Below are 71,683 nucleotides of genomic sequence, written 5' to 3' on the forward strand. Positions count from 1 at the left end.
ATGAATTAATCATATCTCAGTTCAACATTTAAACATTTTTTTACCAATTTTTTATTATTAAAAAATGAATGAGAGATGTGTATGGACCAGCCCATCCAGGAAGGGACCACGTGATTGGATCTGAGATGGGGCCCAAAAGGGATTTTGCGAGGGTGGCAGAGTCACTTCTGTTAATATTCCAATCCTATATGAGAAAGAAAAGCAGTGGCTGAAAGCAAAAGAAGGAACTAGGAGGAAGAAGATGGAGGGAGATCAATTAAATTATGAAAAAAATAAGAAAGATAAAACAATCTGAGAAGGGGGGACAAAGTGGAGGTATGTTAATCCCATTATTGTAAAGCTTTAGGAAAGAAAATATTCCCATTTGACTTTGACATATATCTCATCATATAACACTCATTGTACTATATCTTTAGCAAAACAAAAAAACATTATTATTTCATTTTTGACCATGCAACACTCATTTATTTGCCACTACAACTGTTAACTGTACTCTTTATGTTTTTCTCAAGGGTTGAACAAAATTGGTTCAATCGGGTCCATCTTTCCCTCAAATAACATTTTGAAAATTTTTCTATATAGTTAGTTCACATAATGAACTCTGATGACTAATGGTGTTAGTCTAATGGTAAGTAAATTAGACCTCAATAAAAATTATAGCACAAGTTTGAATCTCAAAAAAGAAAAATAAATTCAACAGTTACTAAATTGACATTGTTATTACAAGAATAAACTGAAAAATGAATGATTGATAGACTCGTACCATTCTAACAAGTAATTTGTGACAGTTTAAAACTCCAAAATACAATGAAAAATAAGTTATGGCGGTTAAAAGCACCACAAGTTTTCAAACTGATACAATAATATAATTTTAAATTCCAACTATTTAAATGATAAAAAAAATTCTAACCATTTCAAGTCTCTATTTTATAGAAACTAAGTACAACATGATAACTAAATTTAAAGGAAATTTCTCTTTTAGCCATCTAAAATAAGAGTGTTCTATACCTTCTGTCTTAACTTGTCTTACTTTAATTTACAGTTGTTATTATATTAGTATTCTCCAAAATGAACTAAAAATATATCATACCCTAACATTTTAAATAAGTACTGGAACAATACTCTATTCCATTGATGTACTAAAACTTCAAATATTTTTTTTCCTGGTTTATAACCGTGACAAATAAATTGTCATATATATAATGCAATTTTTTAGAAGTATTATTTGCTAGATGTCGCACTCTGCCGTGTCTATTCAGTGGAACTACATTTTTTAGCATTGCCCACCAAATATTACAAAACTATTTTGAAGGCATTATCATTTATAAGTTTATATTAAAGCATGATTTGAGGGCTCATTCTAATTAGGTGTAGTCATTTCATTTTCAACAAGAGGAAAGAAGAGACAAGCTGATTGCCCCCAAAACAGTGCCGACAAAATACTATGGAAGCATGAAAGCCTTTTCCCTCCTGATGGAAGTCAATTTCATTTACCTTTTCCCACCTAATTTCTACAACATGGATATTGGCTATTAGCATGCTTGGGGTGGAATTAACGCAAAGTCATTGAAAAATCTTCTAATATCCAAACAAAGATTTTCATTGTTTCACTTTTTCTTCCCTTAATTTCTAATAATGCATGTTTACATGTCAACTTTTCCAACTCCTATCATTTGTATCTTGCTAAATGCCCTATTTTGACATTCATATATATAGTTCATACGCCTTTGAATCTAAAGCTATTGTACGGTTCAATGCATTCCCAAAGACATGCTTTAATAAATAAATAAAAAATACCAAAGTTGTATTGTGTATATAATAATAGTACTAATATATGTGAACATATCAAAGTCGTGAACATCTTTCTAACATATATGTTACGTTAGTGGTGGTGATTTTTATCCGCTTCAATTATTATGAAGATTAAAATACACACTAACATATATATTGTTCTAGGACGGGGAGAAACCGTCCTAGTCCCTTTCCATCGGGCATTTATGCGACATTCCGTTGAAGCGTTTACCGGGAAGAGGGACGATCGGCCGGACCGATCGTCAACCGGACTTCAACCTTTCCGTCGATCACTTCCAACCCTCTCCGACCGAGGATAAGCGACCGGGAGTCGAACGACCTCCGAGAACGCAAAAGCCAAGCCAAACCATCTATCCCATCACGGGTCCCTCAAGTAGGTAGCTTTACGGCTAAAGGTCACATCCCAGGGACACAAGGGGGACCGCTTGAAGCCTAGGCCGTTAGATCTCTGCGGAAGGTCAGCCGCCACAGGGAGATCCGACGGTTAAGAAACTAAGATCGATACCTAGGCACTCATGGTAACCCCTGCCAACCAGGGACCCACCCGGGAGACCTTTAGGGGTATAAATAGGCCCCTAACCTCCAGGCACAGGTACATTTTTCTTACTTTCTCTAAACAAAAAGCCTCACAAAATCCCATTTCACCTGACTTAAGCTTTGGAGTTCCCTGCAGGTACCCCTCCTGGGACGACCAATCTTCCTCTGCCCGTCTCAGCTCGTTTTCTGACTTCACCTTTTTCCGTTCCTCGAGGAACCTGGGTTTGCTTCCGGGTTCATTGGCGCCGTCTGTGGGGATACTTGGGCCAAACCCACTAACGCCTCGGGAAGTAACCCTCGTTCTCATTGGCGTAGATCGACGCCATACCCAGAATCGTCCTACAACACCAGTTGTAGGGGGCCAGGTCCCCCTTCAGCGGAGGATACTTGGGCCGCTCTTTCTTCGCACGCTTGGGCCCCTCATCGACCTTCTTCTTCCCTCGTCCCGCCATCTATTTCTCCTGCAAAGGGGAGCAAGTCAGCACATTAGGACTCAAACCACCAAAATAAAAAGTGGGAGACCCAACAAAGCCCCACACTTCACCTAGCAGGGAAAGACGGGGAGGAAGAAGGCCAACCCTCTCTAACCAGAACCTACCAGACGGAGGGGGAGGCCCGAAACCTCAAAATAACGATAAATCTAAACAAACAAGAAAAGGAAAGAATAACTCACCGGGAGAAAGAACAGAGCTCAGGGGAGTACGACCACCAGGACGGGAAGGACGAACGCTGCAACTCAGAACGCCGGAGGAAAAACCACCGCAACGGAGAGTCCCACAGAAATACTTTCGCGAGAAGAATGTGGAGACGGAGATTTGGAAAAAACAGAGGAAAAGTTCTCCATATGGAAAACTTTCCCCCTTTTATACTGAAAACCCACGAGGATCGAAGCGACGCCATTAAAGAGCCATTATGACACATAATGGTGATGACGTTACAGGAGCTTCTTCGAAAAGACAAAACAACGGTACGCGTGTCCAAAGAAATGATTAAATAAAAACATTGAAAGACAGCGCCTCGGGAAACTCGCTGACACACGTGACGCTTCTGAACTCGCACAGAAAGACGCGTATCCTAGAAGCAACCCTACGCTGAGAAAACTAGCCTAGGCCCCGGTCGAACCCACTCCCGGTCCAGCTTGACCGTCGGACCCCGCTCTCAGAGTGGACCCGAACTAGGGGACTACATAGTTGGGAATTCGACTATGAAAACGAAGTTGACGGCCTAAAACGCTGGTGATCGGCCAGCCTTAGTTCCTGCACCACTCTCCGAGTGGACCCGAACTAGGGGACTACATAGTCGGGAATTCGACTTTGAAAAGGAAGTTAACGGCCTAAAACACTAGTGACCCTCAAGCTTTAGTTCCTGCTCCACTCTCCGAGTGGACCGGAACTAGGGGACTACTGTTCTAGGACGGGGAGAAACCGTCCTAGTCCCTTTCCATCGGGCATTTATGCGACATTCCGTTGAAGCGTTTACCGGGAAGAGGGACGATCGGACCGATCGTCAACCAGACTTCAACCTTTCCGTCGATCACTTCCAACCCTCTCCGACCGAGGATAAGCGACCGGGAGTCGAACGACCTCCGAGAACGCAAAAGCCAAGCCAAACCATCTATCCCATCACGGGTCCCTCAAGTAGGTAGCTTTACGGCTAAAGGTCACATCCCAGGGACACAAGGGGGACCGCTTGAAGCCTAGGCCGTTAGATCTCTGCGGAAGGTCAGCCGCCACAGGGAGATCCGACGGTTAAGAAACTAAGATCGATACCTAGGCACTCATGGTAACCCCTGCCAACCAGGGACCCACCCGGGAGACTTTTAGGGGTATAAATAGGCCCCTAACCTCCAGGCACAGGTACGTTTTTCTTACTTTCTCTAAACAAAAAGCCTCACAAAATCCCATTTCACCTGACTTAAGCTTTGGAGTTCCCTGCAGGTACCCCTCCTGGGACGACCAATCTTCCTCTGCCCGTCTCAGCTCGTTTTCTGACTTCACCTTTTTCCGTTCCTCGAGGAACCTGGGTTTGCTTCCGGGTTCATATATCAATAGAATGTCCACAATTTTGATATGGCCGGCACATATCCGTTTCTTGATGTAATAGTCACATTTCATATTGTATGAGGATGCACACCCCCACCACCCATGTTAAGGACATTTTTAAACTGTTATTTCACTATAAAATAATTTTTAATCTTGATAATTGATATATAAATTGACGTAAACCATCATTGTATCAAAAAGCTTAATTTCGACCCAAAGTGCTGATTTTTTTAACTTATCTTCTTCATTGTTGCTTGTGTTGCGATACAAAAAGCTGAGTAATAATTGAGATTGTATATAAGAAAGAATTAGTGATGTTGAATTAAGACAATCGTGGGCATTTTACCATCTTGATGTCTTTGAAATTTACTAGTCCAAATATCCGAAATTATAGGTTTAAAACATTACCCATGTGATACTTATTTTTTTTTCAAAGTTGTATATAATATGATTCATAGCCGGATGGCCACAAAACTCATAATTATCTAGGTCGGCTCAAAAGCCTCACAATCAAGTGAATGTCTTATTTACCGGTCAAGACAACAAAAAACAAGCTGGACTCTTATCTAGACATAAACTGGTCAAATAAATGGTTAAGTTGTCATGAGACAACCCAACAAAGATTGAGTGTTCTAGCCACTACCTAGCTCAACCCCTACAAAAACAAGTTTGGTTGCTTAGTAAGTTAAACATCACTCATTTTCTCATTAGTTGTTCTTCCAAGACTATGAGTCTCTCTTCCATTCTTCGATCTTAAATTGACTTCAAGTGGATATGCACCATTATGGACATTCTGCTCACCATCGTGCTCACAGTCTTACACCATCATATATACCTTGATGACTTGATCATCGATATTATCTACTCATTTTCTAAAAAGTCAATCAGCGCCATCTATGGAGAAGAGATAAATTAATTCATGCCGTTATGATTGGAACACGACAAAGGCAACATTCTGACGGGGATTCACCTCCAAAGCAGCATTCTAATGGAATGCCTCAATTAGAATATGTTGGGGAACCAACTCCTCAGGAAGAGATTGGAAGTCACGTTCCAATGCTAGATGAATTTAGCACATGATAGAACAACAAATCAATGATTTAGAGAAATATGTTTGTGCCTCGCAAATGCATTACTAAAGTCATCACATCAAAAAGTCTCCTGAGAAATATGATCATTATGAACGAAACCAAAATTGAATGTAAGTCATGTAAGGATATGAACGTCACCGAAGAATAGCTCAAGTGGTAAGAGCTTGGGACATAAGGGTTGGGTGTGATGAATGGTGAAGGGTCCAGGGTTCGAACCATGAGGAGGACTAATTTACTAACATTACTAACAACTAACATTTGCCTATAAAAAAATGTAAGGACTATGAACAACAATGAGAAGGAACCCAGTCAAACAGTTGGCAAATTGGCTAAGATAGTGAGATTCAAAATTTGTTTTCAACTCAGATAATGTTAGTGGATGTTCCCAAAAACTTCCGAAAACCAATGAGAATAGAGCCTTATATTGAAGAAAATGATCCAACTGAGCATTTGGACGCTTTCATCACGTCCATGTATTTTATGAGAGCTTCAGAAACCCTGGCAGTGACAGATCCATAATTTTATTGTTGTGAGAAATATATACATATAAGTTTGTAATATTAAAAATATGGCTGTTGAGATATGTAGATAAAATAAATAGGGATAAATATATTTAGTATATTTTATCTTTTATTAGGATAGATCTTTTCCTTATTTAGCTATCCTTAAACTCTTGTATATATATATATGTACTCAGCTTCATGGAATAATCAATCAGAATATTTCATTCAAGTTGGTACTAGAGCTTTCTGATTCAAGTCTCCCTCTGGTTTACTAGTTTAGTTTAGGGTTTCAGCTGTCGTAGGCTAACTCTTATTTTTACCGGTTAGATTTCCGGAAGCAACCATCGGCCGCCACCACTGCTGCCGGCTGCTGCTACCATAGTCTGCTGCTGCCACCACCGTGATCAGCCGCCAGCTGCCACCGCCGTCGTCGGTCGCCGCTGACTATTTTTCTGGGTTTGCTTGTTTTTCTTCCAGGATTCCTCTTCTATGTTTGAGGTCTCTTGTTTCTGTTTTTTGGCCTGTTTCAGTCAGTGAGCCTTTCGTTTGAAGTGTGTTTGGATTTGTTTGGTTGCGGTTGTTTTCCCTGTTTCTGGTTGTTCTTTTTTTCATGGAGGATTTGCTGAAGGATAAGTCTCCCAAGGGTGAGAAGAAGAGTCTCATCTCATTCGCTTTTTCTGGGACTCCTATTATCACTTCTGAGAAGTTGAATGAGGCAAATTATCTAGATTGGTCAAATGCTGTTGAGATCTGGTTTTTTGGTCAAGGTTTGTCAGAGCACCTTACTAAAAGGTGTGCTGATATTGATGCTTCTGAGAAGAAGGAATGGGAGAAGGCTGATTATCAACTTGTTTCTTTATTATACCAGGCAATTGAACCTAGATTGATTGTTCACTTTCGTCCCTACAAAACATGTTATGATGTGTGGAAAAATGCACAATACATCTATGCTAATGATATTCAGCGGTTGTACGATTCAGTACGAAATTTGGCAAATCTCCAAATGACTGATCTTAATTTGTCGTCTTACCTGAATAAGGCACAATCTACCATTGTGGAGCTGAAGTCAATGCTGGTTAATGACGATTTGAAGAAGGTGTTGGAGAAACTTGACAATATGTTCATGGTGTTTGTTTTGCGTGGTCTCCATAAGGATCTGGAATCTGTTCGAAACCAGACCCTTACTAATCTCAATATTCCTACAGCGGAGGAGCTTATTAACCGTTTACTTCGTGTCCCTTCATCTTCCACTTCAGCTAGAGTTAAATCTCATACAACCTCTGACTCCTCTTCTCTCATATCAAATTCTTTTGAGTCAGGGGGTCGAGGCCGTGGTCGTAAAGGTGGTGGACGTGGAAGAGGAGGTAGAGGAAATCTCCATTGTTCTTACTGTAAGAGGGATGGACACACACAGGATCGTTGCTACTCTATAGTTGGGTTTCCAAACAAAACTGCTAATGTCGCACAGTCTATGGAGTCCAAGGTTGAATCTGATGGTGCAAAGAATCACTCATTCTCAGCTGATGAGTACAAGGAATATCTCCAGCTGAAGGGCGCTCAACAATCATCTTCATCAGCGACTGTTGCTCAAACCGGTAATTCTACGGTTTGTTACTCTCATTCTACACCTGTTGGATCATGGGTTTTGGATTCTGGTGCCTCAGATCATCTCACTAGTAATCCTTCCTTTTTCTCTAACTTATCTTCACCCAAAACTACACACCATGTTACCCTTGCAAATGGCTCGAAAGTACAAGCCACCGGTGTTGGGCAGACATCACCTCTTCCTACACTACCTTTGAGTTCTGTTCTATTGGTTCCGGGATGTGCTTTTAATCTTATTTCTATCAGTAAATTAACCAAATCATTAGGTTGTGCCATAACTTTTACCTCTGATTCCTTCTTTATACAGGACCGGAGTACGGGACGAATGATTGGAGCAGGATCTGAATCACATGGACTCTATTATCTACAACAACCATCTTCTGCAATTTGTGCGGCTGCTGTTGAGTCTCCGAGTTTACTTCACCGTCGTCTGGGACATCCAAATTTGGACAAATTAAAGAAGACGGTGCCTTACTTGTCGCAGTTGGAGTCTTTGGAATGCGAGTCATGTCAACTTGGGAAGCATGTTAGGTCGTCTTTTCCTAGTAGTGTCAATAAAAGGGCCCTACGTCCATTTGATGTCATTCATTCTGATGTTTGGGGTCCAAGTCGTGTTTCTTCTATCTTAGGATATAGGTATTATGTCAGTTTCATTGATGATTTCTCCAAGTGTACTTGGATATTTTTAATGAAAGATAGATCTGAGTTGTTTAGTATCTTTCAAAAAATTTGTCATGAAATTGAAACTCAATTTGATAAGAAAATTCGTGTTCTACGAAGTGATAATGCTAAAGAGTATTTTTCTGATTCCTTTAACTCTTTTATGAAGTCTCATGGCATTATACATCAGTCTAGTGATCCACATACACCCCAACAAAATAGGGTAGCTGAGAGAAACATAGACATATTGTGGATAATGCTCGTACTTTATTGATCAATGCTAATGCACCTTTAAAGTTTTGGGGTGAAGCTGTTTTGACTGCAGGATATTTGATAAATCGGATGCCATCATCTGTTTTGGGTAATCAGATTCCTCATTCCATGTTGTATCCTAGGGAATCTTCATTTTGTGTTTTGCCTCGTGTCTTCGGTTGTACTTGCTGTGTTTATGATCTTTCACCAGGTCGTGATAAGATGTCTGTTCGGGCTGTCAAATGTGTCTTTCTAGGTTACTCTCGTGTTTAAAAAGAGTATAAGTGTTACTCTCCATCCACACATAAGTTCTACACTTCTGCAGATGTCACGTTCTTTGAAGATACACCTTACTTTGTTACAACTGGTCAACAGTCTGATCTAGATATCTTCCCTGTGGTCTTACTTGTTCCTCAGGTGTCTATGTCACCATCTTCGGTCATTACTTCCCAAGCAGACACTCCCACTCCATCAGTGTCAGCTCCTGATATGTCTCATTATCGCATTACTTATGAGCGTCGCCCACGATGTACAGTAGCGGATGAGCCCCAGGACTCATTTTCTGCATCAGATGAGTCTTGTGATTTGGTTCCTCATCCGGCCTCCTCTCCTGCTTCAGATCCTGTTGACTTTCCCATTGCCCTCCGGAAAGGTAGTCGTTCTACTCGCAATCCTCACCCTATTTATAATTTTCTCTCATATCATCGCTTGTCCCCTGCATACTACGCTTTTGTTTCTACCATATCTTCCATTACTGTACCTAAGACTATACAGGAGGCCCTATCTCACACAGGTTGACGTCAAGCGATGATTGACGAGATGACAACTTTAGAGTCTAATAATACATGGGAGCTTGTTCCTCTTCCTGCAGGGAAATCTATTGTTGGTTGTCGTTGAGTCTTTAATGTTAAAGTAGGCCCTGATGGACATATTGGTCGATTGAAGGCTCGTCTTGTTGCCAAAGGGTACACTCGGGTTTATGGCTTGGATTATAGTGATACGTTTTCACTAGTTGCAAAGATGGCGTCTATTCGTTTATTTTTTGCCATGGCTGCTATGCGACATTGGCCCTTGTTTCAGCTGGATATTAAAAATGTCTTCTTACATGGTGATTTGGAAGAAGAGATCTATATGGAGCAACCACCAGGGTTTATTGCTCAGGGGGAGTCAGGACTAGTTTGTAAATTGCAAAAATTCTTGTATGGTCTGAAACAATCACCTCGAGCTTGGTTTGGCCGTTTCAGCAATGTTATTCAGCAGTTTGGGTTAGTTCATTGTGAAGCGGACCACTCAGTCTTCTTTAGGTGTTCATCCTTAAAGAGGTTCATTTATCTTGTGGTCTATGTGGATGATATTGTAATCACTGGTGATGATCAAGAGGGCATACAAGCTCTTAAGCAACACCTGTTTCAGCATTTTCAGACTAAGGATCTTGGATCTTTGTATTACTTTCTTGGGATTGAGGTAGCTCAGTCAAAGTCCGACATTGCTATTTGTCAAAGAAAGTATGCGCTTGATATTTTGGAAGAAACAGACCTTCTTAACTGCAAGCCTGTGGATACTCCTATGCACCCTAATGTGAAGCTTCTGCCTAACCAGGGGGAGCCTTATTCTGATCCAGGAAGATATAGGAGGTTAGTAGGAAAGTTGAATTATCTCATAATGGTCAGGCCTGATATATCATTCTCTGTTAGTGTTGTTAGTTAGTTTTTAAACTCTCCTTGTAAGAGTCATTGGCAGGCCGTTATTCGGATACCCTAATACATAAAATGGTCGCTTGGAAAAGGTCTTGTTTATACTGATAGAGGTCATACTAGTATTATTGGATATTCAGATGCGGATTGGGCAGGTGATGTAGGTGATAGGAGATCCACCTCTGGTTATTGTGTTTTTATTGGTGGAAATCTCATCTCTTAGAAGAGTAAGAAACAAAGTGTTGTTGCTAGATCAAGCACCGAAGCTGAGTATCGTGCTATGGCTCATACTACGTGTGAGCTCTTGTGGTTGAAGCACTTACTTGAGGAGTTGAAGTTTTGTGCGATTACTCCTATGAACTTAGTTTGTGACAATCAGTCAGCTTTATATCTTTCTTCTAATCCGGTTTTTCATGAACGAACAAAACATATAGAAGTTGATTGTCATTTTATTAGGGAGAAGATTCTTTGTGGTACTATCAAGACTTCTTCTATTTGCTCTCAAGATCAGCTGGCTGATATTTTTACCAAGTCTTTACGGGGTCCCCGGATAAAATATATATGTGACAAGCTGGATGCATACGATTTATATGCTCCAACTTGAGGGGGAGTATTGAGATATGTAGATAAAATAAATATGGATAAATATATTTAGTATATTTTATCTTTTATTAGGATAGATCTTTTCCTTATTTAGCTATCCCTAAACTCTTGTATATATATATGTACTCAGTTTCATGGAATAATCAATCAGAATATTTCATTCAAGTATGACATATTGCTAAAAGTTTGAAAATACATCATGGTGTAGGGGCATTTTCTACTACGTGGAGGCATTTTTCTACTGTGTGGGAAAAATAACACTTATTATCTTAATACTCTAGTATACCATTAGTATTTTTTTTTAAATCATGTGCGGGCAAATGCCCCACTTTGTGCTAACTTGCATCCGTCCCTGGCCCATGGTATGTTGAACTTTTCCTTCGACTCTAAGGAAAGTACCTATGCGTTGGTTTAAATCTCTCTCTTCCATTTCAATTAGAGGATTGGATGAACTTTGAAACAATTCATTCATCATTTTATCACTAGTAAAAGGCTGCCAAAAACTTTTCATACTTTGGGAAAAATCGACCAAGGGAATGAATCATTGCAGGACTTTCTCGTAAAGTTATGTAAGGAGGCTACCTTGGTTCCAAGTTTGGACCCAAAGGTCACGCTTCATTTGTTACGCGAAGCAATCAGAGTAATGACTATTTTCATACGTCTTCATAAAATGCGCCACCACTTGACATGGAATAGTTCAGGATAAGGGGATTAAAGGATGTGAATGTAGATGATATAGTTTGGCTGACTCTGACTTTGTTTGTCTAAAACTTTAGGTTTCACTTGCAATTATAAAAGAAAAGTTGTTTTTCTTTAAAATCAAATCACCTATTATAACTTTATAATCAATTGCATAATCATGACTTAACTATAACCCAAATTCCTATTTGATTTCCCTACTTGGTATATAGAAATTCTCAAGAAGATTTAAGAGGCTATCTAGTTTCGGTGATCTGATTTAGAATTAGGTGATGAAAGTGAAGAGTTGTTAGAAAAGAGTTGGTGATGTGGCGGTGGACGATGGTAAAGTGGGAGTAGAATGAGTTAGGGTTTAAAGAGAGAAGATGAAAGAAGTATATAAGATTGATCTCGATCGTTGATTAAAATAATAGTATATCTAACGATGTGTAGACATTGTGTTTATGTATATCACTGATTCGAACGTTAACGTTAGACGGAACCGTTTGGAATATAAACAAAACAGAGGGGATAATGAAAGTCTTACATGCATAGTTTCGAGAAACTTTTCCGCGTAAAAGAGGTGAGAAAACCAGCAAAAAGAAGAAAAATGTCTAAAACCATGTTAACTAATATTTGCTTCACAGTGAAGTTTAACTTTTAGTTTCAAAAATCCATCTGATTTCTTAAGATTTCTTTTATTTTTACACAATTTAATTAATTAATAAACTAATTAATATGTATAATTCATTAAAATTAACAATCCATATGGGGTTGTCTAACATCATTTTCTCTCATATTTTCACCACAACATTCAAGTAAAGGGTAAAGGATGGAGTATTCAAAATTACAATTTGTAATTAAAAATTGGGTTAACGATTTATTCCCTAATTTCGTAAGTGAGTTTCATTTTAGTTTTTTAATGGAAAAATAATGTTCAATAGCGGTATAAAACAACAAACCGCCACTAAACTTTATTTCTCCATTGAAAAACTAAAATCAAACCCGCTTATAAAATCACAGACTAATTTGATCATTAACCAAAAGAAATTGGATGTCATTTGACACAAAAACCAGGGACAATGATGTAAAATGGAGTTTGAATATCTAAAGAAACCTCTGTTTCTTCTCTCTCTCACTTTATTGTCACTGTTTGTTTCAGCTGAGATAATAGAAATCACTGTCTGAAACCAAACCATGATCTCATTCTCTCTCTTCGATTTTCCCTGAAATTCTGTATATCGTCATGAAGAAGAATACACGGTTAGGGTTTTCTCCATTGTCTCTATTCTAGCCATCTCTATCTCTTTCATCATCATCATCAATCATCATCCTCACTTTCCCTCAAAAACTGAGCTTCTTCTTCAAGCTCCAAACTCTCTTTCATTTCCCTGGAATCTGGTTTAGGAAAGGAAAAAAGTTACTGGGTTGCTTCCAAGTTTGAGCCTTTTGAAACAACCACATTGGTTCTCGTTTCATGGATATTTCATTTCATAATGGGCTATTGCCCAGAGAAAAAGAGAAACCCATCAATTGAGGACTCAACTTCAGCTTCAAGTTCAAGTGGGGTTTTTGTTGAAGAAAGAAGAAGAAGATAAAGGACAAGTTCCGGTTTCTGTGGGAAGATAAACCAGCAGTTTCAGCAGGTGGTTTTTGTTGAGATAAACGAGATTTTCAAAGGGTAGTTTCCGTTTCGGTTTTGTGATCTGAGTTTACTTACAAGCTTAGCTTAGCTGGTTTTGTACTATCATATCAATAGTAACGGAGGTTGGTTACACACTTTCTTTCTTTCCTTCTTTTCTTTTTCTGTCTGTACTATAAACAAACCGACCCCATTTGGGTCCAGTCCAATCTAGGCAAGAGTTATAAGAATCTCGTGCTTGTGTCTTGCTTTATTTTCATTTGGGGTGGTGTTGTTGTTACTTGATAGTTACTATTATATGCTAACAAGTGCATTCAAGAACAAGTGAGAAGAAGAAGAACATACATACATGGCTATGACTTTTGTTCAAGATAGGGAAAGCAGCATTGACAGGCACCTTGATTCTTCTGGGAAATATGTGCGGTACACCGCGGAGCAGGTGGAAGCTTTGGAACGGGTTTATACTGAGTGTCCAAAGCCTAGTTCTTTGAGGAGGCAGCAGCTGATCCGTGAATGCCCGGTTCTCGCGAATGTTGAACCGAAGCAGATCAAAGTTTGGTTTCAGAATCGCAGGTAATGGTCCTGTTTCGGTTGGACTTGTTGTTGGGTGGGGTAAGTGTTGTTGATGTGGTGTGGTTTTGTCGCGTGCAGGTGTAGAGAGAAGCAGAGAAAAGAGGCTTCTAGGCTTCAGGCTGTGAACCGGAAGCTGAATGCAATGAACAAATTGTTGATGGAGGAGAATGATCGGTTGCAGAAACAGGTGTCACAGTTGGTGTGTGAGAATGGGTTTATGCGCCAGCAATTGCAAGCTGTAAGCAGCCTAACAACATTTGTTTTCATTTGTCATGGTTTGTTTGAGGCATCTAGTTATGGCTTCAACCATGTTTGATTTGGTTGTTTCGACTGTCAATGCAGCCGTCAGCAGCTGGAACTACTGATGGCAATGGTGATTCGGTGGCTACTACTTCTCGGAATTCTATGAGAGATGCTAATAGTCCTGCTGGGTAATTTTGAAGTTCATGACATGAGAGCTTTCCTCTATCGGTTCTTCTTGTGAAGCTTTCTCTTATTGTTTTTCTGGCATGATCCTTGCAGATTCCTATCAATTGCAGAGGAGACCTTAGCAGAGTTCCTTTCAAAGGCTACAGGAACTGCTGTGGATTGGGTCCAGTTGCCCGGGATGAAGGTTTCTATTTTACTCTCTTTTTTCTTTTCTTTTGTCCTTTCAAGATAAGTAAGTAAATTAGCGATCATGCTTCTAGTAGACAATTATTATTATTATTATTGCTCTTGCAATTATGATACCATGCTTATTTTGATATGAAGGCCATGTTTGTTCCGCTAATATCATCTATTGTATTTGTTTCTAAATTCTTTTTGCTAGCCTGGTCCGGATTCGGTTGGGATCTTTACCATTTCACAAAGTTGCAGTGGCGTGGCTGCTCGAGCGTGTGGTTTGGTTAGTTTAGAACCTAATAAGGTAATTAAAAAGGCCAAATACGATTTGTGATTTTCAGTAATTTCTTGATATGAAGTCTGTAAGCTCTCTGAACTTGCTAAATTCCAAAATTTACATAGGTTGCAGAGATTCTAAAAGATCGTCTGTCTTGGTTTCGAGATTGTCGGAGTCTTGAAGTTTTCACAATGTTCCCAGCTGGAAATGGAGGGACAATTGAGCTTGTTTACACTCAGGTGAACAATCAAATGTGAAATGTTAGATCCATTAGTTATTTTCTGAACTTATGAGTAAACTTTAAGTTTGCCACAGACATATGCTCCTATGACATTGTCTCCTGCCCGGGATTTCTGGACTCTAAGATACACTACAACTTTGGAAAATGGCAGTCTTGTGGTGAGTATTCTTGTTTTGTTTAATATCCAACACAACACCGTTATTGCATAGGGTTAAATATAAAACAACATCCATCCTGGTTTCTTTTAATTGTCGTTTTAAAGGAAGATGATCTAATGTAATTGCACTTATATGCATTCTGATTCACTTAGCCTGTTTGGAACCACTTCTCGGGAGCCATATAGTCACTTCTACATATCAGCTACAAGTTGTAGCTTTTGGTGAAATCTGCACTTGATTTTGTGCCTAATTTATTCCAAACACACTCTGAAGGTTTGTGAGAGGTCACTCTCCGGTTCTGGTGCCGGACCAAATGCTGCTGCTGCCCATCAGTTTGTGAGGGCTGAAATGCTGCCTAGTGGCTACTTGATTCGACCGTGTGAAGGTGGAGGATCGATCATTCACATTGTAGACCACCTAAACCTACAGGTTTGACTTTGTGGCAATTAGCTTGGATATTTTTAATTTCCTTTAATATACATTAAATTGCTTAATCTTTTTTTCTAGGCATGGAGTGTACCGGAAGTGCTGCGACCACTTTATGAATCATCAAAAGTGGTAGCTCAGAGAATGACAATTGCAGTAAGTAATTCTCATTTCATCTGATTTTCCTCATCTTTTTCTAAGAAGACAGGTATTAATACAATGGCGTTTGTGACAGGCACTTCGCTATGTCAGGCAAATAGCTCAAGAAACAAGTGGTGAAGTGGTGTATGGGTTAGGTAGGCAACCTGCTGTTCTGAGAACTTTTAGCCAAAGGTTGAGCAGGTATGCCACATTAAATAGTTTGTTCTCTTGAAAACTATTTCAGTCTGCTGTTATCAAAATGATCTGTTGTATTATTGGAAAATTGATACATCACAATTACAGGGGCTTCAATGACGCTGTCAATGGGTTCAATGATGATGGCTGGTCTGTTCTAAACTGTGATGGTGCTGAGGATGTTATTATTTCGGTTAATTCAACGAAGAATTTAAGTGGCACGTCTAATCCAGCAAGTTCCCTCACATTTGCTGGAGGAGTTCTCTGTGCAAAAGCTTCTATGTTACTTCAAGTGAGTGTGAGACCCCATTGGCATGACGCGTTGAATGATTTTTCTTTAATATTACATTTATATCTTGCAAATGTTATATGACAAATTTTCACTCTGCTTTACTTGCAGAACATCCCTCCTGCTGTCTTAGTACGCTTTCTGAGGGAACATCGCTCGGAATGGGCTGATTTTAATGTGGATGCCTACTCTGCTGCATCACTTAAAGCTGGCTCGTATGCCTATCCAGGAATGAGGCCTATGAGGTTCACAGGCAATCAAATAATCATGCCTCTTGGGCATACAATTGAACATGAAGAGGTATGTATGCCCTTGCTCATGCATCGATTCCGGATGGAAGTGCCCCTTAATTTATGTCACGGATTCATTTGAGAGATTTTGGCTTGCATGACAAGGAGTTCTTTATTTTTTATTCACATGTTAAATGCATATTTGCTTTGGGCTAAGATTTGGTTTATAAATTTGTGCCTGTTACGCATTTCAGTAGAATGATACCAATCATTTCTGGCCAGCTCACATCAAAAATTTATATTTGCAAGCGACGTTTATGCTATTGTTTTGTTAACATTCTAGATGCTTGAAGTTATCCGGCTTGAAGGTCACTCTCTCGCTCAAGAAGATGCTTTTGCTTCCAGGGACGTTCATCTCTTACAGGTTCTCCCTCTGACTCTAGTTGGAATTGAGGATATTATCTGTATTATGTTTCTACTTATCTTGCATAAACTGAGTCAGATTAAATGGTGACTTGTCATCTCTGGGAAAATTTTCTATTTTCTTCCTTTGAATCTATTATTTTGTGACAAATATCACTGAAAAAGGAAGATTCTCAGTGTATAATACTCTAAGCAGAGTTCACAATTAGAAATCTGTGTCTTAATTCATGATATAGCTGGACTTGTGCTGACATTATCTCAGTAAAGGTTATTTTTGGAAATAACAATTTCCAATTTCAGTATTTGCAAGTTGCAACTGTCTATTATACTCTGATGAAAGGAAACATATGTGAAGGGGATTAGCGGTGTACACAAAATACGACAAATGAAAGTTGGGCTGGGCGCCTGGGCCAGACCAAAATATTTATGTGGGCTTGTATTTGTCAAGCTTAGTCCATTTATTTCATCAGACTTGGCTCATTTTGACAGCGCTGACATGAGTGCACAAAATTTTTCTGCATTCCACCTCATTGTGGCTTTTTACTTGCAACATCAGTTTAAATCTGAAGAAATTGCATGAAATTCTGGCTAGCTTGTTACTTATATTATTTGTGCCCCGTATGGATGCACTTCATCTATAGTTCATTTTTATGTGGTCTTAGTTTTACTAAGAATGTGATAAAATATAAATAGTCAGGTACTAAGGACCCTTTTTTGTTTCTTCGTTATTGTTTTGTAACAGTTATGTAGTGGAATTGATGAGGATGCTGTGGGAGCTTGCTGTGAGCTCATATTTGCTCCAATTGATGAAATGTTCCCAGACGATGCTCCGTTGGTTCCTTCGGGTTTCCGCATTATCCCATTAGATTCAAAACCAGTTGAGTCCTGTTTCTTCGTATCTGATTTTTCTCCTACTGATACTGTTGTTCATATATGGAGCCGCACAGTAATCAAGTTAATTTGATATTTTGTTTCAGGGTGATAAAAAGGACACAATGACAACAAATAAAACCTTGAATTTGACATCTGGCCTTGAAGTAGGCGCATCAACAAATCATACTGCTGGAGATGCCTCATCATGTCATAACAATCGATCAGTGTTGACTATTGCCTTCCAGTTTCCTTTTGAGAGCAGCCTACAGGATAATGTTGCGGTCATGGCACGTCAGTATGTCCGGAGCGTGATTTCCTCCGTGCAGACGGTTTCCATGGCTATATCTCCATCTGGCACAAACCCAGCTGCTGGAGCAAAACTCTCTGTTGGCTCTCCAGAAGCTTTGACGCTAGCTCGTTGGGTCTGCCAGAGTTATAGGCAAGTGTTCTTATATATGATATCTCTGCTCAATATTTCCAAAAGTCTAAGTTAATGCATGCATTGTCTATCTCAAGTGGGTTGAGAATTATTTGGCTTGGAAATTGGAATGTATTTTTCTCCTGTCACACTAATATCTATGATAAACGATTCACATTGCCATCTGTTCAAGCATTGTAGTTATATGTTCATTTTAAAAAAGGCATCTCACATGTTTCTCTATTAATCTATCTTTCCATAAATCTTATCTGAAAACAGTTATTATTTGGGGACTGGACTGCTGAGATCTGATTCTCTTGTGGGTGATTTGGTACTGAAACATTTGTGGCATCATCAGGATGCCATTTTGTGCTGTTCTTTGAAGGTATGCTTATAATATTCATGGTACAGTTTATCCTTTTGAAAGTAATGAAATTTTGCACTGGAATTGGGATGTGTGTGACGATATTCATATGGTTCTTTGTTCGGAATTGCAGTCAGTGCCCATGTTCATATTTGCAAATCAGGCTGGGCTTGACATGTTGGAAACAACTCTTGTGGCTTTACAAGACATCACTTTGGATAAAATATTTGATGAGTCTGGCCGCAAGGCATTGTTTGCAGATTTCGCCAAGTTAATGCAGCAGGTAATATCCTCATGCGAGCATGTTCACATCAAAAGGCCCAAGCGCCAAATTAATATGACAAGAATGTCATCTTCTTCTAAAACTAAACTCCCTATCTGCCCTCCGACTAGAAATGAAATTTGAGGTTCTTACTTCAAAAATAAATAAGAAATTAACATCTCAATTAGTATGCTGTTTCTGTAAAATGTAAATGGATGAAAGCCTGTTTGGATCAGCTTCTGTTCTCTCAAAAGCAATTCTGACACCCAGAGTTCACTCGCATAAAGTTCTTCGTGTAATTAATTTTGGTTTTAGAATCTATTGTAGAAGAGTTTCCAAACATGCACTGAATTTTTGGTATGCTTTTTTCTATTGTAGAAGAGTTTCGAAAAATGCATTGAATTGTTGTATTCTTTTTTATTCCTTCAGGGATTTGCTTATCTGCCAGCTGGGATCTGTATGTCCACAATGGGGCGGCATGTTTCATATGAGCAAGTCATCGCCTGGAAAGTGCTTGCTGAAGAAGATAACAGTGTTCATTGCTTAGCTTTCTCTTTCATAAATTGGTCATTTGTATGAAAAATCTAATTTCTGTATTTATAGCCCAGCTTTTTCCCGCTTGAATGTAAGAGTGTATAAAGCAAATTGAGAAAATTTTGAGAGGGAAAAAGAAATCAGAATTTTTGTTCATCTACATCATATGGTCATGTTTGCATCATTCAATTTAATTGATTTCTTGGCTGGTGCAGACACCAAATTGATTTAATCTTGTAAATTTTGGTTAGCGACTGAAATGAGGACTTGATGACACATGAAATACTTCTATTTGGGGCTATCTAATGTCAACCACATGTTTGGGCGGTGAATGTAAACAGAACTAGCTACGGGAAAAGCAAATTTGTAACTATTTAGTAGCTAATTTTTGGATAACTGTTTTGCAACTGTTTTTTCAAGTTACAAACCGTATTTGACATGGTTACAAATCCTATGTTTGCAAGTTGCAGCAATGTACCGGTGCATCACCTGAACATGTGGTGGGCGCTAGATAAAGCCTATTGGGGGCTGTATATGAAGTTCTTACATCTCATATGGTTTTAGCCACAAGATGTTCCTAATGAAGTTCAAATCTTTATATTGCAGATGAAATACCTACTGCACTTCATGCTTCATTCAATACATGTGATGAAAAGGACGAATTGGGCTCAATTGGTAAAAAATATAATTTAGAATATCAAGAAAACAGAAATGGAGGAATGAAAAAGAACGTTTATATTGTGAAGAAAAGGAAGAAAAATCCTTGTTATACTAGGAAGGAGGAAACCATTGAAAAATGCATGAAGTTAGCTTAGATTTCATTCTTGCACATTTTATAGTGTTTTACTTTTATCTCATACACAGCTTTATGCCATATGTGTATTGGTGGTCAGCACATGATTCAAAGCTCAACAATTCCACAAACTACATTTTTATGACTTTTTCCCGGAAGTGATTATGAGGCTCTTAATGAGAGACCCAAACACGCTCTTAGCTGGCTTGTTTGGTTTTTGCTCAAATCTTAAATAGCTACATGCATTCAAATCAATGTTGAATCGTCTTCTTTACATTATCAATCTAACTAAGCATATACCCTGATCAAACCTATCTATGAGTGGTAACAAGTGGTGGACAGACAATTATTTCCATTTGGTAACAAAAATTGAAATTGTGACAGTGACAATTGTAAATTTGTAACAAGCGTATCAACACTTCAATAGAAATGTCCTAGTCTGTCAGACACTATTTTAGTTTGACAACAAATGAAAGCCATTTCAAATTAGCTGAACATAGTGGTTTTGATGTGAACAACATCCAAGATCATTATCAAATAGGACTGTGATGTCTGCCAGCTAGCCCACATGCAATTAACCTGCATTGAAGTTACAAATCCAAGATCTTCTGAACAATTTCTAAATGACAAAGATTGCAATACTAAAATTGGCAACACTTTATTGGATACCCGTTGGCGTAACACTCACTTCCTTCTATTAATGGATTGATATAAATGTTTTTCACGTTAACTCAACTGGTATCTAACAAACATTTGGGTAAAGTTTATGCACGTCCCAGCAAATAATGAGTATATATGGATTTCACTAAAAATAAACAGTGTATTAAAAAGATTTTAAGGATTTATTGCAAGTACTTCCGCCCATTGGTATTATATATATATATATATGAATGAAAATGAGGATATTATTGTCCAAGAAAGAAATAAGTTATGGGCATTATTGTCATGTGCCTCCTGAGATGGAGCTATTCGTTCTCGGTCTTCAATATCAAACTTGAGTCACCCAACACAACGGAGCTAATAGCATTGAAATTGCTGATTGTCATTTCTGTTCTGGTAGCCATAGTCATGCCATAAACCATTAGTTACATGAAAACAGAGATAGTTATTATAAAATAGTCCTAGATATAGAATACAAGAAGACTGGCCTTGAATACAAAGCTAATTAGAGTAGAACCTAACCTCTAAAATCAGGTCCTTGGGGCTTGTTTGGGCCCATAAATAGACTTGTTTGATTTGCATACCAGGTTTTATAATCAGGCTCAAATTGAACATTTCTTTCCTTTGTTAAATAATAGTTTGAGTGTGTTTTGGGAAGTGCAAACTTGATAACATTCTTATCCCAGTGTCCTACAACAAACTAACCCTTAACTTAATGATACTATTTAAAAGTATGTGTCTCTACATTGACTTTTTTTGCTAGATTCCCTTCATTGGCAGTGATTATGATGCAAATATATATGTATTTATCATTTTCTTTACCAATATCTGTTCATCCATCTGTTTAATAGATTTCAGTACAGTCAAAGTACAAATGGATCCTTCTTTTCATTTACTGACGTGAACATTATGTTACATCCAGGGGAAAAGGAGATTATCAGATTGACTATGTGCCTGCACCTCGAGTCACTGAAGCTGACAAAAACAATGATCGAAAGTATGCACCAATTTGAGTAGACTGTTACCTTATATAATTTATAGTAATAAAATGCTTTGTTTCAATTTCTGGAATGTAAGAAGGAAAACGAATTCTATATAAGAGTGCCATCATGTCATTTACTTATGATTTCTCCAATGAAATACTTACTTGGGTCTTCACCTGTTGCTTAAACTTTTGGGATAGTAAGTTCATGATGACATGGTATTAGAGTCTCTATAGTCAATGGGTCTATCATCCTTGCTTCCCCATTCTTCTAGTAAAAAAATTGAATTTTGTACTAAGTAGGTAGGCTTTTGTAATGTCCACACTTCATTCATGTGTCTTTACCTAACAACTTAATTACGCTTCTGCGATAGTCAATGACAACTTAGTTCTCTTGTCCTTGTCCTTCTTGGCAGTTATCAACAGTCTATTTTCTTTGGTGTGATGTTTACTAAAGATAGTCATAATCAAGGTTATTGAGTTTGTTTTTTATTCCCTCACCTGCTTTATTTGTGTCTGAATGAGTTTAGTTTTGACTAATCGGTGATATTTAAGTTGTATACTGAATGCAGCTTCAGTCTTTAAGAAAGCCTTCTTAGTAATGTTATATAGCTGCTGTTAGTTAGTTCTAACTGAGAAATACACTTGTTTGAGGGCAGGGTAGGTCAATCTTCATCGTATCTCTTAGGTAACAAATTCAAAGCTAATATATTTTGAAAGCTCATGGGAGACAAGCTTATTTTGGGCTTTTGCTTTATCCCTTTTTATTTTTGTTATGAACATAAATTGTCTTCAAATATAATTGCTGCGAGTTATTCACTTACTACTTGCCTCTTTAGGTCATTAAATAGAGCTCTGGACAGAAGACTACCTTCTTCTCTATGGTAATGGATATGGGGCTCCAAGCGGAAAGCCTGTATGGCATTTTCCAGAGAAAGTTTATGAATCAGAGAACACTATGCATAAGGTGAAAATACTTATGCGGCTTTCCCTCCTCTTATTTCCTTATGTTCTTTTGCCTCTTAATTTTTTGGAAATTTTGCAGTGTGCAGAGTCTGCATTAAAATCAGTCTTAGGAGATCTTTCTAACACATTTTGTTGGAAATGCTCCAATGGCCCATATGGTTGTTCAGCCTACAGAAGACCTTTCAGGATCCACATCTTTTCAGGTATATTTATAGGATATTTGTTGTATTTCTGATCTACTATTGGAAGGTTGATATCTTTCAATATGTTAATTTTTATCGGTATGTGTTGGCATTTTCTGAACATTTTTTTGTGTTGTACCTCTTGATTCCAAAACAAGCATTTTCAGTACAGTATTCTGTCTTGCTTCTGCATGTGGAAATTTATTATTTTTGCTCATTCTTTACTGAGTCTTCTGTCAGAATTTCTTCTTCAAGTCACAAGTAATTGCCAAAAACCAGTTTGACATTGGAAATGTGAGGATTTCGTTTGGGTGACGAAGGATGAGTTGTTGGAGTATTTTCCTGAGTAAGCTGAGTTTTTTAACAAGATGATCATTAGCTGATGACAGTGGAGGACAGTTGTTTGATTCAAGTTATTGCAACTTAGTTCTTTTAGTATATGTGGAGATGACCTTGAAAGAAGATCAACAACATGACAGTTTTTGGGCTCAACAAAAGGTTTGGATTCAAAGTTAAATAGGACATCTCAAATTTTGGAGACTTGTGTTATGATTCAATGGATGCTGGAAGCATGTTGTTCAAAAGCTTATTATTTCTACTTGTCATATCTATTTTCGCGTTAGTTGTACTGTAATAATTAATTGCCAACTTGCCATGGTGATTGTGACCTTGTTATTCATTCACTGATGACAAAGAGAAGTTATACTAGGAAGGAGCAAACCATTGAAAAATGCATCTGAAGTTAGCTTAGACTTCAATCTTGTTGCACATATTGTGTAGTAATGTTTTATCTCATACACAGCTTTATGCCATATTTGTATTGGTGATCAGCACATGATTCAAAACTCAACAACTCCACAAACTACACTTGTATGACTTTTTCCCAGAAGTGATTATGAGGCTCTTAATGAGAACCAAAAACACTCTTTGCTGGCTTGTTTGGTTTGCTCAAATCTTAAATAGCTACAAGCATTCAAATCAATATTGAATCTTTCTTCTTTACATTATCAAATCTAACTAAGCATATACCCTGATCAAGCCTATGTATGAGTGGAAACAAGTGGTGGACAGACAATTATTTCCATTTGGTACCAAAAATTGAAATTGTGACAGTGACAGTTTGTAAATTTGTAACAAGCGTATCAACACTTCAATAGAAATGTCCTAGTCTGTCAGACACTATTTTAATTTGGCAACAAATGAAAGCCATTCCTGAAGCCATTTCAAATTAGCTGAACATAGTGGTTTTGATGTGAACAACATCCAAGATCATTATCAATAAGGACTGTGATGTCTGCCAGCTAGCTCACAGGCAATTAACCTAAAATTGAAGTTGCAGATCCAAGATCTTCTGAACAAGTTAGCACTTGTTGGTGCAAGTGCTAACATACATTAGCACTCACTTCGAGGTAAAAAATGAACGAAACTATACTGATGGATTGAGGTAAATGTATTTTTACGTTAACTCAACTGGTATCTAAACACATTTAGGTAAAGTTTATGCTTGTCCCAGCAATAATGAGTGTCTATGAATTTCACTGAAAATAAACAGGATATTGAAAAGATTTTAAGGATTTATTGCTAGCATTTTTTATTGGTATATACATCAATGATATATAATTATAAGCTCAACAAATTATGCTACTTGCATATGCAAAATGTAACTGAAAGAAGTGAGAAATGGATTTTACATAATGCTACAAGTCACATAATCAAGCAATTTTTTTTTTGAGAAAATGAAGTAATTTTCTCACACAGTGGAGTCAAATTGACAGACAATTAGTTGCACAACAAGAGCACCCAACATAGATTAGCAGAGTCAAGCATGAACAACATAAAAAAAAAGGGGGCCAGAGATATTTGTTTTCTACCTTATAGCATGAGTGCTTACAAAATTTAGCAAACTCAAGCCCAAGAAACAGTAGACCAAAAAAACCCCTTAGAAACATAAATTCTGGTTATCAGTACTGCAAGATTATGATATATACACACCTCTCCACTTCTTTTCCACCTTCGTTTTTATCTATTTCTCTTTTCTCTATCAATCAAATCATCTATCACATCTTTACTTTTTCTTTCCTTTCTTCCTATCTCTCTCTTCCTCCACCTCTCCACATCTCATTTTTTAGGTGTAGGAAGATATAATTATTCGTACAGCAACAAGCGGGAACTTTAATCATGGATGCTTAGATGAGACCTCTTCAAACATATTCTAATCACCAAAGAGATTGACCAAAAATAAAAATAAAAAATCACCAAAGATAGAGACTCACCATATTTTTATAATAGCACTATTTAATTTTTTTGAATTGATTATATATCCCTAGTTCCTCAATTAACACAAGAACACAAATTGAAAAGGTTTGGGGCCTTTTTGTGGACAGTGGTTGTGAGATTTTAGCATTTGCGTTTGTCTGAGTTGGCTTGGCACAAAAAAATGTCTCAATTTCAATTTTCAAAGATCTTTAGCCAAATTTTCAAAATGAGTTGTTTTTTTAAATTAGAGATTGTCTAAGGACCAAAGTTAAGTACATTTCCACATATGTTGTTTTTATTGTTTTTCAATTACAACATGACACGTTCACTAATATTGAGAAGTTGAGAAAAGTTTTCACATTATAAAATTAATAAAACTTTAAAAAAAGCGAGTGTCTGTGTTATTTTTATTTAGGAACAACATAAATAGTACCTCAAATATGATTACTACATTTCAAAAAAAAAAAATATGATTACTAAATTTTCTTCATTGTCTAACTCACCCCACGAGGGTTAAATCACATATACAAGGTGAGCCAATAGTGTTTAGATAGGTTAGGAACTACACCCACTATTTATTTTTTTATATATAACATCGTAAATCCACTTAGAATGAGGTTGTATAACCCTATATGGTAAGTTAAACAATTAATTTTTATTATTTAATCCTACACGATCTCCTCTTTACACACCCACCACCAACATCACTACCACTCACTACCGTCTCCACTTTATACCCTCCACTATCATCGTCGCTACGGCCACTTAACCTTCACCATTGTTGTTGTCTGACATCATTTAGTGTCATTGTTGCCAACCAACACCTCAATGTGATGGCAATATTCCCCTTGTATCACACCACTTATAGGGTGTTCAAAAATTCTCACCCACCTCATACCATTCTACAAGAAACATATTTAAACCTTCCACATAGGCAAACAAAGTCCATTAGATTTTATCGGGATGGTTGGTTATGTCATCAACAATTTGTTCGGTCGACTTCGGGTTGAGAAAATTCTTATTGTCGATGAACCAACTGGGCGAGTGATCATTTTAGAACATATGGTAAATGAGTTTCAAAATGCAACAATTATAGATCACATGCAAAAGGTATCAAATCCTTATATTATTGAGGGTCTAAGTATTGTTCTTTCTTTGATATTACAACAACCACACAACCCTCATGTGATGAAATTCACTTCCTAATGATGTCAGTCGATAACTCGAGCCTCCGTAGCCAAACGCAAAAGGAAGAGCAAGAGACAGATAAAGGGAAGAAGAGATGGAGGAAAGATGTACAGAGGTGCGAGCATTGCAAGGTAGCATTTATCTGCAATGCTACTGCTTGAAGAAGTTATGTTGCTTCTTAAGAATGTGAGGTAAAGCAAATGAGGTGGGGGGTTGAGCTTCGACTAAGGGTTCCACTTTCTTTCATGGTCGTGAGATGTATTTTAAAATTCATGGACTCGAGTGGTTCATTTTTAGCCCAGACTCCAATTAATCCATCCGCAAAACTTGAAACTCGACTAACCCAACAACTAAAATTGGCAGAAACATACTAGTATTGTGGTTGGTTGGGTTTAGTCGGATTGGACCTTTTGAGTTTGAAGCCAATTGAATTCCACCATTTAACAATTACCCTTCCCACTTACAATTAATACTTATGTTATTATTTCCAAATAAAAACTCAATAGAATAAGAAATAATTTATTGCTCCTATTCATTATTTTTTGTCACTTAAGGTTTTAACACATATAATAAGAACAATATTAATGTTTTCATTTTTATTAGAATTACTATCTAATTCCTTAATATACAATTTGACCGGACGAATATGAGAAAACCAACTGGAAGGGTGTTGATTGAAGAAGAACAACGAAACTCCGGCAAGGAAGGGCGACAAGATGATGATCATCACAGTGCTCTATTATCCATCGTGCTTGGGAGGGGTCTCAGCGATGACAATCAGACACTCAAGTTAGAACGCGGGTTTTTGGGACTTGAGATATGAGATAGATAATTTGTACCTTATGTTCTGAAAGCCTTAGCTTTTATAGGGTTTGAGATTGCGCGGTTCGATGCAGTCATGAGTGTTTAATACATTCTCGAGCTATGTGCATTTGTCTTAGTTGCTGGTCAATTCCATAGTTACTTGGGTTGACAGGTCGGGGTTGATCGTCCTTGATCACGGTGAGGAGACAGCGTGATCAACCCGGGATAATCGACTGGAGCGTCTCCCAGAACACCATTTTTCTCTTTTATTAATTTGGACTCCTCAACTTTTCTATCACTATTATTAATTTTTTAAAGTTAAGGGTATAATTTTTTTTATTGACATGAAAGTTAAGGGTATAATTAGTACTAACTTTTGAAATTTTAAAAATAAGCAAGTGACACAAATAAAATGAAAAAAAACCTAACGTGACAAATATAAAGGAATAAATGGAGTACAAGATGTCTTTATTCAAAATAAGAAAAACATGCAATTAGTTATTAGTGTATGATAATTTTTTTTTGTGATGGTGACAACATGAGGACATCGCACGTAACATGAGATGTCTATCCTTCCACACACACAAATGTATTATTGTATATTTTTTTACAAACATCCGGTATGAGTCATTCTTTAAATGTCATCAGATCAAGATTTAGTAACAGTTAAAGTTTCTTATCCCTCTCCTAAAGTGTACTGTGTGGATCGAACCCGAGAACTATTCTCATACACTTAACCTGCGTTTCCAACCGAGCTATCCTATTAGGTTAATGTATTATTGTATTATTATTTGTGCATCACTAAATTAAAATATTGTTTGAAAAATAAGGCAAAAGGGGGATGATGAAGCGTGGGATAGGTTTCTGTTTGTGTGGCAATTTCGTTTGCGATTTATTTTCTTGCCTCTCTCTCTTTCCTTCTCTCTCTCCATTTCCCCTCTTTCGATCCCTTCTTCTTCTCGATCGAAATTAGGGTTTACGCACCACCACCTCCATCACCTTCTTCATCCAGATTCGCTCGATTTCCAGATCCACGAAGCTTCTGCTTCTGCTTCTTCCACCTTCCCCTTTCTTCTTCAACTTCTCCTTCTTCTTCCAACCACATGTTTTGGAAGCTCGCTTCTATTTCGGCTTCTTCGCCTGTGAGTTTCAGTTTTGTTTTTCCTCTCTTCTCAATTCCACCTCCATTTTCACTGCTATTCAATCATTTTTCTATTTATTGTTTTTGCTTGCAAATTAATGGATGAATTAATTGTTGTTTAACTTTGCTAATCTTAATCTCCCTTTGTTTTTCTTAATTTCATTTGCAAATGGATCCTGGTGTTTGTTTTCATCACTTTATGTTTGTTATTAATCATATTACACTAACTGAATGATTCCATTTTTTTAATGGTTTACTGTGTTTGGAGGATCTAAATTAGAAATAATTGATGCATTTTAGCAAATTAAGTAATATTGATGCAATAGTTTGGAGGATGTTAATCTGTGCATGTAAAGCAATGAAAAGCCCTTGAGCTTTAGTTAATGCGAAGACACCGAGTGGTGTTTGGATTTCTGTTTTCAAAGCCTCGAACTACGATTTGAGCTAAAATTTGTCTGCTGTCGCTTGTGCCCAATTCATGGATTTGAATTTGTCGAACTGAATCCGAACGCTACCAATTTTAACATTTGTCTCATATGATAGATGGTTGCAGTGGAATTTTATGATTGAGCGCCTCTGTAACTGATAACCGAATGTTTAATGAGAACAACTTGATTGAAAATTGAAGTCTTCAGTATGTCTGTTTCATTGGGCTATTTTGAGTGCATTTGGTTACATACCCAAACGTTTTGGGCAAACTGTCTACCACTAAAATTATGTTTAGATATAGAAAGTTGTTTGTTTGTATTTTTACGTTTACTGAACATGTGTATGGTGAGTAGAAGGGAAGTTTTTTCCAGTTCTCTTGTAGTACTGAAGACTCAGCACATCTTAAAATTGGGAATAATTTACCATACATGCCTGGTGTCTTAATCTAAGATGGCGGATTATGTACTTTAAGAGTACTGAAAAAACTCCAAGTAGAAGTCCTTGTGCGAGAAGTGAAAATTTCTTACTTTTCCATCGAGAATTCATTCTAGGTTGGAACCCACAAGATATAACTATATTTACACTAAAAACAATAATTTTGTGTTACCACTTACCATCCAAATAAAAATAGTTCTTTCAAACTTACTTTTACAATATCATCCCTAAACACAAATCATTCTTACAAAATGCTTTTTTTTTTCAAAATTAATTCTGCCAAAAGCATTCTATTCAACTTCAAACAAATGGACCCTTAGTTTGAGAAAGTATTTTCTGATTTCATTTTGTGTTTGTACATTTAGTTACAACAACTTCATCTATTTTCTCTTTTCAAAGATTTGAATAGGAAACAGGGAAAACAATAAAGAAAAAAGCATTTTCTTTAGCTAAATATGTCTTACTTTCTTCTTTACCTACTGTCCCGTTTTAGTAACTGTCACGTGCATTTTTGTGTTGCTGATGTTCTACAGGTGGAAGCAATATTAGATAGGGAGAATTTCACTTTAGAAGAGCTTCTGGATGAAGAAGAAGTAATCCAAGAATGCAAGGCCCTAAACAGTCGTCTCATCAACTTGTATGTTTATATTTATTTTGAATCAATTGAGTTTTTTTGTCACTCCTCTTACAAGTCTCAGTTTCATGCACATCATTATTATTTTGTTGAACATCTGCCCACTTTTCATGTTCGGTGATAATTGGAAGTAAAATGCACAAATCACTGGCCACATAAATTCAACAAAAGTAATTGATAATTTTCTTCTTCTTCTTCTTCCCTTTTTAGTCTGAGAGATCCAGTTCAGGTTGAACAATTATTGCGCTATATTATTGAAGAACCACCAGAAGATGCTGAAAGTAAACGGGCCTTCAAGTATGCTGTTTTAACTGAAAATTTGTTGCAAAATATCTTATGTTTCAACTTTTTTGTAACTATCTCATGATTTGTCTGTAATTTAGGTTTCCATTTATTGCTTGTGAGATTTTCACATGTGAAATTGATGTCATTTTGAAGACCTTGGTGGATGAAGAGGAGGTTTGTACTTCATTCTGTTTGTGACTCATGATTTTGATTTTGAAGCTGTATAGTAATGCTTGTACTGATTTCCCCTTCCACATTCTTATAATTTCAGCTGATGAACTTATTATTCTCCTATTTGGAGCCTGATCGTTCACACAGTGCCTTGCTGGCTGGCTACTTTAGCAAGGTAATTGTTAGATAAATTTGGAACTTCAGTTTGCAGGATATTTTTGTCAATGGCACTTATCTTGTTATATTGAAGTCACTTGTTTGATGATGATTTATTTTCCATATTATAGGTTGTTGTTTGCCTCATGATTCGAAAGACCGTACCGCTTATGAATTATGTTCAAGTAAGTAAAACAACATGTTATTGTAGTACAGCAATATATTGCTTATTCAAGTCGATCTTTATAATTTTATGGTCTTCATAATCCCTTTTATTCCTGGTACCTTTACTTGAAGCAGTTTTTAGTCTATACTAAATACTCTATACAACAATTATGGTGTATGTTATGTAGTTTCCTTTTGAATTTTTCATTCATGAATTCAGCATACTTTCTGCAGGCCCATCAGAATGTTTTTCGTCAACTGGTTGATTTGATAGGAATTACATCCATTATGGAGGTAAACTTTGACCTTTCCAGTTGTTATTATAACAATACCTTAGAATGGATTCTGAGACAAGTCCTTTGGACAGGTTTTGGTTCGACTAGTAGGTGCTGATGACCATGTGTATCCCAATTTTATAGATGTGATGCAATGGTTGGCTGAAAGCAACCTGCTTGAGATGATTGTTGATAAATTAAGTCCATCAGTAAGTGAAGCATCTATCAGGTTTATGTTCTTTTAGCCAGCTTTTGTTATTGGCTTAGTGGTGTTATGCACTCAGCTGTGTGCCATCAGTACATGTTAAATGAGCTTACATGAAACCACAATTCTACTCTAAAAATTTGACATTGGTCAAACAATAATTTCTTCTGGTATTTTGATTTGTATAAAATTCATTTTTCTGTGACATAGAAGAAGTAATAATGAAAAGCCCAATTTAGTGACAACTTTTGTACAAGTGTTTGAATTTTAGTGGCTCTTTACTGCCTTGTCTTTAATTGCAAGTTAGCTGACAACTTTTCCGTCCCCTATTTAAACCAGTGTGCTCCTGAAGTTCATGCCAATGCAGCTGAAACATTATGTACAATAACTCGTAATGCCTCATCTACCCTAGCAATTAAACTTTCAAGCCCCAGGTTTGTATCACAATGCTTCATGGTTATTTCTGATGATATGTACCTGTGTAATAGTTATGTATTTTTTGGGTCTAAATATGCAGTTTTGTTGCCCAAATTTTGGGTCATGCATTGGAAGATTCACAATCGAAGTCCAGCCTTGTAAACTCACTTTCAGTGTGTATTTCTTTGCTGGATCCGAAAAGATCTGCTATATCATCTCCCCTATTTCATTCATTCCGAAGTCAACACATGTATGAGCCACCAATTCCTGTAAACCCAGATACTATTGGTGCAATGCTCCCCAAACTTAGTAAGTCCTAACTCCTAATTCATGTTTGTTTGTTTTTTCGCTCCATATTGAGATTATAGGCTCATAACTCATTATCAGGGTTTTCAATTTAGTTATGAAGGTTATAGGTTTTTTTGATTTTGATGTCAGATGTATAATCATCTTGATTTATGAAAAATATAGTTCAAAGAAAAAAACCAAATGGGTGATCCCTAGTAGCTATATGGCAGAGCCCTTAAGAAAAGATTTTTATATCATTTGATGTACTGCTACAGGTATTGTACGTCTGAGATTTAATTTATGATTTTCTTTTCTTGTATTAAATTACTATTACTGTTTAACTTATCTTTGTCCTGGTAAATAAAGATCATAAGGGAGTTAGGCGGTTCCTAACATTATTAGGATGATCTGGAGTTTGCCCGTTGAAATATAATTGATTACTTCCAGAAGTTAGAATTGTGGAGGTCTACTAATAAAATTGTTTTTAATGTGCTTTGCTTTAAGTCCTAATTTTTATGGGCAGGCAATTATGATGTATGATTTATCTTTTCTTTTTGCGTCACATTCTTGTAATTTTTACTCCTCCCGCGTCTTTCTCTTCACAATTTCTAGCAGTTATCACTAAATATGGAAGTACTATTGATTAAGATGGTGTGCATTTTAGTTCTTTCTAGGTTTTCTGAGTGGTGGTCAATAATTATGTGTCATGTGTCTTATGATAATTCTATAATCGAAAGTTTGAAGAATGATATTATCACCTTATGTTTTGTTCTGTACAAGATCTGTCGAATTTTATTCATCTATCCATATCCCATCATGAGTAAGATTGGTTTTCTTTTTTGCAGGTGAATTGCTAATGCTATTGAATGTATCATCTGATGAAAAACTATTGCCTACAACATATGGAGAATTGAGACCTCCACTTGGGAAGCATAGATTGAAGGTTAGTTGTTATGATTTGATCATTAGGTTAGTTGTTACGGCTATCCAATCATGTTGAGGGGGTAACTGTGGTACCCTTAAATACCGTACCTAGAGTGAGTTGTCAAACATTTATGGGAACCTGATTTTATCAGAAATATTTGCAAATTCATTAAATACAATCGACAGGTAATAAATGTTCACTCACCATTGTAAAAAAAAGATTAGGTACTTTAGTATAGTAATCCCCAAAATTAGGTAGCAGCTTGGCCAGTTGAGGCTCAACTCCTGTGAACACATCTTCGTTATGCATTTCAAAATTTATTTTATACAATTATTTGTATTCTTGAATAAAAGTAATATGTGTTGTTTTTCTCACCTGTCTGCAATTTATTTCAGATTGTCGAGTTCATTGCGGTTCTTTTAAAAACTGGAAATGAAGCAGCAGAAAAAGAAATGGTGGACTCAGGAACCATTCAACGAGTTATTAATCTTTTCTTTGAGTAAGCAACTATTAGTTTTCTTTATAGTTGACAGACTTGTAGACGTTTTGAGAAACGTGGATGTCTTCTGTGAATCTGTGTGGATATTGCTTATGTTTACTGATGACTACTTTTTTATTAACTAGTCTGCATGTGTTCTGCTAATGCAGGTATCCATACAATAATTCATTACACCATCATGTAGAAAGTATAATATTATCGTGCCTGGAGAGCAAAACTGATGCTATTGTTAATCATCTTCTTCGAGACTGCGATTTAATTGGAAGAATTCTCCAAGCAGATAAACAATCTAGTCTCTCTCCTGACAGAGATCTGGTAAATGGATTCTTCAAACTGATAGATTGAATGTTGTGTCTTGGTCATCACTGTATATTGTTGATATTAAATTATCGTGATTTTCTTCAATATTTCATTGAATTAGATGGGAAAAGAAACATACATAAGCTGAAGCGGTAAAACCTATATGTTGTGCTTAATATTTCAACGCTACACTGTCTTTGAGTATATTAGAACCTCTTTGCTTGTGTTAATTTGCAGCCAACAGTACCTGCTGCTGGGAAAAAGGCACCACGGGCAGGAAACATTGGGCATATTACCCGAATTTCTAACAAACTTGTTCACTTGGCATATAATCGCAGTCACATACTGACATGTCTTCAGGTTAGTCGTGTATAACATATTCATGAGTACAAAATAGGTTCATGGTTTTCTCAATAATTTTTTAACTATTTGTATGAATCTATTTGGATATACTATGAATTATGCCTTGGATTGCTATCCTTGACAAATATTCTTAGATGCTGATGGGATGAACAGTGCATGAACAGTAGCAGTTAGGAAGTTATTATTTAATTATTAGTTGGGTAGTTTTATTATTCCAGCAGTTAGTAACTGTTATAGTTTGAATTTAAATTAGATAGAAGTAGTTATATATTAGGGGTTGGGTCTGAACAGAAGGGGATTCAGAAATTCAGAAGTGATTTAGTAGGGAGAGGACTGACTCTCGAATTTCAGAACTAGGAGAGGCTGACTCTCGAAAACCAGTGCTTGTATAATTATTCAGTAATTCCAATCAGTTCTTATCAGATGCTGATAAATTTGTTTACAGACTCATCCATAAGAAGCTTTTGGCATCTCTTGGTTTCATACTTCTAATACTGCTAATTTTTTATTTATTTTTTGCATCCAGGTTTACTTTCTTGATGTGCCTAGTTCACTCAGTAATTTTAAACTAACAATCAACATTTTACTTTAGACATTAGACCCAAGAGGATTTTTGTTTTCTTCTGCTTCCATGGTTACTTCCTTTCTGATATTTTCTATGCTATTTTTAATCTCTTAATTTTATTTCATATGAAATTGTGGACAAGCTCATATGTTACTTGCAAAAAATCATTCTTGCATCTAAATGTTAAAGGCATTGGTGGTATTGCTCTTGCATCTGAGACCATGAGGCTGGTCTTATATTACTTTTTCTAACTTTCTTCAATTTGATATGCATAATTTCTATAGGAAAATAATGAGTGGAATGAGTGGCAAACTACAACTCTTCAGGAGCGTAATGTGGTTGAGAATGTTCACCGTTGGGCTTGCGGGTAAATTCTGATCTCAAATATCTTAATCTAAATGCTTAAGAAGAGTTTTATTGGGAGTATCAGGTTTTTGTTGTGCATAAAGTCTGTTGGTATTTTGAATTTGTTGCAGTAATATAATTGAAATTGGGAAAAATCTTGACCCTACATGGGTTATGTGACCATAGGTGAGTTTATATTGACCAATAATGGTTGGGGGGACTTGATTTTCAGCAAATGGCATTATAAATATATAGTGGATGTAATTGTAGTGTTAATTATGATTTTGACTAAACTGAAGAGAAGCCACTTAGGTATGGTAATTTTTAGAATTTGAGAGGCCTAACTCTACGCCAAAAGCCAGCACAAGAGGTGAGGATTGACTTCCCATATATAAGGGCTATTTCGGCCATATCTCTAGTCAATGTGAGACTTCTCAACACCCCCTCACGCCCAAGATTGAACATTTGGAGCGTGGAATATGCAGGAATGAATATCTGCGGGTGACCCATAAATGGGTGTCTCCACTCTCCACTAAACGGATCTAGGCTAGGTTTTGATACCACATTAGAATTTGATAGGCCTAACTATACCCCATAAACTAGCTCAAGAGGTGATAATTGCCTTTCCATATATAAGGGTCATCTTGGCCATATCTCTAGTCAATCTGCATATTAGAATTTAGTAGGCTTAACTCTACCCCAAAAGCTAGCTCAAGAGGTGAGGATTTCCTTCCCATATATAAGGGCTATCTTGGCCATATCTCTAGTCAATGTGAGACTTCTCAACAGTAATGATGAGTATATGCCATGTTTGGTTCAATATATTTTGTGATGAGGTTGTAAGAACTATAGAATCTATCATGCACCCCCCCCCCACCATTTAAATAATTCAAGTGAAGTTATGATCTCTGTTAGTTATAAGTTGTGGGTTCTTTCTCATTTTGATTATCTCATTTTCATATTTTTTCCTTTTTTGTGCAGACGTCCGACTGCTTTACAAGATAGGATGAGGGACAGTGATGATGATGACCTTCATGACAGGGACTATGATGTTGCAGCTTTAGCCAATAATTTGAGTCAGGCTTTTAGATATAAAATTTATGGGAATGAGGATAACGAAGAGGTTTGTAGTTGGCCTTGTCTTCCCAGTTTGTGCGTCTTTTAATCCTGTCTTTTTGAAGTTTCCCTGATTTGCCTTTCGGTTTTGGCACTGTTACTTAAAATGCTGGAGTAATGCTTTGATTTGCTTGGTTGTAGGAACGTGGCAGCCTTGATCGAGATGATGAGGTAGTAGTTTTTTTTTGGTAACTGTTGTAATTTTATTTGGTTGATTTCCGGGATTTTTCAGAACCAATTAGCTCTTCTGTCACCAAGTGATGTAGTGGAGTTGTCTTATGCATCATCGAAATCACCTAGTAATCTTGTACATTTTGTTAACTAGTTTGATGGCAAGTTTATCTGTTGTATGCACTGCAGGATGTCTACTTTGATGACGACTCTGCTCAAGTTGTCATATCATCTCTAAGACTTAGTGATGATCAAGGGAGGTGAGTCTATTTATTTGGTCACATAACTAAGAACTTTGTTTTGATGAGTATGATTATCATATGGATCAGTCAAGAAGTGTAATTTTATTTTTTAGCAAAGTTACATACGAGTGTATGTTTGATAAATACATGAAATAATATGATCTTACTAGGATACTGTGCCTGGCATATTTCTGGTAAGGTTTTCCTGTATGTTTCTTGCCCATAGTAATAGTATCCATTCTTTCCTTGATTGTCTTAGTACTTTTGAAGACAATGATAGAGTAGTGAAGGTTTTTTAGGATTTATTTGCTGTCCTGAGAGAAGTATCTATCAACTATGAAAGAAGGAGATATTATACTGGGTGTTGGAGAAAAACCATGTTCTATCACCTTTACAATGCAAATTGCTTAATCGATGCCCTAGTTGGGGATTTCTTCATTTTCCATTAGGACATGATTTTCTTTTTGCTTTTACATAGTGAGAATTTAAAAATATTCTAAAGCTTCATTTATGCACCCACCACTGTTGCCTGGATGTTACTGGACTTTTATGGAAGTCTGTTGGTGTAGTACTGTAGTTTATAATTTGAATGTCAATATAAGAAATATAATTCTTGTGCAGTAGTCTGTTTACAAACTCCAACTGGTTTGCATTCCAAGACGGCAGAGTTGGTGATGCAGCTGGGGGCACAACATCATCAGAGATGATGGATGAGATAAACTTGAACGGTGCTGCAAATAGTGGTAGCAGTAGTGATGATGAGGTAGTGGTTGGAGAGGATGAAGAACTGGATGAAAGCAAAAATACTCTGAACGGTACATCTAGCTCGAACACAGACTTTATCAGTGGATCAACAGACAGCAATTCCATGAATGGAGGCGCTATGAACTTTGAAAGCGAAAACACAAGTGCTTCACATGATACTGGATTCTTCAGGTTTGAGGCATCAGACAAGGAAGGGTCGTATGGTGATAGACCCATGCCTGATTGGGTGGGATGGGGGGAACCTTCAGATATGCAAGTTGGTAACTCAAGCACGAATCCCTTTGTAGATCATGATGAGTCTGGAAATAACCTTTCTAGTAAACCTGAATTAGGTAGCCCTAATCCTAGTTCTCCTTCAAACGGGGAAACTGTTTCTTCAAATGGGTTGCCATCTACTATAGATTCCATGGAGGGGATTGTGGAGTCAAGTCAAAGATCAGGAGCAGTACCCTCGCTGTTTGAGGAGGATGTTGAATTTGTAGGTGTAGAATTAGAAGGCACTGAGAAGGCTATGGATCAGGCTCTGAAAGAAGGGATAGTTGGGGAAGCAGGACCATTGAAAAGAAACATGGTCCCTAAAGTGGCAGAAAAGGAAAATTCCGAAGAGGGCGGTGCCGGAGTGAAGGAATTCAATGATACTAACTACTGGAGGGTTGACCAAGAGGTTGCTGTTCTAGAGTGATGGACATGAAGGTAAATCTTGCTTCCTGTTTGGATGAAAAGTTGAACAACACCAGCGCACCACATTCTTGGCACGCGGAGGCGTCTGAAGCAGATCAATGTACAGTATATTTTTGTTTCCATTATGTCCTTTTTCTGATATTCACGCATATTGATATTAAGCTTGTTTATTATCTTTAAGTTTTGTCTCTCTTCCTGTAAGTCATTTATGGGTTTTCCCACATTTAACGAATTTAATCAGCTCTTCGTTTTGGGTTCATTTCGACATTGATGCTAATTTCCATCATGTGAGGGGTCACTGAATGCTCCCTAGAGGGCTTTATTTCTACATTCGTTGAGGTTATACAAACATTTAGTGTGCTTCTAAAGTTTAAGGATCTTCTCATAACACATGATATTATCACATGATACTTTGTGTCTATTTCTCTTTTCATGTCTCTTATCCCAATACATGTTGGATACTGGCAAATGCCCACATTCTTCAGTGAATGTGAATGTTTTTTTTTTCTTAATTTTTGAAATTGCTGACATTAAAGCTGTCGAACGGTTCTGTAAATAAATACTACTAATGTTTTGAATAAGTTTACACTGAGTATTGTAATTGATAATGAATAGCAGAATGAAAATAAATATCAAATCAATGGCAGTTTTTTATTATCATTTGAGTATTTTTTTTGCGGTTAAGAGAAGAACAAATGAATTTTTATTTAAATTTTCTGTTCATAAAAAAATTTCCTTATATCATTAAAACTAACTTTCAATATATAAAAAAGGTTTCAAACAGATCTTTGATATTTTTTTTTTTCGAGAGCAAAAGATTTATTGAATAATCATGGTGTCGAGAGAACAAATACTCTCGACATAGGACAAAGTATAATGCCAATAATGAAAGCATCACAAAAACGTTAATTTGTAGGTGACCCCTAATGTGGACCACTTTTAAAGTGGTCTAATTTTAGACCACTTTTTTTAATCTACTATAACAGGTCAATACATTTTTTTTTAAATATATTTAATATATGACAAATTTTTAATGATGTTTTTTCTTAAAAAATATAATGTGTTGACCTGCTATACCTAGTCAAAGTAGGTGCTGTAAAATTACACCACCTAAAAATGGTGCATATTAGGTTCTCCTGAATTTGTATACAACATCAATAGGTACCTCATCAATAGGTACGCCAATATCAATGAAACCTCCTCTAAAGTCTAAACACATCAACTTTGGACATGACAACACCAACACACTGATTTAGATGTACCTACATCACACACAACAGAAATAAAGCTAGAACCACCACCATCACAACCCATAAAGTCATGGCGGGAGTGATTTTCAAAGGAGCCATCGTGGTTAGTTCGATTGGAGAAACGATGAGGACGATGTGATCAATCAAAACAATTCAGCCTTCTCCTTCCTTCTTCTCGTTGTGCTCAGATCCCCTTTGCTAATTTGGCTTTCAGAATTCCGATCAATAGAACCTTAGCTTCATAATCATCAAAAATCATAACATCAATTTCAAAACCATAACAATGACAGAATGCAACAAAAGAAGACAAAAGAGAAGGTGAGAAGAGCGATTTTAGACTGGATTCAACACTATTGTTGACAGTGGGTTCTACGGCCAAAGTTTCGAATCATGCAAGGATCTCATCTCTTATGCCAACTCTGAAATCGTGGCAATCCAAGAAGCAATGTGTCGTTGATGCATATCATTGAAACCCTTCCAAGCAAAGGTTATGTGGAATAGCCCTTGAGGCTGCAACAAGTCACTGCTACCATTGAGACTTCAACATATGTGGAGTAGCCTTTTTCTTCATGTGTTTTCTATCTTGTGGCGATTTTTTTGATGCAAAACAGCAAAGTGAACAAAGGAAAAAAAAACAGAAAACAAGAAAACCCCTACTGCCTAACTTTTACAAAACCCAGAGAATCAGCCAGAAGCAAGGCCTCCATTCCAGGTGGGGGGTCTGGAAGGTGGAGGAGAGCATGCTCCTGAGAAGCGCCTGCTTTAGCCAAAAAAAATCCGCACACGCATTGCCTTGAGCCACCCAGACAGTCCAATCTTGGTTCAACAGCTCCAAGATATTGCGAACCACGACAGCTTCCACATGAAAATGAGATGGAGGTTGTTGGATCAAGTTGACAGCCAACAACGAATCAGAGAAACAATCTACCTGGCGATGCCCCAAGTTCCAAGCTATTTACAATCCATGTAAGATGGCTAGAAGTTCCATTCGAAGCACTGACCCTTGAGCATTGTATCCCATAAAACCAGCAAGCCAAACTCCGGTTGAGTTCTGAATGCAACCACCTAAACCCGATCGCAACGGCACACCCAGAGAGCTGCCATCACAATTAATAGCAACCGCAAGGGCTACCGGAGCTGTCCAAGACATAGCCGAGGGTGGGCAACAGGCTGCGATGAAGACCATAACTGCAACAGAAGGTTCCGATGCTCCTGGATAGAATGCAGAAGCTTTTCCTGCGAAATGTAGGTCCACCTCAAATAAAAGGTAAAAATACATTTTTGATCATTTTAGACTTTTAGCTTAAACTTAGTGTGTTTTAATCCCATAAGTACTGTCCTAGAAGGATAACTCAGGTGGTAAGAGTTGGGGTACATAAGGGTTGGGGAGGGAAAAAATCACATAAGTACTTTTTAAACTAACCAATTTTGATCCCTTGTTAATTTTTTACATACAAGATTTTCATTTTTATTATAATATTTTGGGAGTAATGAATTAGTGAATTTGAAAGTCCAACAAAAAATTTAGTGAAAAGTTAACAAAAATTGAAGGATTTATAGGATGAGTTGAAGGTTTAAATAGGAAATGAATTGAGATTATTTTTTAGTTTGACGGAAAATCTAATAATTTTTGGACTTTTAAGTAGAATAAGGTTTTCAATGATTTCATCAAATCTACTAGAAGTTTCTAGCACAAGATCTAGATGGATGCAGCCAATGAGAGAGGAGAACTAGAAGGTTCTACCAAGTAATTGAAAAAGGGAACGCGAGAAAGAAGTGTGCGAATTAATCAAAGAGAATTGATTTGTTTGTTTGCAGTGTGTGATTGGAGAAGATGATAGAGGTGGTGCTGAACGATCGGTTGGGGAAGAAGGTTCGGGTGAAGTGCAACGAGGATGACACGATCGGTGACCTGAAGAAGCTGGTGGCGGCTCAGACAGGTACAAGACCCGACAAGATTCGCATCCAGAAATGGTACACAATCTACAAGGATCACATCACCCTCAAAGACTACGAGATTCATGATGGCATGGGCCTCGAGCTCTACTATAACTAATTCCTAGCTAATATCCTATGCTATGCTGATTAATTCACCACCATATGTGTCCATGTATAATGTATCTTTCATTCATCTGCACTATGGTCATTGAACCCCAAATTTGTTTTCCTTTTTATTAATTGTGATTTCGTGTATCTTCTTACTCTACAATGATCATTTTTCATTCCAAGTTCAGAAACCGAATTAAGGCGTGATTGGGAGTGATAGGCATTAGGCTGAGGCAAAGGGATGAATTGGTGAGAAAAAAAAAATATGAAAGCATAACAAATTTAATAGCTTTTTTTCCTAATGATACTTGGATTATTACACACAGAGTTGCCCAACAATACTTACATCCGTGGACTAAATTCCCAAAAGTGATCAGTGATGCAATCAGATAAAATATTGAGAACAAAGCATCCTCGCTAATGCCCATAAATTCCTATGAACAACTATGAAACAAGTTGAAATTTTTAGTAGTAGTTTCATTTTCCCCTTTTCAACTCCATAACTCATCGACTTCGGTGGAATTGTGTCATGTTTAGCCTTCAAAGAAACCTATATTGTGGCTTCAGCAGCACCAAAAGGAGTCAAGTTGGCAACAAGGAAGAGGAGGATAATTAGCAAATTAAAACATGTAATTACCCATGGCTTTTGCCTTTTTACCAACAGCTTGAAAATTGTTGTAAAATCTCGCTGCTATTGATGATCAGACTGTTGGTAACATGTTTTCTAAAATAAAGTTACCAAGATTAGTTACTGTCAAATTACCGACGATTAAAGGCCGACCAATCGATAACTTGGCGAGCTTTTGAAAATTTGGACATGAGTCACCAACGCTATTATTGACGTCAAAACCGTTGCCAATTTGAAAAATTGAAATTGTCCACGAGATGTAACTTAGCGGACTTTTGGAAATTTTGACAGTTAATTTCCAAAATTGTTAATAACGAGGTGAGTAAAAGAAAATGTCCAAAAATAAATTCGAGAAGCTGCTTTGATGGTTGGACTTCTCATTGGGCCTATACGACTATATGAATACATTATATATATATGTTTGGTTTCCACACAATATAATTTTATTTTTACTTAGGCTATAAGTAAATTATTTCTTTTAAAAAAATTAGAGTAAGAAATGATAAAGAAAATATTTCTAATAATTAGAAATAATATGACAAGTAACTTGTTACAATATTGATAAAATACATGCAATTCTATGATGGATCATGTCATGAACCATATCTAATATCTCTTACCTATTATTTACAATATAGTCTTTATGTGTTGAAACTAATATGCAGAAAACCCTTTTAACATTTTAAAAATGTTTTTCTTTGTCCATGGTATATAAAACCATCAAATAGAAATGAAAAAAATGATTTTTTAAAAAATTAATTTGGCCATAGTCTTCTTTTTTTGTCAAAGCTTCTTAAGTCTTAACTCAAAAGAAGATGGCTTGAGCTTTCTCTATAGACCCTTTATGAAGCCCACTTAGTAGTGTTGTCTGAGATTTTTGTAATATTTTGTGTGCATAATACTGTTGGATAGGCCGTAAAGCCGTTTCCCCATTTGTTTGGTTGCATGCCAGTAAAACAGACACCATGCATACAAAGACAAAATCGAAACGATGAAAATTGAAAAATTATAAAAAGTTAATTTTTGATTATTTATATAAAATATTAAGTTTCATCGTTTTATTCTTTTTTTTTAATGAAAGTGTAACAAATAAAAAATTCAATTTCATGAGAAATACTCCATTAATTTACGTTTATAATTTGATTTTAATTTTAACACTATTAAGTCTTTAGTAGATGACTTTTTCTGTACAAAATTAATCAGCCCCATCTTATAATAAACTTTAGTAGTCTTTAGCAGCTGCATTCACAAAGACTTCAACATGACACATCTGCTTAAACTATAATAACTTCAAGTCAGTTAATTTATGCACATAATATCTTATACTCTCTTTGTTTGGTATGAATTATTAACTTAGAGAAAAAGTTGTTCTTTATTTCTTTCCACTCAAAATTTCAAAGATTATTACTTACCATACAATATCTCTGTAGAAAGAACAAATGAGAAAAGATAACATTTTTTTCACATTGAAAAGATATAAAAGTACACTTTAAAAGATAAAATATTTTAGAAAATTAACAATATTAATTATATTCCTTAATATGTGTATTTTTTGTATAATTATTTTAAAATGAAGAGAGTAATAAACTTTCTGCAACTATTAGTAGTATGAAATTAAAACAACTAATTAATATGCAAATACTACTAATCCTAGGGATTACATAATGAAAGAAATAAGAATTTATTTGTATACTTATGCATTGCAATCCAAGATTTGCAATGCAATAATGCCGGAAAAAGGGAAAAAGAAAACATGGTTTTCATGAGTGAAATGTGGGGATACTCATGAAATGGGAAGATGCCTCCCGATTCCAATGCAAAGAAAACAATCTCCATGAACTACGCCTTTGTTACTGAAAACAATGGAATTCAATTCAACTCCTCGGAACCACCATTCTTTGTCTTTGCACTTCGTGAAACCGCATGCCTCCTTCATTTTCTTCTTAATTTGGACACACACTTCCAATGCTTTCCCCTTTGACCATTTGACTCCTCATTTTTACCCTAATTTTCATCCATCAATTTTTTTTTTGGTACAAGAGAAAAAACAAAACAAAAAACAAACAGAAAAACCCCAAGCCTAGACTCGGGCAAAGCTAACTCTTGAAGCATCTGCCAAAAGAAGAGAGTCCAGTCCAGCAGGAGAATCCCAGAGCATCAACACGAAATCCTCGAGCTGATTCAAATCAAAATATGTTTGTTTACTATTTGACACAAATTAATGGTTAGGAATTGATTTCTAGACTTTCCCCTCTTAATTTATATGTTCCTCTAGCTCTTACCGTTTAACCTAACTATCATGAATAATTTAATTGAAAACTTATAATAAGAAATTAAATTCTACACATTAGCATTAATAAGAGATATGTAGGGAGTCAAATGGCAAAACGTCATAAAAATGGGCAAAAGGCTCGGCCATCAAAACGGCAACACAGCACGTGAAAGTGTCTATGAAATTTGGAATAATTTTTTCTCCTTTTGGTTGCACCAAACCTTTCGAGTCTGAGTATTAAGTGAGTAATTTTCTCATAATAAATTATTTTAATACATACTCCTTTCATTTCCTCATAGGATAGCTCAAGTGTAAGAGTTGGAGGACATATACGTTGGGTATGAGAAGTTCAGAGATCATTTTCTGGCGGGTGCAATTTATTTTTCTGATGTATTAAAAAAAAAGTTGGTAGGATTGGATATGATTTTAATATTCCAAATAGTTTGTTGTTTTAAGATGCTAATGCATTTTTTTTCCTTCTATACCCTTATTTATTAAATTTTCTCTATCCACTATGTTTATTGCAATTCTTGATATAGTTACCGTTATCCTTAAAAATATAACACCACAAATAAGGGCAATTTAGTCAAATTGTATTATCTATGATTTTTTTCTTATTATTTTTATCACAACCTTAAACTACAAACTTTCTCGAATAGAGAACTATCAACTAGATACTTAATGATATGTTTGATTAGTAGGAGTATAACGTTATGACCTCTAAGCTCATCAGCTTTGGTATTGGTCTGGTCCCACACCCACGTGTGGCTATGGCTTAGGACTCAACGAACACACACATGTTAAGGTGGTTTGCTTGGGATTGGGATCAATCTGTCTGTCTTCAACGTTTCACGTGCATGGATTTAATTCAATTCAATTTAATTTAGAAACCCCATGCAATTGCAATGACACTCGTGTTCATAATTTAGACCAAACCCACTTTGCCCGTCAAATTGCCACAACAAGTATTTCAAAAACCATGTTTTCTGTTTTTTTCAGATCCCAATCTCTGAACTTTGAACTCGATCAAACACCCTCAAAGTCAGGTTTCATCATTCATTCGTGCAGCTTGACAAATGGATAAATTAAGTAATTGACTAGTCGCACTTAAAATTTCCGGCCGAATATTGAACCCTTGCACAACATGGAGTTGAGGTAACAAACTTAATTCTGCCTCACATCAACTAAACTCTCAACTTAACCTCCACTATACTTCCTATGGTACTCTAACTTGTCACAAATTTTTATGTCCGAAAAAAGAAAAATTACACCGTTTAAAAATTGATCTCTAAATTTTTCTATCATATGTCACAAATCATTTAAACTATTATTCGGGATAATGTTATGATTGTTTTATTTATATTTGACTTTTACAAATTTAAGGAAGTATTTTTTTTCTCAGACACTTAAGTCGACACCTATTCTTAGCTGTACACCTCTACAACACTTGTATTTTCAAAAAACATACAATTTTTAAGAGCATGAAAGTAATTGTTAATTTATCACTTGAAGAACTAAAATCAAAAGCATTTTCAATGATGATGATCAATAAATGAGTGAAAATCATTAGATAGATTAGCTATTTTTATAGACAATTAGTCTTTTTACAAAGAAAACATCAAAGCAATTTTCTAAGCTTTATGATAAGAGCTTCATAAAAAATATCAAGATATATATATATATATATATATATATATATATAATATAGGGAGTTATACATCTATATATGTATCTATATATGTTGTGTCCCTATGTCTTGCTTTTCAGATTTTAGTCGTGTCGCGGTACTGGTGTTGTATCCCTTCATAAGACACCCTGACGCTCAAGGCAGTGCAAGTCATGTTGGGAGAGAACACAGAGGCTCAACTAGAGTGAATACTAATTAATAATAAATAAAATGTTATGTAAATGAACAATAGAACTTGTATTTATAGGATTGGAGTTCGTGGTAGTTGTCTATGAAAGTGTGAGGATGACCCTCTAAGTTGGTCTTCTGGCGCGGGAAAATGGATTTCAGTTGTCCTGCCTCAGTTCATTGTGTCTTAGCCTTCACGTGATCGAGCGGACACTGTTCTAAGTCATCCAGTTCAATCTTATGGGGAATGCTTCTATGGATGTCTTTTAGTCGGCTAAGATGGCTTAAAGCTCGGTGACCTAGAAATCGGTCAAAACAAGGTGGCTTAGAAGTCGACCCTCTGTTTTTTTCCAAAATGAGCAAGGTTGTATCCCTCTTGAGCTACTTGCTTGTCACCCTTTCGACTATATTACCTTCAAGTTACTTCATCCGAATTTTAGCGAGACATCGTATATTGTATCTCTTACGGGTTACTTGCTCACCGCTCGACAGACTGTATCCCTCATGGGTTACTTATGTCCAGTTTCCTTTCGGGATGAGCCAGGTTGTATTCTTTTCGGGTTACTTGATCACTACTCGGCGAATTATATCATTTTCAGGTTATTTGTGTCTGACATCCTTCCATGACGGGCTAGAATGTATCCCTTGTGAGCTAATTGTTCGTCGCCCAGTGGACTGTGTTTCTCAAGGGTCACTTGTGTCCAAAATTTTCGCCTCGGGACAGGTTTGAATGTACCCTTTCAAGTTACTTGCTCGCCGCCAGAAGTCCATGTCAGTTCTTCACCATTTGAGCCAATTATTCCCCAAGCCTCTACTCGTTCAAAGAAGGTATTCACATTTTCTCTTGGATTCAATTTTCCTGTGAACGAATCCACGTCTAATTGTTCCAATAATCCATGTGGTATCTCCATGACTTGAACTTCTTCAGAAAAGAGGGAATAAACATATCATATCTAGCTTTCCGAATACGGAGGGTGGGTGCCTGGCTGCCTGCCCTTACATCCATTAGTTCTCCTTGAACGAGGTGTGAATTTCTCAGTATGTAGGAGATGAACTCATCTTCGTGACGTGGACTTCATTTGTGTAAACTCATTTGTCACAAGAGTTGAAGGAACCTTTATTCGTTCCCTACAAACGACACAGATTGTCCAGACCTGAAAAATCTGAGCAAAATTTCTCTTGGTTGCAACATGAGATCATAGGGAGATGAGGCAGTTGTTGTCCCTGAAGTCACGACAGAGCTCCAGGTTCCATGGAGAGGGGAGTACTTGCATAAGACACTCAAACGTTCAAGTTAGTGTAAGTGTTGGGAGAGAACCATAGAGACACAGTTAGAAATCAAGTGTAAATGGTAAGAATGAATAACATGTTATTGCATGAACGACTGAACTTGTATTACTATATTCGTAGCTCGTGGTAGTTTTCTTTGCAAGTGTGAGGCAGGAAGACCCTCTAAGTTGGTCTTCCGAGTAGGTAGATGACCTTTGACCGTCTTATTCATTATGCCTTGATCTCAGTGACGGATCTAGAAATTTCATGTAGTGAGGGTAATATACACATATAAATTCGAGAAAAAAAAACTAACATATACTATTAAAAGTGAGGACATTTTTTATCAAATGGACCATAAAAAACCACATACTTTTACTGCTCAAGTGAGGGCATTTAGCAATGTGGAACATAAGTGATGACATTTTTTATCAAAGGGGACATAAAAAAACCACATACTTTTACCACTATTTTTTTTCAAAATTAAGTGAGGGCACTTGCCCTCATACTATTACACTTAAATCCGGGGAGAGGGTAGTTCACTTGGTGAGTTAAGGAAATGAAAAGGATTTGCAAGGTGAAGGGTCAGGGTTCGAATCTGTCCCTGCTTGACCTTCATCTTATTCATTGTGCCTTGACCTTCAAGTGGCCGAGCAGACACTGGTCGGATGGGATGCTTCTTCCCGAGTCATTCAGTTCGGCCTTATGACAAATGCTTCTATGCATGTCTTTTGATCAGTCGAGCTGTCCTCAGTTCAGGTGACTTAGAAGCCGACAGACACAATCTTAAAAAAAAAATTAATTAAAGTAAAAACGTTAATTAAAATCATAAATGTATTATATGCCATCTGATTCATCAATTTGCCACCACGACACTGACATACATACTTACTTACATAGAGTTGGTTCAATGACACTATCAAGTTTTTCTTTGAAAATTGCTCACATGATTATGAAATTGAAAGTGAACCACTGATGGGGACGGGACTTGACCTACCATTCTAATGTCTTGCTGGTTAAACCATACCAGATCATATATTAAGAAATAAATAAAACAATGTCGATGATTCTATGATGTACTTTATATTATTTGCTCCAAGAAGGTGAGAAGAAAATCGTGGAGAGGGGACCTACATGCTGACAATAATTCGGTTTGAAGTTTATTTGAATTATAAATGTTTAAAAAATCTTATAACATGAATATTTATACGAGTGTTTAAAAGAATTTATAAAAATACTACATTAGGTCCTATTTATAAGAATTAAATAGTAGAAAAATCTTGATCTTTTCTGTAAGAACTAAATGAAATTTTGTGTTATATTAATTATTTTTCCCAATGATGTCTTTATTAATTTATCTAGTAAAATGTGTCTCATTAAGGAGTATCTCCCATTCCCACTCTCCAACACTAATAACAAAGGGTAGTTTTGAAAGTTTATTTAATTTAGGACAAATTTAATGCATTTTAACTAATTCAACAATATTTTTTAAATTGTTTTTAGATGGAGCAAAAAAAAAATCTTTTAAACTATGTGAATTTTTTTTCCTTATAATTAGGATCGGAGGTAGTAGTGTATAACTCACTTATAAGTTGGTTTGAGTTTATTTTTATAAGTTATTCAAATTAATTTATGAATAAAAAATTATGTTTATCCATACTCTATTTTCAACTCATTTCAATTATTAAATTAGCTTATATACACAATAGGTACTTATTATTATAAGTGTATATTAATTCATCTATTCAAACGCATCCAAATATATAATTGTATAAGCACTTTAAAACACGAAGGGTGCTACAAGTTCATTTGTTGAATTTGAAAACGTAGGAGGCACTAGTCAAAGAGTTCAATCCTCGGGTTTATGTAGATCAGTAGATGAAACAAATTCTACCGAGAAAAATGAGTAGCTTGCGGTTTGTGCTAACTTCTAAATGCCAAAACAAAACCAAAGTGTTATTGATACTCTATTTTGATAAGGACAAAGTCTTCCTTTTACTTTTTTATTCATATATATGTCAATATTTTGTTTCCTATTTATTTATCCTTTTTTTCAATTTTATTAAAGTATTAATTATTTTTATCGATTGAATCCTTAACTTAATGGTAGTAGGAAAAACTAAAGAACTAAAATTAATAAAATAGATAAAAGAGTATATTAAGAAGTTATGTATTACAATCTTATTAAAATAGATAATGTATTACAAAAACATTAAATATTATTTTTTTATACACGAAATCTTACAGTTTAAATATCAAGTGAGAAAGTAATTTTTTTTTTCACTCTATGCCATAATTAATCAATTCCATTATCTTAAGATGGTAATGGAGGCAAATCAAATTTCATATAATATCTACAAATAGAAAGCCATGAAAGTTACAAGCCTCATATTTGCCTATCAAAAAAAACAAGCCTCATATTTGCTAACTTTTTTTTTTTTGTTAAGCAATATGAATTATATTGAAAAGAAGTACAAGGGGTACTTCAATCATATTTGCTAACTTAAAAATTGAAAACCAAAACTAGCAACAAAAGCAAGCGCTAAGAAAGTCCAAAAACCTAAGCCTATAAGCTAATTTCAGAAAAGGAAAGACAGATTAATTATACCTTACAATTTGATGGATCCCACTACGGATTTACTTCTAACATTAATTATGTTTTGGTTGATTTGACAGATTTGTCCTTACATGATATCATATTACTATTATTTTGAAGTTATTCATAAACTATGTTGTTAAATAACCCATAATTCATTTTCCGATCGAAGCACAAAAAAAACCCATAATCCATAGAAAAAATTGAGTTAAGTAATTCATAATCCTAGGTGGACCAATCATATTTAAAGTAAGTTGAGTATAATTTTCGTATTTTATTTATAAATAATTTTATTGATCCATTGGGGTAGATTAAGTAACCCGCATGGATCATTTAATCGACCCATAAAAATATTGTATGTAAAAGATGAAATTATTTTTAATTGGTAAAGTTTGGAAATTATATTATACCTTGCATATTATCTAGTTCAGTTTAGGTGGAGATCCTAGTTTCCCACATGGAAATAGAGGGGAAAGAAATGGAGCATCTACAATGATTACTTTCTCCACTTCATCGATCATGGTAGTAAGACATTTCTCTACATATGCAAAATGATTATCCCCAATTAAACATTTTGATGCTAATTCAATCAATGAGCCACAATCAAATGATACACAGCATGTATAAGATCCAAACAAATGGTTTCGCACAGTAGCACAAACGTTTTAGCCCCGCATCGTGTAAACTACACTGGAGATCCCTAGCAGCTTACATAAAAGGGAACCCAAATCTTGGTTAATATTGAATAGCAATTGTCCATAATAGAGGAATAATCATTGTTTTCTTCAACTTCAGATAAACAAAAATATGGCAATCTTCTTTATAGAATGTGAAAGTTTACTTCATATTCAGTCTCCTCTAGTAAGTAAGAGTGGTAACTACATCCTTCAAACTTCACAAATCAAAGCTAAAAACCAAAGTCTCATGTGCCACACCATATTAAGCAAATATACTCAGAGGACCTGTCTTATTTGACGCATCCAATCCACGTTCAGCATTCCTAGTTCCTGTAATCAAGACCCTGCGAAACAGATTTTAAAGTCACATAGAGGAACACTTGCAAAAGTAAAAAATACTCTTAGTGATTCAGGTTCCCTGCACCGGATACCATGCATTCGCTCAGTCAAGCAAATTGAGTCATATGATCAAGATTAGTCGGTTCATATACTTCATAAAAAATTCAAGATCAGACAGTAGATATAAATTTAAAATCTAAACGTTCTTTTACCGAACAACTCAGATTGCGTGACAGAGTGAATGTAGCAATTCCCTGCTGCCAGGGAATCCAATTCCTACTATAGCATGTATGGAACTCATTCTAGAATTGATTTTAAACTAGAATCAATTATGGGGAGAAACTTTGGTAAGTAGCTTCTGTTTACCTCAACATTGATTATGAGGGAAAAAAAGATCCAGCATGCTATATGAATATTTCAATTTCGAGTTATTTTTTAAATTTTACCTTCTAGTATCTTTGCTGCCTGCAGAATCTGTCAGAATGGTCAATCTTTTTGCTGTCTTCATGAAGTCACTGCAATGTGATGATTAAACAAAATTAAAACCCCCCATTAAGCATTACAAAACTCCAACAAAACATTCACCAGTTAAAAACATGAAAAAAGAAAAGGTTGTATTGTACCTGAAGGGTTCTTCACCAGTATGTTTAACAGCACCTGTGGAGTCACGGTAGAGCACATGACTCAACAGCTCAGACCTTTCCATTCCAAACATGTTGGCCAGTCTCCTATAAAGCTCTTCATAAGAACCAACACGTGACAGGTCCAGTGTTCTTCCCACATCTTCTGACTCCAAGAAAACCTTGCAATGACCAGTGTCCAAACCAAGTTGCCAAGAGAATTCACCACTAGAAGTAGTAGAAGACTTTTCTGGTGATGATTGGATTTGAGAGTCACCAAAAAACCACTTCTCTTTCTTTGGTGAATTACAATTCTGAGACAACAACACATTATCATCATCACTAGAAGCTCTTCTTCTAGAAATTTGTTGCTCAGTGAGTATCGGTTTACCAAAAAGCCAAAATTGGTGTCTCTTCACATCATCATCAGATTTCTCCAAACTTTTTTGAGAATTTCCCATGGTGAGCAAGCATGATAAGCTTTCCTTGCTTTTATGATCATGGTTGGTTATGTTAGTTGGAAGCACCCCCAACTGCAGTTTGTTGTGGAGGTGGATATCTGAGAGAGATATTCCAATTTGAGCATGCCTGGCTCCCTGTATGCCTGCAGGAGCATTGTCAGATAGACAACACAAGGGGCTGCTAGGCCCGAGGGGGTTGCCTGAAAACGCCGGTAACGGAAATTGAATGTCAAGCGGGAAGTCCGGGTGTGGCGGAAACCGGAGCTTCTTCCGCGGAGGAGAGAAGGGTGTGAGATGGTGGATGGTTGACATGTTTGAGACTAACTCAACCAGCCACGGGCTTACACGCTTCACATTGTGTAGCAAATCTGGCTCGTCCCAAGTAACCTGCAGTGATATTAACAAGATCAATCAAGGTTGTTGCATGAAAGTCTTTCTAAAAGATTAAAAGCATGTTTGGACCAGCTTCTATTTCTGCTGAATCAATACTGGCACCAAGAAGCTACTCATCACAGAAGCTTCTAAATACCATTAGGCATTAATTGTGTATTATGAATCATCTGTTGAAAGATTTCGAAACAATCAAGTGTAAAAAAACCAAACATTCCCTAATGAAAATTGGCAGTTCAAACTCTGAAACCAAAATGTTCATAGATCAAGAACAGCGACATATTAAGAGTTTGTTTGGTTTTTCGTCGGGAAACCACATAATCAATTCCGTTGTAGCAAAACAAATTTTGGATGAAAATACTGATGTTTGAGAGTCATTTTCTAGAGTTGATTTCATGCCCATTCTAGAATAAGCTCGTCTAACATAATCAATTGTGAGATTTTGCAACTGAATTTCACAACATTATCCAACAAAACTCACTTTTTTCATTAATATATCCAAAGTTCGAAACATAAAACACTTCACTTTCACCCCATTTTTACTAATAATCAATTCTACTGAAATCGATTTTACTGAAAATCAATTGTGACAAACGTTGATCCAAACACGCACTAACATAACCAGATTCTCAAGAAAACTTTACAAAATCTGAACCTTAACAAAGCACAAACACAGCCCCAAAGAGACATAAGAATTGAGCTCCTTCTGGCTCATATGGACTAATATAACAGTTTAGAAACCAGATTCGTCAAAACATGCATGTTCTCTAAAACCAAAATTCCAGTGTGTTAAATTTGTGAAATTCTAACCACAAAGAGTGAGACTAGAAGAGTACCTGAAGAAGTCTCCAAGGGGAATTAGGCCAACGTATAGGATCAACAACCTGAACAGAAGCTATGGTCCCCATAAACCAGCTTATCCTTGAAGAATCCTCAGTTTCAAATGGCATCTTAAACCTCATCCCAGAACACCATTGAATCCTCATAGCAGCTTTCACAGCTGAAGTCTTGATGCAAAACTCAGGAGTACTAGCTCTCGGATAGTAAACAACCTCAAAAGCTTGATTGCTCCCAGCCAATGCCATAGCTTCCCTCACAGATTCACCACTCACTTTTGGCCTTCCAACACCGCCAGGACTCGAGTTGCCACCGCCACAACCATTCCTCAAAAGCTTACCTTCTTCTCTCAAGAACACAGAAAAAGCCCCATAAGGCCCAAGACCGCAGTTTCCGGCACCGGCGCCGGAACTCCACCCGGACGGCACCTCTGCCCCGCCGCCGATACCCCTCTTGGCCCGGCGAATCCCGACGCAGAGATCGCCGTTTTCAGCTCTCAGAAACACGACAGAGTCCCCTGCAACGAGCTTCTTCTGGTTGACAAAACTGCTCCACCCGGTTGTCAGCAAGTGCCGGCGCGGCGTGCCTCTGTATATGTGCCGGAACTTCCAAACCTCGCCGTGAACGTCCTTGGCGATGACGGTCTGAACCGGCGGTTCAGCCGAGTAATCCAGCCGTGGGAAAATGGTCTCCGCGCAGTACCGCGGAACAGAGAAACCGCCACCGTTGTTAGCATCGGACTGTGTTAACGTCTTGGCGAACGACGCTGGCTTCTCTGAACCCTCGGTGGCGTTTCCATCAGAAGCACCATCACCGCCATCTTCGTGATCAAGCTCTGAGTTTCTCAGGGGAACCAGCCTCATCTTGGCGAACACTTCATCGGTTTCTGGGTCGGCGGAGAATTTCACGGCGGCGACGCGGCAGAGGATGAGCGGTGGGATTCTTAGGGAAGCTGCGAAGTCCACGCTGCACTGTGCGTGTTCCGCGTGCCCCTGTGGGAAGTAGAACACCTTGGAGTTCACCGGCGGCATCTGAACCATGCCGCCGGCGCATGCGTGCCATAGCTGTGGATCCAAGCTGCTTCTGTCAGCTTCCTTCATTGAATGAGTGATCAAACAGTGCCACAAAGCAGGTTTGATTGTTTTCCTGATGGGTTTCCCTCAGTGAATCCTGTGGAGTCAAGAGAGATCCAAAATGAGCTGAACAATCAGAAGGTGAAACAGAGAGAGTACTCTGTTCTGTTTTACTCTGTTTTGTTGAAACAAGAGAAAATGCTTTCACCTTTTGTTAGAGAGTGAAAATGTGTTTGGGAGAGTTAGATTGATGGCTTGCACGGTTCCACGGTGTGAATCTTCCAACCCCACGTTCTGTTTTCAAAGGTGCATCACATGTGAAAGGTTCTTCTTGCTGCTGAATTTTCCAATCTTTCTGAGTTGGTTTTCTTCTGGTTTACTCAATCAATACCAAAGTGTTACCTGAAACATTATGAACATACTGAGATTTTCAATACAATTTCAACAGATAGTAGCTACTAGAAGAGATTCTGAATCATACCTTGAACAAGTTCCATCATGCAAAGATTTCTTGTTGTGATTTTTCTTTGTTTCTGGCTCTTATCTTTTGGATGGTTTCTCTCAGATCTCAGGGAAAGAAGGGAAAAGAAAGGGACAACCACTTTTTCTCTTCTACATACACGGACACGGACATAGACACTCTAGACTCTGGAACCTATAAACTAAACAAACAATCAAACCAAGCCTATTGCTGAGCCAGCCAAACCAAACACTTTTTGTCTATTTTTTTAATTTTATTATTATTTAATAATAATTGGTTCGATCACTCATTTCAAACACCGTTCCTTTAAGCAAATGGTTAGAAGTTCTAACTCTTACTCTTATAACTCATACCAAATTCAGGGTTAGGGTTGTTAATGGCGAACAATGTAATGTAGCAGCTAGCCCAAAAAACGCTATCTCGAGCGCTATAATGGTAAATATCGAACAATAGCGGTTAATAGTGGAGTAGCTGTGAACCATCATGGCACTATGCTATAGCATTATTGCGTCGCTATAATGCACTATTAACAAATCTGATATCAATAGCTCGGTAACTGACTGAACGATGAATTAGTCTCATGACACACCCAACCATTAATCAAGAATTAAAAAACTAATGAGGAGATGGGAGATGGAGTTGTGTTTTATTGCCAAAAAAGAGTGAGGGAGATAATTACCATAAAGTCACGGTATCGTGTCAGGAAATATGGCTGAGTTGAGGTGAAAAGTAAACGAAGTTAATAAGCAAAAGTCCAAGTGTGGTGAAAGTTACTTAAAACAGTGGCAGCGGTAAAAGGGGTTGATTTTGATTATATGGCACTGGTCAGTGTTAACTGCTGTAACTCAACTCAACATCCCTGCCACCCACTGACTACATGCCTGCTATATCAGTCACAAGCTGACAAACTAACGCATTTTGACATTTTACTTTCTTTAATGATAACAATAATAAATATAATGTAAGCACAAAGTAAAAGGAAAGTTGTTTGTTCTTATCTTACCCCTCTCTTGGGATTTGGGTTAAGAGCAATCCTACATTCACATTTTAATTAAGATTGATAGGTTTATATATTTCACGATTAACACAAGTAGAAATTAGCTTAAAGAATGAGTCATTCAATTTTGATCTAATGGCTCAGATTCACTGACCACGTGAATTTAAGGATTTTTAATCGTAGAGAATCCAAATTCCACAATTTATGGCATGATTATGGCTTATTTCATCTTTTATTTATGAAGTTAAAAGTTTAATATTTTCTTATTTGGTTTTTCAAGGTTTTCACATAGCCTTTATCACTTATAGACTTTTATGCTATGTTTGGTTGGAGGGAGGGGAAAGGAAAGGGAAAGAAAACACGGAAATCGAGGAGTGAATTTAGTCCAAATTCACTCCTCGATTTCCGTGTTTTCTTTCCCTTTTCTTTCCCCTCCCTCCAACCAAACGAAGCCTAAGTCTTGATTTGTTGAAATCCTGGCGTGGTAGCTCATGTAATGGTCTGATTTATCATATAACATTCAAGTATACCAACAAATCTATTTGTAAATATGTAAACAAATTTATAGCTAACGAGAACAAATATAATAATATCAATATATCATATAAGACAAAGTCATCAGCTTCTATCTATAAAAGTTTATATGATTAACTAATTATATAGTCTAATATGATTAAACATATAAATAGGTTAATAAGTGTATAATTTTGAGATATTATAATAGAAATTCAATGTAAAGATAAAAAAAATTAAATAGGTCGGCATATTAAGCTTACAAGCCTTTCTAAGTGGATTAAGCCTAACCCTTTTAACTAAAAAGACTTTTCAAAAAGTCTTAACCTTATCTATTTATTTATTTGGTCTGGCCTAGCCTGGCCTGAGGCTGATGTAGGCTAGGCCATGAGCTTGTGTCGGCGGTCTGACCAACTTTCATCCCTACCAGCAGTCATGAGAATAATTCCCTTGAAGTTTGGAGATTACTTTAAGTCAGTAGACATTTTCCAACAAATCATTCTTCTTCATATACACTGCCAAAAGATTGAACAGTATACTATATGCTTAAAACGTCCAACTAATTATCGGTTGTGCTACACTTTGTTGGTGTTAAGATTTAATTTTCGTTCATAAAAATGAAACACATTTTGTCACAAAATTGTATATCGCCACTCAGGATAAGATGATAGTCGCTATTGTAAGTAGTGGATATTGAGAGTTCATAAAAAATATCTTACCCTTCTCTTTATTATGGAAAATAAATTTTCCAGACCTCAATAAAATTCTAAGCCTATAGACAAATAGAAAAAAATGATATTATAAAAAATAAATAAAATGAGAAAATGTAATTGAAAAAAATATACATGAATGTATCAAAACACATCTTTGATAGTCATAAAAGGTTTTGAAATTATTTTTTGGCTATAGTTCATAAAGAAAAAACAAAGAAATAGGAGGCCCCCGAACTACAGTCTCATAGAGGAGACACCGGAAGCTTTGAACCATTTACATTCTAAATTATAATTTATTTTACTGTCACCCAATTTTTCAGTTATTTTAAAAAAAAATTATTGCATTATCATTCATATTTTACTTTTTTTTCTAGTAAGTTACACTCTACTTTCTTGAAATTTTTCCATGCAACACTAAATTTAAAAACTTACTCAAATATTACACTCAACCTCATTTATATTAAATGACACTACTAGAAAAATATATTGTGAATGATATAAATCTGTAGCTAATACGTACAAATTTAGTTCTGAATTTTCGTAAAAGTATCATAAATTTTTTATTGCATCATCAATTCATCATTCATAAGTGAACCATTTATGTGTGTAACAGGGCCGGCCCTGGGCCTGTGCAAGCAGGCCCACAGCCCAGGGCCTCCAAAAAGAAGGGGTCTTAAAAAAAAATTCAAATACTTTTTACAGCGTTTTTCTTTAAAAAAGCGCTTTAAAAAGTCCATCTTTTACAGCATTTTGTACTGCTGTATACTATTTTACAGCGGCTAGAGGTCTAAAGCGTTGTAAAAGGCTTTTTTTTTGGTTTAGTGTACCTATTAAACTTTCTCCAAAAAAAAATTTAGGGGTCCATTTTTATTATTAACCCAGGGCCTCCAAAATGTCGGGACCGGCCCTGGTGTGTAATGAACACAACTTTTTTTTGATAAAATACAAATTAAACAAAAATAAAGAAAAAGTCTAAGCAACGCGTCCAAGACACGCGACATGAGGGTCGTGGAAATGGTGACCAGAGAAGTGAGGGCCCACGATTTTTTGGTCGGATGAGGAAAACAAGCCTTCGTGGAAGTGGTTGGCCTTAGTTGGAATCCTTCACAAACTCACTTTATACTCCGTCGGTCACTTCCATTCAATTGTTTTCTCTTTTTGTTTTAAAGAAAGCATATAAAGATGGAAATCTTTAATATACACAAGTAAAAACTTGTGTAAGGTTGCACAAGCACATTTTGACCCATTGTAGCAGGTTTTCAATTTTTTTTTTAAAAAATAATTCAAAAACAAAAAATATATTTATTAGTGAATTAGTTAATCAAGGATTTAGGTTAATCACATCTAAGTTCATCTTTATCTTCAGTTCATGTTCATCATCCAACACCATGAATATGAATAACACCGATCACTATAGCAAATGGATTATAAGAAATCACTCGAAACAGTAAACCTGGAACAATGTACTCTTGCAAAATCCGTGAGAATCTAGATACTCAAAACCCATTAAGCCCACCTTCATGATGGGAAGGGAAGCATCAAATCCCAATTGAAAAAACACCCAGAAAAAAAATATTAATCTTTACAGACCTAGAAGAAGAAAATTGACTCCAATCAAAACATCTGAAAGTAACAAGCAAACAAGCAGATACAGTAAGAGTAATGCATGCGAATCTCCTTCATCTTCCTCTTTTGATTCTCGTCTCGAAGACACAGTTGTTGGGGGAGCCGCACCGCCAGATCTGCCATAATAACCACCACAACACCACCCACCAGTAATGGCAACCCCAACCCACCACAAGAGAGTAGATGACACGCGAAGAAGAAAGAAGACGCGTGCGGCTTCGATAGAGGCTACAGATACAGCCCAAACATGCGGTGGAAACCGCCGTACCGGAGCACCACCGAGCGAAACTGCTGCTGCCCGCTCCCTGTAATTGCCCACTGCTTCTTGCAGATTGGTTCCCACAGCCTCTCGTCACACGCCGCTGTGTTCCACTGTTTGCTCACTCGCCAGCGACCCTGCATCCATGTGCTTCAGCACCTCGAATAAAACGTCCCAGATCTGCAAGCTCAATTACTAGCGGCGCGAGAGGAGAAACAGCGGCGGATCGGACCTCGTGAGGGAGATCGGCGAGGAGCGCAGCGCGTGGCGGCAGAGCTGGTGACAAAAAAGGAGCGTGGCGGCGACGCGATTTTGTGGAAGAAAGAAGGAGAAGAGGTGGTGGTGCGGTTGAGAAGGAAGGAAACGAGGTCAAGAGGGAGAAGGAGGTGGTGGTGGCAGCACGACCATGGATGTGTGGCGGCGAGGCCAAGGAGGTGGTGGTGGCGGCGAGCCCATGGGAGAGATGAAGTAGGTGGCAACTAGGGTTTTGTTAGAGGATGAAGGGTGATAATGAAAAAGATTAGAAAATAAATATTGTGATTAGTAAAATATGTTTTTTGAATTATTTTTTTTATAAAAAACCTGGAAACCTAGTACCACAGGTCAAAAGGTGCTTGTGCAACCTTACACGTGTATATTAAAGGCCTCCTATAAAGATATGGGCGCATCTAATATGCACAAAGATTTCTTTGTGCAACCTTACACAACCCAACCAATTGTCCTTTTTACCCTTATTTCAAAAATTAATTTCATCTTCATCCTTATTATCATCTTCATCATCTTCAACCCAAAACAATCTAGATTCATAAAGTACCACGTAGCTGCGTTTTGATTCTCAGAATATAATAGAGTTTCAATTGTTGTGGACGTCGTTCCCCTTTTCATGGATTGTCGGCGACGTCGTTGGATACAAATCTCGCACCGTCGTGATGGGCCTCTCCTTCCTTTTCTTGAGGGCTTTCTTGTCGCCTGGTATGGGTCTGTTGGTGAGGAGTGGTGGCGGCGATCCTCACCGTGAAGTGAATTCTGTGTTCCGCTTCCACTGTGCGTTGCCGAGTACAACTTGGCCCCCATCGTGATGGGCCTTTCCTGTGTGCTCGTCGTTTGGTTCGGGTCCGTCGAGGTAGGGTGGTCTCGCCGTTGAAGCGAATTGCGGTGTCGCTTCTAGGAGAGCGGTGGCGGTGAACTTAAAGCTTGAAGCTTGAAGCTTTTGAAGCTCAACAGAACCCAAAATCACAGATCTCAGAAAATCCCAAAATCCAGTGGCAGAGGTTGGTGTTGAAGCCACAAACCAGAAGCAACCCACAATCCACCTAGCCACCTCCCGGTAACAGCCACCACCCCCACCTTAACCCACACCCAGCCACCACCCAACCCCATCCCCAATCCCATCGCAACCTTCTTCCTCAAACAGAAAAGCTGAAAACCAACTCTAGATCAAAAGGAAACCGAGAAAGAGGAGGAAGAACCAAAGCCCACAACTGAAAACCCTCCACCTCCGATCTCCAACTTCTGTTCATGATTTAGTGGTGGTGGTGGTGATTTCTGGGATTGAAGATGATGAAGGATGCAAATGGAATTAAATTGGGGAATAAGGGTAAAAAGGACAATGTGTTGGGTTGTGCAAGGTTACACAAAGAAATCTTTGTGTATATTAGAATTTCCCTAAAGATATGTTTGGTTTTCCATTATGTGTTTCTTTGGCTTGGCTTTTCACCAATACATTGTTTCCTTGGGGTGAAAATGATTAATCAGTCAAATTCAAAACAACAAAAATAAACAAATGGTCGCAATAAGTTAGATTGGGAGTTAGAAGTGTTGAGTTAGTGAGTTTGTGAGGGTGAGAAGTGTATGGCGTGTTGTGATTTAAAAGAGAGGTGGAGAAGAGAGAAAGAGAAAAGATCATGAATAGAAAGAAAGAATTGAGAAATATAGTACATTTAAAAATTGTTTAGTATGATAAAAAAAACATATATTGAAAAAAAAATTCTACTTTTTGGGTTTAAAAATCATTTTGTTTGGTAGAATATAAAAAGAACATATATTGAAAAGAGAAAAATCTACTTTTTGAGTTTAAAAATCATTTTAAACAATAGAAAAGATTTTCTAGCAATCATTATATAAAGTTTTTCAGATGAAAAAAAAAACTAACTAATTTCTTTCCAATTTTAAGAGACCAAGAAAAGTTGTGGGTCCCACATGATCTCACTTGCCTCACACCTCAATATAACACCAAATAAGGCACGATAATTGATTCATTTATACTCATATTTATTTTCTATCGATTTTCATACATTTTTCTTCATATATCTTTCTTCTATTCATATTACATTATCTATTATATCTCTCATTTATTCTTTATCCCATAAGGTGTAAACATGGATTTTCATGTGTGAATCAAACATAATTGGTTCCTCACCTCCCTCTCCTCAATCTCTTTCTTCCTACACTCTTTCCTAACAGACACACCCTTCAAGGGTGGAATTCGCCTGAGTACGGTGTCTTTTTGTCTACAGTAAAACAAGGTGTTCAACGACAACTTAATTCGTCGGACACGAGTTGGTAATACACTTCATTTTGAGCAAGCACCGACCCTAATTTGCCTCATATAAAAGCGATTTATTCACTGAATTCACCAACCCCTCTCCAAACCTCAATTATTACATGTTAAACACGTTTATTTTTGGGTAAAAAACACTTTTGGCCCCTGATGTTTCAAGTTTGTGCAAATTATGCCCCTACTCTATTTTTGTCGATGTTTCTACCCTTCATGTTTTCAAACAGTGCACAATCTACCCCTCCGTCAGTCAGACGTTAAAAAACTAACGGAAAGAACTGATTTGGCTTTTTTTTATATATTTTTTGGACCTGTCACGTGAAAATTACAAGTGAAATTGAAAAAAGGGGGCATGAGAGATTCAAACTCAAGACCTGTAAGTAGCAAAACATGCATTTAACGAGTTCAGTTACATACATAATTGATATATACATCAAGCAAATTTAATTTATATCATTTCCTTGATCATCATCAACTTCATATACTCTTCTTCATCTCTCCAATCCACTCAGGAACCTCTCATGAGAAAGTCTGACTGACGGAGGGGTAGACGCTGCACTGTTTGAAAACATGAGGGGTAGAAACGTCGACAAAAATTGAGTAGGGATAGAATTTACACAAACTTAAAACATTAAGAGCCAAAAATGCTTTTTAGCCTTTATTTTTCATATGAAAAGACTCCTCTTGTGAGAAGAATTGTAATGTTTAGAAATCACCCCGTATGAGAAATATTCTGATAAGTATTCTATATCATCATTCTACGTGGCTAAAATGACTCCAACTTGGAACAAATTTAAAAAATGTATTATTTTGGTAATCATTTTGCATTATTGAAAAAACCGAATTTGGAAGAGAAATTTTGTGTAAAATTAAAAAGTACAGGTAATGTAAAACTGCCAACAATATTAATTTCTGATTGTGATAACACATCAAATCATTACAGCTTCAACTCAGAAAAAAATTACCTGCAAAAAAATTGAAAGAAAAAGATAATAACAAAGTAATCACTAGTCACAACACAAGGCGACAAAATAAATAGAAGAACTACAAAGGGAAAGCAGCAGCATGTACGATATGGAGCCGATTTTAGCAAAAGCATATAGAGGCTATATTAGCATCATCCTGTAAGAGTTAAAAGGAATAACTTTCTCTGCTCTATAGGCATCAATCAGAATTAGCCATTTAAGATGTTTAGGTGAAACCACAATGTCGGTTAGTACAACCTTGCATGTAACATCAATCTATTCTGTTTTATTCAATCAGGCTCCAATGTTATCAAAATATTCAATGTTGAATTGATGTCATTTAAACATGTTTAACCTATACATGATCTTTGTATTTAAGTTAAGAAAGAAAGGACAACAACAACACAACAATATAACATCAAGATTAATTAATTAGCATAGGAGATAGGACCAACACTGTTCGACATAATTCATAGATAATTAGATTTCTTAAATATTTAGTTCAGAACTTATTCCATAAATAATATGTGTGAAGAATAATTTATTAGAAAGACTTATTTATTTAATGTAATATTTGAATTTTGAGATAATTAGTCTCATGATTATTGTAGAAAACATTAGCATAAAGAAAATAAAGAAAAGGAAGATCAAAAAGTTAATTATAAAGCGGCCATGAAATGAGTTTGATTGGTTGGTTAAGAATCAACATTGATACCGACACACAGCATGGAGACAATTAAGAGACATGAAACATGAAATGAAAGACACATGGAGAGATCACAATCAGTGTACAAACATTTGGGGATTTATAATTTAAGATTTCATTAATCTTATCTTATGCTCAAAGGTCATAACCTCTCTTTGCCGTCCCAACATGAAGAGAACCTCATTCATTCATGCATGCATTAACATATTAATTTTGGATTTGTAATAGTGCCCCTTCTTTTCTCTATCAGCTAGGAATTATGCATGCTAGCTTGTGTTTAAGTCTTTGCTCTTTTTTCTTTTTTTCTTTTCAAGAAATGGTCCATGTCCTTCAGTCCTTCACCCATTGATCGATCTTGATCAATATCAGAAGCAGCTAGAGTCTGCTCCTCCTAATCCCCCTATATATAAACTATTTTCTTCTTTCACATTTATTCATAGTGGGTGCTCCACCAAAATTCACAAGCATCCCAAAAGACAAAGCAATCCATTTTTATGAGCGAAAATAATGATGAATGTCACTGTTCTAACACCAAATCGGACCTACCTTCCAGGGAAGAAGAAATTGACAAATGAACATATAACTTTCACCATTGCCTCTCAATTAATAAACCTTGCATGTTACCCTGAAAAAAAACTGACATATTCCCATCAATTTTTTTCAACTTTGATATATATATAGTTTCATATTCTCTTATATCTCATTTTTAAATCACAGTTTTATACCACAACTGTGAACCATTAAAATTTGTTTTCTATTAAGGTAAGGGTAATCTAAATCACTTACCCAAGTCTAATATACTAATAAAATTATTTATAATTAATAAAGAATTCTTTTATTATATTATAAATCCACTTATCTTAAATATAATTACTTAATTAGTCCATACTTGGGCAAAATTACACACATGAGTAACTTAGACAATCCATTAAATTAAATATTAATAAATAAAATTATTGGATAGTAATTTTCAATATCCATATATTATAGTACTATTTTAAATGTTAATAAATAAAATTAGATTGATCTCCGCCCCTCATTTAAACCCAATTAGCCTTTTTTATCATTTTCTTCTTTTTCCTACAACATCATTTATCATATCTTATATTTCTCTTTTCTAATCCTATTTCTTTAGTGTAGGTGAAATTTATTGTTATGTTCTCATATAATTTTTTTTCTTCATAAAATACATTCTCATATATAAATAAATAAATTTTTAGTGAGTGCATGGATGGATGTATTGATGTCCATTGTGAACAGGCACAGCACATTATATTTAGGATGGAGCAGACCCCATCTCCAACCCAACAGCTACAACTTGATATTTCTTTGGTGTTTGCACTTTGCACTGAGGATAAGTGAGAGACCGCGAGAGTGATTGATGAAGAAGGAACCAGGAGAGCAGACACGTGGCCTTGGCTGAGGTTGCACGCGTGTCAGCATGAGAGAGGGATCCGGATGTATCATAGCTGTTCCTCGTTGGCATGCATCCATCCATCCATCCACATTGATGAAGAGAGGGTCCCAGCAGCATGGTGATGATGAATGATGACGATGATGGATGGATGGAGACTTGATCTCTCAGCTCAGAGGAATCTCTGTCGTTGTGTTGTGTTGTGTTCTTCTTCTTCTTCTTCAATTTTCTCTGTCAACATATAAGACTCAACAGGGAAAGAGAGAAAGTGAGAGAGAGAGGGTAACTAATTAACTTACTTGCATGTGTAATGTAATGTAACTACAACAACTGCTACACACAAGACAGGTCATGCATTAAGGTTAAAGTAAACGGGGTTATCGATCATTTATTGCATCTTGTCTGTATTTGTTTCAATGATGTGAGCTTTTCTATAAACACGGTCGGTGGTTGCCGGATTTCATTCGAGTGAGTGATGGAACAAGGCGCCACATGTTGTTGAGCAAATTATATAAAAAACCAAAAAGGGGTGTAATGTAATCTTGATCCAAAGCAGGGGCGTATCTAGGGAGGGGCAGGCAGGGGTCATCGCCCCCCAAGAATTTTGAATTTTCACCGACTATATGTATTTTTATATATAAAATGTTATAACATTTTGTTCCTCATCAAGTTGAAGTTCCTGACTTGAAATGATCGTCATAAGAAACAAGATGGAGATATGGAATATAATTATAGAATAAATATATTTTATTCTGCAATTGATTTGCAACTATCTGAATTAAATAGAAGATTTAATGCAGAGGCAGTGGAACTTCTCATACTTAGTTCAGCTTTAGATCCTCATAAGAAAAATTTTAAATCATTTGCCGTTTCAACTGAGACATTATCATTCAGATGTTTCCCGAGATCCTAATTTAGGAAAAAATTTCAGTTTACCCGAGCCTTACCAGAAGTTATTTGAACTGGAAAAACAACAATATTTCCATGTGTTGATAGATTGATACGTCTTGTTCCGACACTCCCTGTTTCAACAGCATCTACAAAACGATCTTTTTCGGTAATGAAAGTTGTTAAGACTTCAGCTTTGCAACAAAATCGAAGATGATCTTCTCATAAATTTATTAGTTGTATATATCGAGAGAGAAATTGCTGAAAAATCTCCATTGATACAATAATAGATAAATTTAGTACTACGAAAAAACGAAGAGTTATATTTAAATAATTTTTTATTATTTAAAGTTTATATAATATTTAATGAAGATTTTTTTAGTCTTATATTTCGCCCCCCCAACAAGAAAATCTTGGATACGCTCCTGATCCAAAGTAAACGAGGACATGATGATGAATGATGATCATATGAAAAATCACATTTGATCTTTTCTATAACAAAAGTTTTTTACCCTAGCTTACTATTTCAGTATTTCTCACCATATTCCCAAGTGGGTATAGGGGTTATAGTGCACATATTTATAGCATATATTTGTAAAAAAATTAATTCTCATATCAAAAAGTTACTCAAGGTAGTTTCTTCAACCTAATAGGTGCATGTTGCGGTGGTTAAAAATTGTTACTCCCTCCGTCCCTAATTATAAGCTAAAGTTGAGATTTATGTTTTGTCACTAAATATAAGCTAAAGTTGTAAAAGCTAATATTTCTTTCCATATTTATCCTTGCATTTATTGGTAGTGGAGCACTATTAATAGTATAATGATTAAAAAGTGTTATCTTAAATAGGGGTAGATATGGAAAATTGTACCTTTTTTTTTGAAAATCAATGCATCAATTAAGACTGTCTTAATAAACGTGATTTTTACAACTTTAGCTTATAATTAGGGACGGAGGGAGTATTTAAATTTGTAGGTTAAAAGTTCGATTCTTAAAAATACCCCACCCAATCAGACTACCATTCTAAACAAGCCTGGTACGAAGCGGACTGCAGAAAAATGTTGGCAATCAACATGAAGCTTCACGCACGATGCTCTTTCCTTACTCAGAAGAGAGGCCCAACACGGGCACTGTGGCAAGACATTCTTTTTAGTGGGGTTCGTCATGGTCCTCGAGTACAAGCCCGAGAGGACCAGTCAAATCAAGTTGTCGGGTCAGTTAGTGCGGTCGGCAAGGATAGGCAAATAGGTCAAAAACCGGTCTAGCAGCTACATGTTCCTCTTTTGTTTATGGTGAATCTTCCATTCTCGACGCCCATCCTATCTGTCTTCTTATTGGTTGACATGTCCTTATTTCCTTTATTGTTAGTGTACTAAGGGCGCACTCGTGGTAGAAGACAGGTGGATTTAGCTTCTTTCTAAGAGTCGGCTATATTAGGTAAATATTTAGTCTCCACCACACATGATCGTAATTTTGAGATTTGGAGTTGTAATGTATATAAAGTAGTTATTTGAATCTTTAGAAACCGCACTCTTAATAGATCTTTAGTCGTCACCACACTTAAGTCATGATTTTGCTAGAAATTTAGTATACATAGAAAAAAACAATAGTATCTTCCTAAATATTAATTTAGATATTTCTCGGTCTACTAAGTTACTTATATTCCAAATGAGCTAAAATGCTTTTAGAGGCAATATAGTACTTGTAAACGACACTTCAACACTCAAGGCATACCATAAAGTTTTTAAACTATAACAGAAATAGAGTACAAATAGCATATATTTATTTCTCGTTATAAAACAATATTTATCATGATTCGGAAATTGAAGTGGTCAAGTCATCAATTCAATTTTTTCAAACCGTTGTTGCACCGATAATAATTGAATAATATTTTTAATATTATTTACTATAATATCTAATATATTTATACAAGATATTAAAAATTCTGGACTAATTCAATTTCAAATTCTTATAAATTGTTCATCTTATATAATTTATATGATAAAAAATAAAAATAAAAAGTTAAAAATAAAATTTAAATACAAAAAAGATTAAATAACATGCTTCGTAGACTTGTCTGACTAGTTCTTGGTTGGTCGACCAGTCCGATTTTCAAAACATTGGCATCTATACCTATTATCTCATTGGCGTTCTCCGTTGGTATGGTTTTTAGGTGGGGATAGTATGTTTACGTAGACATAATCTTCTAATCATAGTTCAAAATGTGTGACTAACTTTGTAAAGTGGAATACTTAATTTAACCCTGGTCTTTTTTGCGTCTAATCGAACCTCAACTCATTAACAACTAGCAAACTTAGGTCTTATACCCTCAGGCCGGATCTTAATCCAGAACAAGAATTAACAGTAAAAATATTTTCAAAAACATAAAAGTCATGATTCAGGACAGTCAAATACTCCTACAATATCTATTAGAAACATCAAATAAAAAGTTTTAAGATATTTACTCCAACACCAAACAATGCATTAGGTTATTATTATAAGTAATTAATGTGTGTGCCAGTGCCACTGGTCTACTCTGACAGTCTCCTTTGGCCCATTGCATTACCACTTGGTAGGCCTGATTTATCTCATGGTCAATTTCCTTTCATTTTCTGGAGAGTTAGAATGTCGGATCAGGGGCTTGTTTGGTTGGTACTGGGCTCTGTTTTAACCTCTGCCTCATCATTATAATTAATTAAGAGCAAAACCATGGTTTAATTCTTTAATATCACTCAAGCATCTAAGCTCAGAGTTCGATCCTGGGCGGGGTATATGAAAAAAAAATTTGTCGACCTATGTACCTACTTAATGTGATTTCCGTGTCTTGAGAAAATTAATCTTATGAATGCTGGCTGAGATACCTAACAAAAAAAAAATTATCATTCATGCATTTTACACATTTTTATCCCCCTAACTAAGCTTTGTTGTTAAACAAAGAAAAGGTAGCAGCTACCACATCTTCGTGGCCCACTTTAATTTCTTGATTAACCAAACAAGATTAAGGACATTACAACCTAAACACCACATTTATTTGGTTTGAATTGAATACAAAATGGCACCAGCAAAAATTCTGACACGAAATAACCTATTGACAGTACCGACAGAAACAAAAATAGGAAAAGTAAATGATTTGGATTCCAGCACCTTGATTATCCCATAAGAAGAGTAAGATATGATGCATACACAAGAGTAATTGGGGGAATGTTGTGGCATATAAACAGAATGTTATGGTACAAAGGAGGATGGAAGAAATAGATGCCCCCTACATTGGATTAATGCATGTCCTTTAAATATATATGTATATGCAGTTAAACGTTACACATTAAGTCTAAGACTATAGAGGTAGGTAGAGTGGTACTAGATTGGTAAGTAATTAGGTAATAAGGGATGGGAGAATGAACAAAAGGCCAAACACCACGCGAGCTCCTTTATTATTTAAGACTATTCAGGACCACTTTAATTCATAGCTTTTGCTTTAAAATGGGGCATGTACAAACACAGCAGCATCAGCAGGAGCAATTGATTCCACAAATCAATTAACGAGCCACTGCATATTATCTCTTTTCATTCAATGCCTGTTGTAAGCATGGAGTACAGCCTGTTTGAAATATATATTCACATGTTTGAATCAAGTTCTTTTTCACAAGAATCAATTCTGCTACTCAAAAGCTACGCATGGTAACTTTTTTCACAAAGTGCGTGTTTGAAAAGTTTGAAAACCATGGTAATTATCTGCCCACCATAATTTTGGCTTCAATGTAGTTTTTTGTCCACTGTAATTTTAAATTTACCATGATTTTTGAACGAGTTTTCAAACATGCACAAAATTAGTTTTGAGTTTAGAATCAATTGTAGAAGAATTCACGAACATGTATGACCATCAAATGCAAGATTGAATTTTGAAATCTTGCTAACAGTGAATAGCAACACCATACCAGCTCCTCAATTTGTGTGTGTGTGTGTGGGGGTGGGGGGGGAGAAAAAACTTCTTGAACCTGGTTTGATGTGGTCAGGTGAAGTTTTATTCATGCTCTTCAGGTATTAGATCAATCCATGCTTCAGGTATAAAAAATGAACTCAAAATGCATGAATTTTATTACGAGTGTTGTACGATAATACTATTTACCCCACTAATAGGAAGCCAAAAATAAAACTCAGATGTTACACTTAGGCTTGGGACTATGGGCTGCCACTAAAATGTCTTCAGCTGGATACATGACTTACAGGCCACAATAAAATTAAGATCACATTTTATTTTGGACAATAGTCTAGATTTTATTAGAAAATATTACATAGACACCTATTCTGGGTGTAAATACCTATATTAGGAAGAAGAAATGAAGAAAAAGTGACGTAGATGTGCAATATAATATAATATGATGTAAAAGGACAGTAAAGATAGAAAAATAGTGTATATCGGACGCTGTTATCGTTTATCCATGAAAAATGGGATTGGATTATATTTACATTATTACAGCAGAAAAAAAAAAGCAAGGATAGATCTCCTCTCACCCAACAAAAAGAGGTTTTAAGACATGGTGATGGGAAAATCACCATTAGTTCATTCAAAAGAATGATTTAATATGTTGATCAAAATTTAAAAAATGTTAGTTAAAATGTGAGACACTGCCAGCAGGCAAGTGAACTTGCCAGAATTCGGACTTGTGTCTACACCCTTATGGAGATTGATCTAACTCGTCTACCACTAGATCAACACTTTGTTGGCGACCATGTCCATAAGTCCATTCAATGCAATAATAAAATTTCAAATTTAAAAATATAAATTGCAAACTGCACTTTAAAATCATGAAACTATAAAGCATTTTTTTTGGGACAAGAAACTATAAAGCATTTAAAAATATAAATTGCAAACTGCACATTAAAGTCATGAAAATATAAAGCTGCTTATCAAAAAAAAAATGAAAATATAAAGCATTTAAAAATGGATAATATCATTTCAGAAAGAAAAAAAAAATTGGTCAGCTCGCCGGAGATAAGTAGGAGCTAGCTCTTCAAACTAACCTGCTAGAAACAAATTCTACTAGTCTGTTTAGCATGGTAAATAACCAACTCATTCTGAAGCTGGCTGAAAAGATATTATTCCCGCCTGTTGAGAGGGAAGCCCATAAAATGGCATGCATGTGCTTTCACTAAAATTTTGTGCCATCATGCCATGTTACAAGGCATGTGATATCATTGTCCATGCCTTAATTTGATCCTCTTTGACTTCATGTCCTCTTAGCTTCACTGCCATGCATGTGATCCAGTTAGACATCTACATACCAGTCTCAACCTCTTGAACTTTCAAGGCCATTCTCCTGAATGCCTAGAAAGTACTGATCAGTGATCCTGTTCTACACCTTTTATTTCACCAATCCATTTACATTAAACAAAAAATGCTAATCAATATAAGAACATTAGACTTAAACAAAAAATAAAAAAGGAGGATCCTGTTTTGGACTACTGTTTCTCCCTCAATAAATAAAAGCAACATAATAATATTCTACATAATTTGCTGAGATTTGATGGAACCAACATAGAACCTCTAACAGCCTCCTAAATGGCTCCTCTCATCTCCAGGACCTTTTTGTGACAGTTTGAGTGCACTGCTGGTACAAAAGTTGGGCTAGCTGCAGGCCGGTATTCAGGGAAGAGGCGGCCCGACCGGTACCGAACACCGCAAGCATTGCATAGCGTCTTGGGACCCATAGGTCCTTCTCTCCATTGTGGGGTCTTTGTCACCTCACAATGCATGCATTTTCTGGGGACAGCTGAACCCTGTGATGAGAATCTCTTCATCTCGGCATCATCCGAAAGCATGAAGAGATCCTTTTTCCTCTGTTTCTTTGCCTTGTTAAGTAGTTTCTCAGCATCGCCTGTTTCTAAATCTGATTCAGAGGCAGGTGTGCTTTGATGCTTTCGCAAAGCTGGTGAATTAAGGATGAAAGGAACTGAGAATAGAGAACTGCAGCTTGAAGGACGCAGACGTTTACTTCGAGCACGCTTCGCTGGGATGACAGGAAGATCAAAGTTGGAGTTCTCAACTGAGGAGGAACTACTGCTTTCAAAAACAGAAACTGGACTGTAGGTTCGCAACCGATGCAGGTCTTTTCCATTGAAAGCAACGTTCTGTTTCGGAATGGTTTTTCCATATGTTGGTCCACTAGTCTTTCGAGGTTGTTTTATTGGGGAAATCCCAGTACACTGAAAGCCAAATGATCATCAAAACCAATAATAAAAAAGGATAAATAATAATCAATGCAACAACAGTGGATACCCGTATTTGAATTAATAAGTGAAAGAGGAATCTAGGTAATTGCTGCTGTGCTAAAATACATAATCATAAAGTAGTTATCAATTATCAGATGCTGTCAAGTCAAATCATTCTATCAGGGATCAAAGAACCTTAGCTACTCAAAACAACCTGCATCCTTTTGCAATTTCAGTTTGCGACACTGCACACATAGTCTTGTCTCTTAAGGAAGTTGTCTATAGACATTGTAAACTTAAATCATTTTCTTTTTCATTAAAACCCACGATCTACACTCAGCCCCAGCCTAGTTGTTTCAGTCACCTTACCAGAGACAGGAAGTTTCCTCAATTTAATTCTGCAAGTCTGCAACCCATTATTCACTAAATACCAGCACATAAAACACCAACTCATCACTCATCCACTTCTTAAGTAACCAAGAATGCAAATTTTACATCTTTCTATGCATGCATG

General features: G+C 36.4%; 6 protein-coding genes across 7 annotated transcripts in view; 4 read left to right on the forward strand and 2 right to left on the reverse strand.

The window, feature by feature from the left end:
* Window positions 1-12,619: 12,619 nt before the first annotated feature.
* On the forward strand, window positions 12,620-19,367 carry LOC130746362 (homeobox-leucine zipper protein REVOLUTA-like). The gene is made up of 18 exons (XM_057598966.1): window positions 12,620-13,692; window positions 13,771-13,930; window positions 14,035-14,123; window positions 14,215-14,305; window positions 14,504-14,599; window positions 14,698-14,811; window positions 14,888-14,971; window positions 15,245-15,400; window positions 15,479-15,553; window positions 15,633-15,739; window positions 15,842-16,025; window positions 16,134-16,322; window positions 16,596-16,676; window positions 17,418-17,552; window positions 17,653-17,987; window positions 18,246-18,351; window positions 18,464-18,613; window positions 19,022-19,367. The coding sequence occupies exons 1-18, from the start codon at window positions 13,469-13,471 to the stop codon at window positions 19,169-19,171; spliced, it is 2,526 nt and encodes an 841-aa protein (XP_057454949.1). The 5' UTR covers window positions 12,620-13,468; the 3' UTR covers window positions 19,172-19,367.
* A 197-nt stretch (window positions 19,368-19,564) lies between these two features.
* LOC130743767 (uncharacterized) lies at window positions 19,565-23,590 on the forward strand. The gene is given in 8 exon segments (XM_057595997.1): window positions 19,565-19,656; window positions 21,502-21,576; window positions 22,401-22,427; window positions 22,429-22,528; window positions 22,607-22,653; window positions 22,655-22,730; window positions 22,950-23,001; window positions 23,004-23,590. Coding segments are annotated over 8 exon segments (558 nt in total). The 3' UTR covers window positions 23,093-23,590.
* A 4,216-nt stretch (window positions 23,591-27,806) lies between these two features.
* Window positions 27,807-37,951, forward strand: LOC130746374 (uncharacterized). 2 transcript variants are annotated; one of them, XM_057598986.1, is made up of 19 exons: window positions 27,807-28,099; window positions 29,496-29,599; window positions 29,807-29,893; window positions 29,980-30,055; window positions 30,153-30,227; window positions 30,340-30,393; window positions 30,608-30,667; window positions 30,741-30,857; window positions 31,193-31,287; window positions 31,371-31,579; window positions 32,404-32,501; window positions 32,879-32,982; window positions 33,132-33,297; window positions 33,520-33,642; window positions 34,495-34,577; window positions 35,537-35,678; window positions 35,813-35,842; window positions 36,032-36,102; window positions 36,709-37,951. In XM_057598986.1, exons 1-19 carry the CDS (start codon window positions 28,061-28,063, stop codon window positions 37,529-37,531), a joined length of 2,556 nt encoding a protein of 851 aa, XP_057454969.1. In that variant the 5' UTR covers window positions 27,807-28,060; the 3' UTR covers window positions 37,532-37,951. The 2 variants fall into 2 exon arrangements, with proteins under 2 accessions (XP_057454969.1, XP_057454968.1); XM_057598985.1 differs by having other exon boundaries at window positions 27,808-28,099; window positions 36,706-37,951.
* An 857-nt stretch (window positions 37,952-38,808) lies between these two features.
* Window positions 38,809-41,008, forward strand: LOC130746375 (ubiquitin-like protein 5). The gene is made up of 2 exons (XM_057598987.1): window positions 38,809-40,047; window positions 40,599-41,008. The coding sequence occupies exon 2, from the start codon at window positions 40,615-40,617 to the stop codon at window positions 40,834-40,836; it is 222 nt and encodes a 73-aa protein (XP_057454970.1). The 5' UTR covers window positions 38,809-40,047; window positions 40,599-40,614; the 3' UTR covers window positions 40,837-41,008.
* Window positions 41,009-50,068: 9,060 nt separating this feature from the next.
* Window positions 50,069-54,506, reverse strand: LOC130746379 (auxin response factor 18-like). The gene is made up of 6 exons (XM_057598989.1): window positions 54,325-54,506; window positions 54,052-54,245; window positions 52,770-53,940; window positions 51,086-51,930; window positions 50,909-50,977; window positions 50,069-50,467 (listed from the first exon to the last, which is right to left on the reverse strand). The coding sequence occupies exons 3-6, from the start codon at window positions 53,868-53,870 to the stop codon at window positions 50,386-50,388; spliced, it is 2,097 nt and encodes a 698-aa protein (XP_057454972.1). The 5' UTR covers window positions 53,871-53,940; window positions 54,052-54,245; window positions 54,325-54,506; the 3' UTR covers window positions 50,069-50,385.
* A 15,832-nt stretch (window positions 54,507-70,338) lies between these two features.
* Window positions 70,339-71,683, reverse strand: part of LOC130748079 (GATA transcription factor 11-like) — a 3,653-nt gene continuing 2,308 nt past the window's right edge. The window contains exon 3 of the mRNA XM_057601174.1: window positions 70,339-71,163. Within this exon, the coding sequence (XP_057457157.1) occupies window positions 70,516-71,163 (648 nt within the window). The 3' untranslated portion in view covers window positions 70,339-70,515. The remainder of the gene's footprint in view (window positions 71,164-71,683) is intronic.

This window comes from Lotus japonicus, chromosome 3 (assembly GCF_012489685.1).
Source record: "Lotus japonicus ecotype B-129 chromosome 3, LjGifu_v1.2".
In the NCBI taxonomy this organism is placed as follows: domain Eukaryota; kingdom Viridiplantae; phylum Streptophyta; class Magnoliopsida; order Fabales; family Fabaceae; genus Lotus; species Lotus japonicus.

Excerpts from the sequence above, each read along its gene's own strand:
- LOC130746362 (XM_057598966.1), top strand. The coding sequence starts at position 13,469 with ATGGCTATGACTTTTGTTCAAGATAGGGAAAGCAGCATTGACAGGCAC. Across the intron at positions 14,306-14,503 it reads TCCAGTTGCCCGGGATGAAG|CCTGGTCCGGATTCGGTTGG; the intron begins GTTTCTATTTTA and ends TCTTTTTGCTAG. Across the intron at positions 16,677-17,417 it reads GGGACGTTCATCTCTTACAG|TTATGTAGTGGAATTGATGA; the intron begins GTTCTCCCTCTG and ends GTTTTGTAACAG.
- LOC130746374 (XM_057598985.1), top strand. The coding sequence starts at position 28,061 with ATGTTTTGGAAGCTCGCTTCTATTTCGGCTTCTTCGCCT. Across the intron at positions 30,668-30,740 it reads GAATTACATCCATTATGGAG|GTTTTGGTTCGACTAGTAGG; the intron begins GTAAACTTTGAC and ends TCCTTTGGACAG. Across the intron at positions 36,103-36,705 it reads CTTAGTGATGATCAAGGGAG|TAGTCTGTTTACAAACTCCA; the intron begins GTGAGTCTATTT and ends ATTCTTGTGCAG.
- LOC130746375 (XM_057598987.1), top strand. The coding sequence starts at position 40,615 with ATGATAGAGGTGGTGCTGAACGATCGGTTGGGGAAGAAGGTTCGGGTG.
- LOC130746379 (XM_057598989.1), bottom strand. The coding sequence starts at position 53,870 with ATGAAGGAAGCTGACAGAAGCAGCTTGGATCCACAGCTATGGCACGCA. Across the intron at positions 51,931-52,769 it reads CCCCTTGGAGACTTCTTCAG|GTTACTTGGGACGAGCCAGA; the intron begins GTACTCTTCTAG and ends ATATCACTGCAG. Across the intron at positions 50,978-51,085 it reads ACTGGTGAAGAACCCTTCAG|TGACTTCATGAAGACAGCAA; the intron begins GTACAATACAAC and ends ATCACATTGCAG.